General features: G+C 40.0%; 1 protein-coding gene across 1 annotated transcript; it reads right to left on the reverse strand.

Annotated features, from left to right (window-relative positions):
- Positions 1–31,298: 31,298 nt before the first annotated feature.
- TMEM64 (transmembrane protein 64) lies at positions 31,299–48,445 on the reverse strand. The gene is made up of 3 exons (XM_039705998.1): positions 47,165–48,445; positions 41,474–41,629; positions 31,299–38,789 (listed from the first exon to the last, which is right to left on the reverse strand). Exons 1-3 carry the CDS (start codon positions 48,428–48,430, stop codon positions 38,595–38,597), a joined length of 1,617 nt encoding a protein of 538 aa, XP_039561932.1. The 5' UTR covers positions 48,431–48,445; the 3' UTR covers positions 31,299–38,594.
- Positions 48,446–72,089: the final 23,644 nt, after the last annotated feature.

Genomic DNA, 72,089 nt, shown 5'->3' on the forward strand with positions numbered 1-72,089 from the left:
CTGCCACTGCACATCCTGTAACATGCAGCTCAGGTGTTTTGAGATGTACCTGCTGTGGTGTGGACTTATCCATGACCCCAGATGCAGCCTCTATCCCAGTCAGAACCAGCACAAGGAGCCAGAAGTTATCTAGGGAAAGAAGCATGAAAACAAATCTAGACATACATAAAATGCTGCAGCTACAATATTTCACCAATGCTATGTTCACTATATCACACTAAAAAGAAAAAATTAATTCTGTTGACTTATGACCAAGAAAATAAATAGGAGATCTCCCCCATCTCTCTGTTTATGAGTGTTGGTCCCATTGCACCAGTATGCTGTCCTCTTCCTCTTGTCTTCCTACAACACCAATCACTCTTAGTCCCAACCAGTCATGGGCAGGACTCTCATCCCAGATCTATGAGAAAATCTGAGCAAAACTAGAAACAAGAACTTCAGTGATGTTCCTTAACAAAGGCAAGGCAGAAAAATAAAAGACATTTGCTCCTTTTATGAGAGCTAGGACTGCTGTGACATGTAGGCCAATTAGATGTGCTAATTTGTACTAATATCTTCTCCAAGTGCTTCTACCTTGCAAGGATAGTAGGACCAGAGATTCTGAATGTGCACTACTGCAGTTCCCTGCAGTTACTTTTCCTCACACAGTCTTGCCAGTGTTATTTCTCCTTATTCAGCTTCAGTAATAATCACAGATAACAAAGCAGTTGCCTTATGTATTTTATTCTTTGCTGGTTTGTGGATTTGGGCTTTTTTGGGGTTGTTTGTTTGTGGAGGTTCTTTTGTACCGTTTTGGTGGATTTTGGTTTCTTTTTTTGCTTGGTCAGTGGTTGTTTATGTTGTGGCTTCATGCGTTTCTGTCAATTTTGTCATTTTGCTGTTTTGCTTTAATCTGACTGGGTTACACTGCTCTCTAATTTGTTTAGGCACTTAAGCATTATTCGCTCTTCCTTTAAAATTAGTTTTGGAGGAGCAAAGGGTAAAAAGTGGTTTTTTGCTACATTACAAGTTTTGGGTTGGGGTTTTTTTGGTTGGTTTTTTTTGGTGGTTCTTTTGAGAAAGGATTATTTTGGCATGTCAAACTGAAAACATTTTAATGGAAAAAGAAATAAAAAAACTGCCTGCAAAGGACAGCTGAAGAATTAAAGTTCAACCTGTTAAAATATATTCTGACAGGTATTTTCTGGCTGTTAATACTGACTTGATTTAATAACAACACTCTGTGGGGACCTGACAAAACTGTTGATGGAAAGCAGGCAGGGAAGCTCATGTGGCCTGTCTTACCTTCCGGGCTCCTTAGCTCTAAGGATGGACAGATTTTTGGTTACCAGCCTCATTGGGAAGGGAGCAGTCAAAAGTCCTGACAAGCTGTCTGGCTTCCTGCGCTCCTTCTTTGGCCAAGAGTCAGTTCCCTTCTCACAGAAGTTTTCAAAAATATTGGTTTACATTAGTTCTCCTAAGGCAAGATGCTAAAACCTTTCTATTCCATAGAATATTTATCACTTTCAAAGTGTTGTTCCAAATCAAAATGTAAATAAATTGAAAATAAAAAAAACTTCTTTCTGTATCTAATCACACACAGTTCCTCAGACTAGTAATCTAAAGAAAATTATCATTCAACCGCTGAAGTCTGAAAGACTCATTATTCCCTGTTCACTGTTTGTGGTGCCCTGGGTGGTTAAATTGGGCCATGCTACAGCTAGAAAGAATGTAAGCACTGGATTTTAATGGGGCTAAGACTTCACTTCCTTACACAGTTAAAACATTGTCTTCATAGCATAGCTCCAGCTACACACTGAAGAGACCAACAGTGTAAGACTTGCCAGTGATTCCCATGCTCAGCCAGTGGCAATTTTTCTAGTGACTTCAGTAAATGTTGAGGATTTCACAAAAAAAGAGGAGAAAAATGGTTAAATGCCTGAAAAGACTTACATGGGAAAAGAAGGAAGCTCAAAATTCATACAGCTTAGCTAAGCAGTGACTCAGAGGGATCTGATTGCCATTCTCAGATGTTTCAGAGAGGTTCAACACATGGGTGGGGAGGAACTACTCAGGATAACAAGGGAAAGGAAGCAATATGATTGCAGACAATTTGGATTGAGCTGGAGGCATATCTTCTCAATAGTATGACTTCTTAAACTGTGAAACAATTTGCAAGTGAGACGGTGATGGTCTCAGAGTTTTGGTCACTTACTGCCAGATGGGGAATCCATCTGCTGATGAATAATCCTGTTGTAGAAGTAGATAGACTTGATAGATGTTTTTTTTATTAATTGTTTCTACTATGGTTTCAAGTTTCCGGGATCTGAGGATGGAAAATATAGAAGCAGGTAGAAAAGGTAGAGGTGGGTACACTTTTACTGCTGTTTTTTACTTTAAGAAATTAGTATCTCTATGTAACCAGTTATTGGCTGGGACAGCTTCCAGTATGATGCCTGAACAGATTGGGAGCAGCCCTGCTGAGGAGGACTGGGGGTGCTGGTGGGTGAGAGGGTGGACATGACCCAGCCATGGGCACTCACAGCCCAGAAAGCCAATTGTGTCCCGGGCTGCATCCAAAGCAGTGTGGGCAGCAGGGCCAGGGAGGGGATTCTGCCCCTCTGCTCTGCTCTGCTCTGCTCTGCTCTGCTCTGCTCTGCTCTGCTCTGCTGAGACCCCACCTGGGTCCCAGCACAGAAAGGACATGGACCTGTTGGAGCAAATACAGAGGGAGCCACTAAGATGATTAGAAGGATGGAGCAACTCTCCTATGAGGAAAGACTGAGAGAATTAGGTTTTTTTCAGCCCATAAAGAGAAGTCTTCAGGGAGACCTAATTGCAGCCTTCCAGTACATGAAGGGAGGCTACAAGAAAGATGGAGAGGGAGATTTTACAAGGGTGTGTTGTGACAGAACATGGGGGAATGGTTTCAAACTGAAAGAGATTAGCTTTAGATTAGATGTTAGGAAAAAAATCTTTACTGTGAGGGTGTTGAGGCAATGTAACTGCTTTCCCAGAGAAGCTGTGAATATCCCATCCCAAGAAATAGAATCATAGAATCACAGGATCATAGAACCATAGAATATCTAGAGTTGGAAGGGATCCATCACTGTGCCCAACTCCAGGCCCTGTGCAGGACACCCCAAGAGTCACCATGTGCCCAAGAGCATTGTTCAAACACTTCTTAAACTCTGTCAGGTTTGGTACTGTGACCACTTCCCTGGGAAGCCTGTTCCAATGCCCAGCCATCCTCTGAGTGATAAGCCTTTTCCTGATATCCAGCTTAGACCTTCCCTGATGCAGTTTCATGCTATTCCCTTAAATCCTGTCTCTTGTCACAAAAGTGAAAAGACCAGTGCTTACCTTTCCACTTCCCCTTGTGAGGAGGGGTATGTAAGACCATATTGGATGGAGCCCTGAACAACTTGTTCTAGTGAAAGGTTTCTCTGTCCATGGCGGGGGGTTGGAACTAAATGATCCTGAAAGTCCTTTCCAACCTCAGCCACTCTATGATTCTGTTATTTTATTTTTTTTATTCTGTGTCATTGTTCTTTTTATTTTATCTTTTTTATTCTGTGTCATTGTTCTTTTTTTAAATCAACCTATTGTTTCAATCCCTCCAATCTAAAATTTCCTTAAGTTTAATAGCATTCTCAAAATGGAACTAATAGAAACATAAACCATGTGTATCTGTTCTTGCTAAAAACTAACAACCATTATGCCAAACTGATAATATTTAAATAGGCTTACAGAATGGTGTAGTTACACCAGTACTAAAAAGTATGTATGCACATTTTCTTCCTGTTCTGTCCTTGGGTAATAACAACATTAATGACTTACATTTATATAAGTATATATATTTATATATTATATTTATATTCTATATAAATACATAAATATTTACATATTGGTTATATAAAAATAAATATATATTTTATGAATATATTATATATTTATATTATATATATACTATACATATTTATATAGTACTATTCTAAAAGGAGACCAATTGCTGCACAAACTGGTTTCACAGACAACACACTAGAGACATTTTAGTCAGAAGTGTAGCTAAAGGCTGAAGAGAGCAATAGCATTAGAAGTCTGGATTTATATGGCTTGGAGACAAAGATGCCTCCAGATGAAATAGCAACATCATTTAGGCCAGGGCTGAGCACATTTCTTACATCAGTAATGGCTTTTGGGACCATGAACAGCATCACTATCCCAGCTTTGCAGGAACAAATGGGAGATTTTAAACTGCAATGTGTATTATGTTAAAGGTATACTCCTTAAGGAATGAAAAGAAAATACTGACCCAGCTTAGGATTCAAAAATGTGTATTTGAAAATGAACTTCAAATACTGGAACCAAGCAGCTTAAAGAGAGTTTTCTAGGGTATGTGGTAATGCACAATAAAGGAAGTGATGCTTAGACAGAGACAGGATTTATAGCTCAGACAAGATACAGGTCCTGACATATTCATATTACCTAAAACTTTTTCTGACTAACGCAAGCAGAAAGAAAAATCACAATTGCACTGGGGTTTCAACTTTGTGAACCAGCATGTTCCATATGCTCTTCTTTAACTACCCACACCTTTTCTAGCCCCTCATCACCCACATCTAAGCCACAGCACAACATAACCAGGGTTAGATTTTAAGAAACTGTCAATTTTACTCATGCACTGACATCCCTCTTCAGAAGTCTGATGTCCTTAGTCATGAAAGGTTTTCAAAAGCACCTACTCTGAAGTTTGGAAAAAGTTTGCAAGACAAAGTGTGCTTACAGCTTATGAAAATGTGAGAAAACCAGGGCAAAACCTGTCATTTGTATAATTCATGTTAATTGCAATTCACACTGTTGGATAAGTGCTTGATATTAAACAACACAACAAAGATAGGTGAGACTAATATAACAGGTTTCCTGGAATAAATAATTCCCCAGCAAGAGAGTGAAGGAGATATGCTCTGTCCCAGCCTTTTTGTCTCAGCCATCCTGTAGTACAGAGCAACACAAAAGAGGTCAAGAAACAGAATGAGGACAGAGGTACTGAAAAAAGCACTGAGCATCCCTGCAAATGTGCAAAAACACCCAGACCAAGTAGTCAAGGGAGAAACAGAAGAGCAGAAATGAGGTAAAGGTGAAGCACAGCTCAGTCAAGTTTCAGCTGATTGTGCAGGTGCAAAGTAAGCAGCCATGGTAAAGAGAGGGTTACAATAGCTAAACTGAGAGGATGAAAGGTGGGACAACGATTTTAGAAGCAAACTCAGAAAGATTGCAACAATATTGGCCTAAATTCCCTGCTTCCTGGGAAATAAAAAAGGACTTTAGAATCATAGAATGTCTTGGTTGGAAAAGACTTTAAAGATCATCTAGTCAGAACCCCTCTGTCATGGGCAGGGACACTTTGTACTAGACAAGGTTGCTCAGAGCTCCATCCAGCCTGGCCTTGAAAACTTCCAGGGATGGGTCAGCCATGACTTCTTTGGGCAGCCTGTTTCACTGCCTCACCACTCTCACAGCAAAGAATCTCCTTCTAGCATCTAACCTAAAACTACTCTCTTTTAAGTTTAAAGTCATTCTCCCTTGTCCTTGTAAAAAGCCCCCTCTGCAGATTTCTTGTAAGCTCCCTTTTGATCTGGAAGGCTGCTCTAAGGTCTCCCTGGACTCTCCTTTTCTCCAGGCTGAACAACCCCAGCAGTCTCAGTCTTCTTGAGAGGACAGCTGCTCCAGCCCTCTGAGCACTCTGTGGCCTTCCTCTGTACCTGCTCCAACAGGTCGATGTCCTTGTTATGTTGGGGGTCCAGAGCTGAAGCAGCACTGCAGGTGGGGTCTCACAAAGGCAGAGAGGAGAGGCAGAACCACGTCCCTCTACCTGTTGGCAGCACTGCCTGCAGCCTAGGATACTGCGACTTTTGGGATATGACTGATATTTCCAGGTTGTCTTGATTTCACTTTTTGTACAATAGGTTAAAACAACAAAAGATCTTTCTATTTTGCTATCCATACTGGTCTCACCCCTTAAAAATAAATTTCTGAGTGCTGGGTCCATCAGTCTCTGCATGAAGTTGGCTCCTGATACAGGGAAAGTTTTGTGAGGGAAACAATTTACAACCAAATGTTTTTGGCAGAAGTGATTTGAAATAGCTTATTTAGTTCTTTCATGCCTTGCCCATGCTCAGGCTCTTCCTGTGATGCCTTTTCAGCTGCAGTCACAGCACAATGCAGCCCACATCAGGCAGCAGCACCCTCTGAGGATCTGACTCTCTGGGGGAAGCCAGCCCAGCCAGGTTGCCCAACAGGCTTGGCTTTCTAAAGGGCCATGACACAACTGTGCCTGGAGCATCACCAAGATGTCATACTTTTGATATTTTAGCATTTCAAAAGATCAGGTCTAGTGATGTTGTGGAAATGTGGAGGGAAAAGCTGAAGGTTGACAAAGAAAAACACAAAGTAACAGGAAAGAGGAGCATCAGCATTACATCAGACTTTTTACTGGCTAAAATCTGCAGTGTAACTCCAGTGTGCATTTGGCCCACTGGATAGAAAGTGCTCTACACTCTGACTCTTGTATTTCTACCACGTACTTGGATAAAAGCATTCTGTATATCTTTCCACCTACTCTTCCTGAGGGAAAGGTGTTTTGTTATAGCAGGAGCAACATGCCATGGGATCTGCTCTGTACCTCTCACCAACAAAAGCCAAAGACAAATGTGACCCTCTGAGATTTCATGCTTTGCAATCAACCAAATGTGAAAAGGGCTCAGCCATGAAAAGAATAAGGAGAAACCTATCTGACAAATGCCTTTGTTGCATATAGCTTTTCATTTTAGGCTTCCTTTAATCCACTATAGCATCCTATAAAATATATCTCCATTCTACTGTCTCTTTTAAGGGAAGTCTCTTGATGATTTTTTGTTCTCTATTTCTGCTCAATTGGATTGTATCATATTTTTGCTCTTCAAATTTTCTCTCCTTCTCAGGATTTCAATCTCATATCTCCTTTATCTCTACCCATCAATCTCTTTTCTTTTACTTACCCAATGTCTCAAATTCTGTCTTTGAAACAAAGACAGCAATTCAATCTTTTCAAGTCCTCGGGTCTGTGAAAATCTGTACAAATTCACTCCCTGACCCTCAGTGCCTTTTGTGTTATCATTCAATTTTCAAAAGATTTAAAGATGTATAAAAATTAGTTTAAATGGTAAATATTACTGTATTATTTTGGAAGATCCAAAGCAAAGCAAAATAGGAATGCTAAGAACCCTGAGAAAAATTAAAGACTTATCTTTGAGAGCAGACCTGCCTGAGATTAAAAATTAGACTTAAGTTAGCAATGTGTGATTGCAACCAAGAAAGCAAACCATACCCTGAGCTGCATCAAAATAAGCAATGATTTTCCCCCTCTACCTATCTCATGAGAATTTATTCTGTGTTTCAAAGTAAAGCTATTTGTTTATGGTAGAGTGAACATTATTAAATATCTTAAAGAACAGGGCTTCGGCTACTCGTTTTCTTAAGCTGAGTAGTTGTCTTGTCTTACAAGGTCTAGCTTAGCTCCTTTTGGGGAGTCTCACAATTTATGGAAGATGTGTGTGAGACAATGCAGACCATCAGTGTGTACATAGTAACAACAGCATAGAATAAAAGCATCTCCACTGTTAAGCTCTGTCCCCATTTATCAGCTCTGATTCATACAGAGCTATCAGACATTTAGGGATTCCTGGCTGGTATCAGTCTCAAATGCCTGGACCAACTGTTACCTGATTTCCATATAGTTACCTGATTTCCATAATTCTTAAACTAACACAATTAAGGTCAGAAAGTGGCCACTCTAGGGTTTCTCCTTCAGTTAGCAGAACCAAAGAGGCAGTCAGAAAGCAGAACAGAAGTAACAAAAAAAAAATCCTTAAAACATACAAATAACAAAGAAACAAAACCCAACGGTTTTTTTCAATTTCTTACTGACTCTTATAAGAAAAATGTTGGGGTTTTTTTGTATCTGAAGTATAACAGGCATTAGCAGTCAAATAGATTCTTTGAATTTAATTAATGGAAAGCCCTACAGTAAAGGAGAATAACTTCCAGTTGACCCAACATAAGAACAGCGTTCTTCATGAGCATTTGAGATAAAGCCTTGGTGTCCATGCAAATTTCTATCTGAATAACAAAAATGTTTAATGCATATGTATGATGGCAATAGTGAACTTCAAAACAATTTTACTGTGAAGCTGTTACATCTTGTTTTGAATACACAGAGTTGAAGATTTCCATTAAAAATAAAATGTTTCATTCCACTCTAGCTATTCTGTACACACTGGTTGGGGGTTTTTTCCATTTGCTTTTCTTGTTTTGTTAGAGTTAGACCCAAAATCATAACATTTTAATCTCAAAGTAAATCTTCAGAAAATGTGTGGGTTCGTTAAAAGCAGTAAAACATGCCATGTGGGAAAGGATAATCTGTCTCTTTATAAATATTTGGTGTAATACTCCTGCATGTGAAGGCTAGAACAACTGGGTAAAGGGAGATGGAGGGGAATATATAACTAAGAATTTCACTCAGAATCTTCCTTTTTTTCCCCTCTCAAATGTGAACCAAAGCATTCTGAATGTACTGAGAAATGTAGATATTTTCAGGTTTCTGAAAGAGCAGAATCATCAGTGCCAGATGATGAGGGGCAGCTCTTAAAGGCCTTCCAGTCATCTCAAGTGAAAACATTAGAAGTGTGTGCTTTGGAGCAACCTGAGATCCTAAGTTTCAACATCATTAACAATCTGAATTTACCACAGCCACATATTTTTAAGCTTACTCAAAACATTTTCCCCCTTGTATTGATGAATGCATCCTGTGACACCAAATCCTCCCTCAATAGCTTCAGCTTCTGTGGAGTGACATCTCAATCCTGAACCGTTCTCTACCAGGATAAATGCAATGGACACCTGGGTTCAACTGAAGAACCTGCCACTGGTTATGGCCCAAAGCAAAATTAATTTGTGTTCTTTCTTGACTCTGTTGTGATAATAGAGCATCTGGGTTATTTTTCTGCCAAATAGGTACATTAATGCAACAAAATCAAATATCAGAAAACCAAACATCATGATATAAAGACTTTCATCAACTTCTTGGACTGTTTAAAGAACTCATTTCTGAAAGCAACTTTCCACTGTCTGGATACTCAGAAACACCAAAGATTCTGCATAATAATTTCAGAAATTTTGAATGCATAAGATAGTTTCAGTAGGAGCAAATGAAAAATACTTCTCACCACTATTTCCAACTCCTCTTCACTGATGAGGAACTCATGCTGTCCGGTTTCATGTGAAGAAGCAAAGGTTTGCTACAATTAATGACGAAAAATCTTCCTGGAAAGAAGGATCTGAAAAAAACCCCCAAGAAACAAATACCAAACAACCAACCCCCCCCAAAACTTAAAACCACAAACAAAGAAACAAAAAACCTAGCCCAACAAAATATTCAGCGATTTTCATTGAATGTTTTGAAGGGCTTGTGACAATAACTCCATGTATTATGTTCTTAACTGCTTTTTTCTCCATCAAATAGATTCTCAAACCTGAAATATGTAGCTGATTTCAAGAATAACTAAAAAAATAAAAGGTAATACCACCTGCACCATAAAATGCAAAATGAAAAATATTTGCCTCTGTAAAACATACTTAAAAGACTACATTTCAAACTAGTTTCTATGACTACCAACAATGTGCTTCAGGATATTTTCTTTAAAATGTCATCATCCTGCCATCGTGTGCCAATTTGAGGTACTGCTCACTAAGTGTGTTTAATTTTGAAATCATGAGTCAGTTTTACAACTTGGACATCCTATCACTAGAAAAATGCATGCTGCAATATAAAGATCAGGTTTCAAGGACTTGTAATTATAAAAATGCTAGTATGCTGAATGAGAATGATTAATGCATATATAAAAAGTGATACAATGACTGGCTTTGCTTCTTTTACTTCAGAGCCAATGATATATAATATAAAACAGTTGGGAAACCAACAGTTAAACTGATGACATTGGTAGCATTAGCACTTTACGTGAAGAATAAAGAACAATTTCAGTGTTCGGCTTTCCCTCCTTTGTCCTAGTCTCATTCAATTCCAAGCTGTGCAGAAGGTGGTCACCTTGCCCTTCACTGCAATATTAAGTCAGCTGTATCAGGTATGCCACTTCAGATTACTCAGTTTTGGCAGATTCCATACAATACAAGGTGGGAAAAGGAGGGAAATCTGCTCTTCTTTCTGCTTAGGCTGCAGAACCCAAAATCTCTTTCAGTGTCTGGGTGCATAACCAGACAGCTCCCAGCTCTGTACCAGAGGTGGGAGGCTGGTGTGCAGGCATGCACCAGCCTCCCTCTCCACTTCCACACAGAGATATTTGAGCACACACCCTTAAATCCCAATAAATAAGCAGAGACACAATGTTTCTCTTCTCTTTTGTGCCACTGAACAACCGTACAACTCCATCTGTATAAGGTAACAACTCCTCAGCTTCTATTCCAGCCTTGAAGTTGAAACCTTTCATGCCACACAAAGAGGCAGCAGCCTCTTTTCTCATCTGCTTCTTTAGTGCTAGACTATGTTGAGTTTGCATGACCCTCCTAATCCCCCTACTGACAGATGCCAGTTTGCTGTGTGAATGCATTGTCAACATGAAAGTGAATTCACACAGCACTGATCTGTACTCCTGAGGGTGCTGGTTTTGGCTAAGACAGAGTTAATTTTATTCACAGTAACAACTACAGGGCTGGGGTTTTGATTGTGTGAAAATAGAGTTGACAATACAAAGATGTTTTTGTTATTTCTGAGAAGTGCTTACACTGCAACAGGGAATTTTCTGCTTCTCACACTGCCTGGCCAGTGAGGAGGCTGGGGGTGCACAAAGAGTTGGGAGGGGACAGAGCTGGGACAGCTGACCCCAAATGACCAAAGCCATTTGTCTTCCCAATTCTCTGGTATGTGCATCTCCTGCTCCACTGGAGATGGCTGAGAAAATCTGCCTGCCCCTGAAAATGGTGAATGAATTCCCTGGTTTGCATTGCTTCCATGAATGGCTTTTACTTCACTTGTTAGATTGCCTTTATTTCAGCCCAGAAGTTTTCTCACTTTTAGTCTTGGGATTCTTTCCCCCATCCCACCAGTGGAAAGGGACCGAGCTTAGCTGCCAGCTGGGGTTAAGCCACTACACCAAGCCTCTAAGTGTATTACTTCAATGAACAGTGCAGATTTTAAAAAACAAAACCAAAACCAACACCCCCCAAAAAACCAAACCCACAAACAAAAAAAAAACCACCCAAAACAAAACCAACCAAACAAAATAAAACAAAATAAAAACCAGACCAAAACAAACGAACAAGGCCAAAAAATGCTTCCGACCCTGATGAAAAAGCCCTCATAACTTTCATAAAACCTCAAATTCAGAAGGTATGATTGAAAATAAATCACATAAATTCAGCCAGCTGCTACAGAAGCAAAACATTCCCTAGAAAGTTATTTAAAATCTCCACAAGGAATCTGGACTATCTCTTCTCCAGCTGAGGTGGGTTGTAACTGCTGTGTATCCATGTATGACTTTGTCCAATAAAATAATTCAGAAATAGGAAGCTGCAGCCCCCAGAGCAGAGCAAGGCAATACTACTTCGCCTGGTAAAATGTTTTACATCTGCTGCCATCCCTACCACTGCTCATACTTAGGACCTTTCCATGGCAGTCAGCCACTGGCAAGCTCAGTGCAAAGGTTTCTCATCAAAAGCAGTTGTTTCTTCATTTAGTCTTCTGCCTTCATTCCCTTATGATCAGAAATAAGTTGCCATTCATCCCTGGCTTTGTATTAGGATGATTTAACAAACTTCCTTCAAGATATCAGCAATAATGACCTTAACTCGTTCAGCAGAATTCCCTCATCCTCTCTGAAACTTCCAATCAAACAACTAAAGAGAAAATACTACACATCTGACCCACAGAGCAGCCCTCAAACAGATCCCAAACAGATCCAGTCAGCACAAGCAACTCACAAACACTCTGATCTAAAGCCAGGGTTCTGGACTGAACATAGTCTGGCTTTAGACCAAGGCATGGTAGAATACCCACCCTCAACCCCCACTTTATCTGACTGTACGTATTATTGATCAAGAGTGGGGGCAGGAGACTCAGGAAATTCTTTAAAATACATTCCATATAGGAATGGAAGGAGCTGAGATCCTCCTCACTGGGGTCCTGGAGAACTGTGCTGGCAAGCCACAGCTTCATCAACTGACTGAGGGCATTCTCTTGAGTATCTAAACACAGGCATCAGGAGGAATCAGGGGTACAAACAGTAACATTTGCAAACTCCTCCTTGTCCTCCAACATATAAAACAATGCCATTCATTGAGTTGATCAGATCAATTAATAGATGATTAACAGCTGCCTAAATCTGAGCAAGAGTCAGTAGGGGGAAATTTGTAGCTACTGAGTGAAAAAGCCAGTTTTGCTGAAGGTAGAAGCAGACTTTGAGTGTACAGGCCTTTTCCAAAAAAATACACACCTGAAAAGCCAATATAAAGTTTCCACCCCAGCATTCAGGAGTTTTTGGTCAAATCTCCAAAGAAAGAAGAGCTTTGCATGAGTAGATGCTGATGCAGCCCCAAGGCCTGACTTCACCACTTACTGCCCAAACTGCTCTGGGACAGTAAAATACCCTGCACCGTGTAGCTGTGATTGTGAATTATATTCAGGAAATATATTCCTACAACTAACATAACGTCCCCCACCCCCCAAAAAAACCCCAAAACCAAACAACAAATCCCAAATTAGTCTGGAAGCTTTGGAGAGCAATAAAAATGTCTACAGTTTTGACATTTTCCTTAACTTCTTCTAAAGAACTGGAAAGCAATTCCCTATAAGCATGATCCATGATTGAGAAAATAGTTTGAAGAGAATTTTTGTTTCAATTTTACTGGAAGTTTTTAAATATCTGTCAGGAAACCAGCCTCAGCTCAGTGGCATCAGTGAGCTGCTTTAACCCCTTACAGTCCAAGCCCTCCTGGTGAGCTTAGCAAGCAACATGAGCTTCTTTCCTTTTATCTGTACCAACACATCCTTACTGCTGGAACTATGAAACACTTCCAACCTTCAGCCAAATTAAAAACCAGATTAAAAGCCAGATATTTTGAGTTTTATCTTGAGGGATAACACAGACAAAAAGTCACCTGAACATTCTGAATTCAAGCTTAAATGTGAAGCTCCTACTTCAAATGCAATTAGTGCTGTCTGAAATACACATTAGCTTTCTTTTTGCTTTTGGAGGTCACAGATTATCTTTGTTGCAATTTATCCTTTACTCTAGAGATATGCTGTTCTGTGAGATAATACACATAAACTTTATTTAATCAGCTGCACAACTCCCACTGTAGCTAAAATTCCACTGAAAAAAACCAAAACCAAACCAAAAACTTGAAACAAAACTGCTTTAGCTCTACAGCACATCATCAACACTTCTCAGTAAAATTATCAAGGAACAAAAACCACTTGACCTTTGTGGATGAAAACACCAAACTTTTTGATACTAGCATCACTCTCTGTTTCTCTGCAGCTGCTTGAACAATGGTATTTGACCTGCTGTCTAAGTCTTATTTGATTTTCTGCTGCCTCTCTGCTATTTTTCCATTCTACGTTAATGGGAAGTTTAAGGTGTTTGTTTCTGGAACCATATTTTGATGTGGTTTTGTTGGCACTCTTGCTTGAGGCTGATGCATGCTGACTTGTACTCTTTGTTGTTTCAATCCCCACAGTAGTTCATATTGCTTTAGTTTGTGGGGTGGTTTGACCCTTGCTGGATTGCTGGGTGCCCACCAAGCTACTCTATCACTCCTCAGATGGACAGGGAGAAGAATACATAACAAAAGGTTCATGAGTCAAGAAAAGGGCAGGGAGAGATCACTCACCACTTACTATCATGGACAGAACACACTTGACTTAGGGAAATTGTGGATGGGACAGAGAGTGGTCAGAGAGTGAGAAAATGAGATTAGTTTTCTCACAACAGACTTGTGAGACTTTTTAGGGAGTTGTAGAAAAACAATGATAACTTGTTATTATAAACAACCTGCAGGTGGTGTTTTCCTATTCTCTGTTTTCCTGTTCTTCTCAATAATTGTTTGTGAGAAAGGTGTTTTTGTTGATTAGCCAATCAAGTGGAATGTGTCAGAACAGTCTATAAAAGAGTTTTCCGTATTAAAGTTGGTGTTGTGCAAACCAGCCTTCTGGTGAGTCTGTGTCATTTCTCACTTAATAATGATAAGAAATTGGTCTAATTTATTACTAATCAAAATCAGAATAGGATAATGAGAAGTAAAACAGATCTTAAAAGCACCTTCCCCACATCCCTTCCTCTTTCACGGGCTAAACTTTTTTCCCCGATTCTCTACTTGCTCCCTGCCAACAGTGCAGGGGGTGAGGGAATGGGTGGTACAGTCAGTTCATCATATTTTGATTCTGCCACTGCTTCCTCCTCAGGGAGAGGACTCCTTTTCCTGCTCCAATATGAAGTCTCCCCAATGGAGGACAGTGCTCCACAAACTTCTCCACAAACTGCGAGTCCTTCCTACAGGCTACAGTTCTTCACAAACTGCCCCCATGTGGGTCCCTTTCCATGGTGTGTAGTCCTTCAAGAACAGCCTACCTCAAGCATGGGTCCTGTGGGATCACAAGTCTTGCCAGCAAACCTGCTCCACATGGACTCCTCTCTCAAGGGGTCCACAGATCCTGCCAGAAGCCTGCTCCAGCACAGGATTCCCACAGGGTCACAGCCACCTTCAGGAATCCACCTGCTGTGCTGTGGGGTCCTCCACAGTCTGCCGGTATATCTTTGCTGTACTGTTGACCTCCTTCTTTTGAGTACAATCCACATTTGAGAACTTAGCACGTTGGAAGGCAGAGAGGGAGGGCACTATTTACACAGTCTGAAATCTGGAGAACCAAAGAGAGGTGTACCAGATGCCCACAAGCTGTAAAGCCAGAAGACTTCTTGGTGACAAAGTGGTTACTCCCTGCAGCTATGGACTGTGTTCACTTGAAGCTCAAGAAGAAGAGAAGATGTACATTTGAAGGAATACTCTGATATATGACATTTTATTCATATTCACTGAGAGAAGATGAATTTAAAGAGAACTCAGAACTCCCTGTGGAGGCCACAAACCTTGGGCAAAAAATGAAAACTGCTGAAGTCCTAGGCTTATGTATGTCAGGTAAAACTACATGGTAAAATTGGTCTATCATTGCATATACATATCTGCAAGAAATTAGAGAAACCAATTCTTCTGATTTATTCAGATAATTTTTTTTTACTGAAAGATTGAATTATGTACTACAAATAATTCAAAATCAAACCCAGTGAATGAGCCCACCACACTTGAATACACTGTGCAAGACATGAACAGCAGCACAGAGGAACACGGCCTGGGGCACCATCAGTGTCCTACTAACTTTTACTACCATAGCATCTCTGGCACATGGAGTATAACACAGATAACGTGCAAAAGTTCTCATGTACATTAAGGAAATAAGGATAGAAATTATTGACTTTGTGAAAACACCATTTCCCAGACACTCTACAAGAATTACTGCAAGTGTAGCTTTCCTTGTTGCTGGGATCATTTCTGTTATAGTATTTGACATAAAGAATAATTTATGAGAGTTATAATATGCATACATGAGTGCAGTTGTATAACAGCATTTGCTGAGCATTTTCCTTTGTTGTGCTAATGGAGTTCTTGGCTTTCTTCTATTTTCATTGCCAAGTCACTCAGCTAAGACAGTCACAGCAGTCATTTACAGGGACTAAGTTTACACAGCAGTATGTGTCATGATGCAAGGGATCCTATCTAGAGACAGCTGCAAGGGGAATTTCTGCAATCAGTGAATAGAAACATACCCAGCAATTCGAGCAATAATGGTTACGGTTTCCCTGTGATTTACAGTGACCTATTTTATTTCTGATTATAGTTGCTTAGAGCAGCAGTTTCAACGATACAACAACACTGATGCTGTCACCTGGTGCTTCCCAGCCTCAGGGAGCTCCTAGAGCACTCACATCAGTGTAGAACAGGTCTGCAGATCTCTGTGTGGGTTTGGGGCACATCTCTTCCTTTGTCCTTTGCGGCAAAAAAAGCCAGTTTCAACACTAATGCTTCCAGGATAAGCTATGCAAAGAGTTGGTGACCATCAAAACAGCAGTCTATCTGTGCCTGTGTGAGAGGTGATGACCAGGACACACTGTCCTGGATGACTGGGGATGCTCAGTACCTCCTGGCTTCTCTCTCCAAAGTTGTTCTGCACTAGGCCTCCAAACTCTGCAGTCAGTGGTTGAGTTCTGTTCTGCCAGCAGGAAAATTACTGCGCAGTACTTAGAGTGGTGCACAGTCCAGCAGTGCCAAGGGCCCTACAGTCCTTTTGCCAGGCTGATGGATAATGACAATGAATGTGAGAGGGAGCCTTGGCACTGCTCAGCTTCAGGTAACTCAGAACCTACTACCTGCTCCAGGAGGCTGGTCTTCTCCTAGTGTTAGTAGAGGGGCAAATCTTTCCAAAATGCAATCTGGAAGAGGAGCCAAAAGTAAATACAAAGAACTGCTTATGTCCCTGCCAGCTGTTCACTTTGGAAAGAAGTCTACAGTATTTTACCTTCTCCAGCACCTTTGTGTCTGAGGTAACACTGAGTCATTCTGAGGGAATTATGGCCTTTTTGGGGGATGAAATGAGGCCCTTGCTCTAGCAAGCCTTGTTATAACAACATTGTGCAATTGCATATTCCATCCAAAACCAGCCTAATCTGCATCCAAATATCCAAGTCTCCAGATGTAATGCTTCCACTCATATTCTCCAGTACTCATAACTATATATATATATGTGGGATGAATATTCAACACTGTAATCTTGGCATTCCCCAGACTAGTTTAGGGATGACAAATATAACTTTTGATCACACTCTGTTCATGTGGAAAAGTTAGAACAGCTGCTGCTATTTCAGTTCTCACAGGCATGGAGTTAAATTACCTACAAATAGACACAGCAAGTATAACCCAGAAGGCAGAGAGCCCTGGGAGGTGTGCTGTGCCACCTGCCTCCCCACAGACGCAAGGGCTTGCAAGGGGATGCCTGGAAGATGAGCTACAAAGCTGCCCTCTGTAGTGGTTACATTGGGGAAAACACCTTCCTCTCACCCCTTTAGAGTTGGAACAAAGGCGTCTGGAGCACCTTCATGCTTTTTGTGTGTTGTTTTGTTTTATGCATCTTTAAGGACTAAAGAAGTAGAGATGAAAATCTTATTCAAGAAGATTATTTGACCATATAAAGAACTCAAGGTCAAAATGGGGTGAGATAGATAAACCTTGCTGTAACAGTTTTGAAATATTATTCATATGGGTTAAAGAATGGGAGAGCAAAACACATTCATCTTGGCATTTAGAATTTTATTCTGTTCCCCCAATTTCCTTGACAAATCTCCCGGTCCTACCTCATAAACTGTAAATATTCATCTGCATAACAATGGTAGCTAAACTCCAGCAGCTCGGCAAAGAAGTAAAAATTCTTCTACAGAGGCAGTGAGCTCATTTTTAATGGTACGTGGAATATTTTATTTCTGAAAAAGTAATTAATTTTTTTAGCAAAAATATGAAGATAAGTCTTAGAAATACCCGCATAAAGCTACCTTCTCACTTCTGCCCTTTTCCATTTTCCTACTGGCTTCTCTCCTGGCAGTCAGCAAAAATACCACAGTATTTATACAGCCAGCAGCACTATAGGCAATGCAAAATAAATTGCACTATAGGAACAGAGAAAAACCTGAAAAAGGAAGTATAGCAGACCTTTGGTATAAAATAAAAGCAGACAGCAATTTTAGAAAAGAGCACATTACAAGGAAAATAATTCTATTCTGTAAGACAAAAAAAGGACAAGGCTTTTTGGAGAATTGAAAGAAAAATTATTTGCTTAAAAATAATTCATGTCTTGAAGAAATTATTAATCATTAATAGAGAGCTGGAAAGTAAAGATAGAAGAAATGTATGAGGTCATCTAGCTTAGTTTCTTTATTCCATGGTATTTTGAACAGTCTGAACTCTTTTAGCACAAGAACTGCCTTTGAGATGTACTTTTAAGATTTTCTCTGCCTGAGATGTTCATGTAACACATCTGAACAGAATTAAAGAGATATCCAAAACTAAGCTGAAGATTTCATCCCTGGTGAGATTTAATTTAGAGTTGCATGTGTTTTTTCAGGCAGGTCAGAATAGATATAACAATTAAACAAAACAATATTTAGTCCAGCTTTACACCCCAGCTGTAATATTATTGCTCTAATTACTGTCAATTTGTATCATCCTACATGGATTGCTAAAGAGTGACCTTCAACTTGTCATTTTTGCAGATCACTGAAAGAGCTTGATTGCAAAGGTAAGAAGATGTGTTTCTCACTACACAGCTCCCATTTGCCCATATTTCTTTGAGATGACAGCAAGTAACTCAACCTGGAAAAATGAACAGGAACACAATTCATACAAATGTCAGCCAGGTATTGCTTCAGCACATTTTTGCAGCATCAGTGTTAAGAGCCATGCATTGCAAATGTTCTGCAGCTCACTGGACTGTGAAACTACTTGGAAAGCAAACCTTGAAATTTTGCTTATGAAACATTTACACTGATAAATTTAATTTAGTATGTCTTCCAGGTAACAAGAAATGTAAATTAACGTTTTGAAACAATGGCAAGTGCAGTGGAAATGACAACATCAACAACATAAACTTTATTTTTTCTATATTTTCAATTTCCTATCCATTCTAATTCTCTGCTCATTTTAGGTCTATTTTTCCATTTTGTGGAGATTGATATTTAGAAAATAACTTCAAGCTTAATTCCACAGAATATATAGACAGCAAATACTGTCCTCAGGTATGCAGTTATTCTGTTAGGGAAGATATCAGTGGTTGGTTTACAGTGTTTAAACACTGTCCATATTTATTCTTGCAGCAGAGAAGAGAATGCAGCAACATAAATACTTGCACAAACATAAATCAGTGGATACATGAATTTTATTTTTAAAGCAATCCTTAGGGGCAGATAGTCTTTCACTTTACCTGTTGTTTTCCACTCTTTAATCAAAGAATGCATTCCAGAAATCTAAATTAGATTCTGATCCTGCAAATACTTGCAATATGTTTAAGGTCAAGCACCTTGTTCCACTGATTAGTTAATTTACTTCTGTGTAGAATGAAATTGCACGATGGGAATCTTTCCCAGTGCTCATCTTGCTGCTCTCTCAGGCTTTGATACAGAGATGAGACAAAACCAAGTGCAATACAGCTCTAAGTCAGCATGTACCCACTGGAGGTCGAGAAAGAAAAGAATTTTTGTTCCTATGAGTAAAAGCAAAATTACTCTAAAAGTACTCTTAACTCATATTACTGTTTTAGATCCCCCAAAGACTTACTACAGAAGATGAGAGAAGAGAATCTTTTGGGTTTCCTGTTTATCTTGGTGTCCTAAATTGATAACTATTCCAAAAAAACATAGGGAAATTTTATAAGAGCCTAAAAACTTCTCTTATAGACTGGAAGTGCTTTTAAAAGTTGCACAGTCTGTAATTTAAAGAAACTGGACAAGACTGATCAGATAAAAAAGACATTTATACTAACACCCTGATTCCACAGGCACCAGAAGGCAATGAGTTGGAACAAAATTTTTGACTCTGTGACATCCAAGTACCATTCTAAAAAATGCATGAACTTTAATTAAGAGAAGGCAAATGTGTTTAAATTTACTACATAATGATCCAGAATGATCTCAGTCTGATAATCAAAAAATTGAAAATCACTACTCTGAAAATGTCCAGGCAAAAATATATCAATCATATATTCCAAATTTGACAGAAACAGTGGCTTTCTGAATCACTACATGAAAAAATTAATCTGTTGACTTAGACCTCACTCCAAAAGTCAAACCAGTGTCTGCATATGAAAACTTCTTTCTTCTAATTTGCCTGACTTAGATAGATACTAATGTATTTGTCACTGAGCTACTTAATCCCCTGCCTCCTTAAATCTACCATGGTTTCCTCTTGAGCCTCCTTGGCTCAGACTTCCAAAGGATTATTCTAAGAGGTAATAAAAGAAGATGTCATAAAGAAGATGTCATACTCCCCATCCTTATTTGTTCCCTAGATGATGACCATTACATTATGGCATTGAGAAAACTGTGTCCCACCAGAATGCCTTGATCCATAGGCAGAGCTAAAAACTCAGCTGAATAAGCTTTGTTCAGCATTATTGCTAATATATAGAATGCATCATGAGCATTTACGCTATCACCTGTGCAGAATATCAAGCAATATTTTACTAGGTTTGGTTTCCCTGAGATGGAAGAGTAGCTGGTCTGGGGCTGTTTCGGATTGGTGGTAACAGCAGTGTTGACAGCACGCCAGTGCTTTGGCTGTGGCTGAGTGGTGCTTACACAGTGATAAGGTTTTTCTGCTTCTCATGCTGGCCTGACAGCGAGTAGGTTGGTGGTGAGCACAAGTCTGAGAGAGGACACAGATAGGACAACTGAGCCTGACTGGCCAAAGGGATATCCCATACCATGTATGACATTGTGTGTTTGTCTTCCCAAGTCACTGTTACGCATGATGGAGCCCTGCGCTCCTGGAGATGGATGAACATCTGAGGGCCCATGGGATTGGGAAATTAATTCCTTGCTTTGCTTTGCTTTTGGCATAACTTTAGCTTTACCTCTCAATCTGTCCTTATCTGAATTCACACTTTTAACCTCACCTCGAATACTGTATGCAGTTTTGGTCAACACAATATAAGAAAGACATTAAGCTAGTAGAGAGTGCTCCAAGGAGGGAATAAAGATGGTCTTGAGGGGAGGCTGAATGAAGAGCAGCTGAGCTCACTTGGTCTGTTCAGTCTGGAAAAGATGAGACTCAGGGGAGGCCTCATTGCATTCTGCAACTTCTGTGTGAGGGGAAAAGAAGGGACACTGATGTTCTCTGGGATGACCAGTGACAGGACCCAAGAAATTTTCTCAGAGGAAGTTTAGGTTGGGTGTTAGAGGGTGGTTGGGCACTGGAACAGCTCCCCAGGGAAGTGGGGTTTAGGTTGGGTGTTAGAGGGTGGTTGGACACTGGAACAGCTCCCCAGGGAAGTGGTCACAGCACCAAGCCTGGCAGAGTAAAAGAAGAGTTTGGACAATGCTCTCAGGCACATGGTGTGACTCTTGGGGTGGCCCTGTGCAGAGCCAGTAGTTGGACTCGATGATCCTTGTGGTCCCTTACAACTCAGCTTGTCCTGTGATTCTGTGATTCTAACCCCTACTGTGGGGGGAGCATGTGAGCTCCTGGATGGGACTTGGCTGCCTGCTGGCATCAAACTGTGACAAATATTCATGTTGCAGTGATGCTTGAGCTTTTTCTTCCTCATCCTGGTAAAGATCTATACACTCATAGGTATTCCAGCCCCTGACTCACAGTACGGTTGAGTCATATATTGGAAACTAGATACCATTTAAAATCTGAGCCTTGGACTCTTACTACTTTATATATAAACCAAGAAATCCTACAGAGGACATTAGATACTTTGTAAATTGGAATTTTGGTTTTAAAACTTCTAAAATTAATATGAGCAAGATGGAAATGCTTGTTTTCATCTCCAGGTGAAGTAATTTTAAAAAACCTATTTTTTTTCCCAAGCATTTGACATATCCATACTGAAAAACACTCACAGATATTCTGACTTTATAAGACACCCAAAGACAGAAACAGTACTTTGTTTTGCTGCTTTCTGCAAGAAAATCTTTGACATTTATCCTACCAGGGCTGTATCAGCCTTGCTGAAATCATGCTGACTGGAGAATGCAAACAGTGAAGCTGTGAGACTCACAACAGCTGAACAGAAAAGATTCAAAACAGAAAAAAAGGCTATTTTAAAGCTGTATCCTGAAGTAAAATACCAAAGTTAACTGGCTGGAGACTCACAAAAGCTGAACAGAAAAGATTCAAAACAGGAAAAAAAGGCTATTTTAAAGCTGTATCCTGAAGTAAAATACCAAAGTTACATACTTAAAAACTAAACTTGAGAAAAAATTGAGAACATGTGAAATGGACAAATCAGGCCACTGGATTCCTACAGTGTGTAAAAATATTAATGGGTAAGGTTTTTCAGAGAATAAGTATCATGAGTTTGAAATTAAGTTCTGATATGTTTCTTTAATCCACAGTGAAAGTTATCTTATGCTTTTCAAAGCAACGAACATAAGTCATATATGTAAAAAAGAAGATAATGAAGGGGCATAATATTGGTTTGACCTACATAATTTTGAATCAGAAGTGCTAAAAGTGACTCTAAAAAAGAAACAAACAACAAAAAATCAGACAAGTAAAACAAAAACCCAACCAAAAAAAAACAAACAAAAAAAATCTCAAACAAACAAAAAATCTAAACCAAACAAAAAACCAAAACAAACAAGCAAAAACCCAAAAACCCCCAAACAAAACCACAAAAACAAAACCACAAGAACAAACAAAAGCAGCCTAAAACCAGAAATATTCCCAGATGAGAGCTGGGAAAGGCTCTCACAATACTATCCAAGACAGTATCCAATGTACAGCTGTGTTTAAAAAAAAACAAAAAAAAACCAAAAACCAACAAAATCCGGGCCAAATCTAGATACCACCTTGCTGGTGGAAAGAAAAAGTGCTGTAGTTTAGAAAAAAAAACAACAAAACTCACAGTGATAAAAGTTATATGTCTACTGGCAATTATTAAACAGCACCAAGAAAAATTTCCAGGCAATGAAATTCAATTTTTTGAATTCTTAAACGTTAGGAAAGTTGCAAGCATTATTTTCACTTGGACCAACCAGCACCTTCACAAACAATTTACAGGCACATCTCAGAAGTTAGCTCCCACCATGATTATTCCCTGCAGGCAGATTGGATGCAATCATCCCTTTTTTGGAGATTAAACTAGTGTAACAGTTGGACAAGGGCTATTCTGTGCTAGTTGGTCTCAGTGTTGGAGAACATTCCCAGACATGTTTATTTTATGAATACCAACATAGCCGAATATTGCAAGTTGTGGGTAGCTGAAGCTGAAATTATTACAAGAATGTGACCTGCAGAGATTTAAAAGCAGTTGATAAACAACAGGAGCATATGAGCTGATAAGCGGTCCAAGCGATGGAAGAGACCCAAGGGAATCTACAAAATGTTTTCTCCTGCAAGAACAACTTCTTGGCAAAACCTACATTTAGCTACAATGCTGATTTTGTCACTGCAGCTAAAAGGCAACAGAGTATGCTGTATTTGTGGAAATAGAAGGGGAAAATTAAGTCTCTTAATGACCAAAAACGAAATTTCATATTTATCACTTGGAAGGAAGGCATTGCAATCCTCTTGAAAATGCTTAGAAAAATACTTTTTTGGTTTGGTTTGGGTTTTTTTGTTAAGTTGTTGTATTAGTCCTACTCTCCTTTTTTACATTTTACCCTTTTTATTTCCTGGGTATTTTCTATCTTGAGTGACTAGGAAATCTGTGTCTATGAGATTGCACAAACTGCCAAGCAATGTATCTGCTTAGTAAAGTTTCAGGACAGCTTGCTCTGTTAGACACATTGGTTCTATTTAGAGGAGACTAGTCAAACATAAACAGCACAACATATTTACTTAGAACGTCAAAGAGTTACTCCTTGTGATGATGGCAGTCTAACCTGGTCTTTCAGATTGCTGAAAGCTATTGGCAGAAAAGACAGGGTTCAGGAATGTAGGTAGAAATTAGTTTGAATCAGTCAGATTAAAGAGGAGTCAGGACTGGTTCCATTTCCAGTGGCACATTTACTCTGTGTTGTCAGCAGGCGAGCCCAGAAACAGGATCTCACGTCTTTGATGTTGATTAAAAAGTTTACAGATCTCAAAGTTCCAGACAGCAAATTATGGGATTCACTGAATCAGGTGTGAGTTATGTCTAGCACACATCTGGGCCAAGTCACCATAGGATCCTTCCACAGTCCTGCAGAGAGCAGAGAGCTAGGCAGGAACAGCAAGAACACGTCAGGGACTGCCTCATTACCTCCTCAAGGAAACACCTTTTATATGATCAGATGAACTGTACTTGAATTTCCACTGCTGAGACTCTGCTGGGAACCAAAACAATCAGATAATTAAAGTTAGGTGAGCTCAACCAGAGGAATGTTCTGGAGGGTCACTGCAGTGCACCCTCACAGAAGAGCAGCTGAGCCCAGGGCAACAAGTCAGACCCTAGAACATGCTACTTACTGCCCAGAAACAACATTAGGGTTAGGCACACCCCTTCTTAGCACAGGCTCAGTTTAACTAGAACTAACCTAAAGCCCCTAACCTGCAGCCAGAAAAGAAGATAAATAGACTGATAATCCTGATCAGTGTGGGCACTGGAAGTTCCAGGCACCTCAAGCAGTTTCAGACATTTGGAAAATAAAAATATTCCTGGCTTTATGAAGGGTATGTGTTTTACATAAGAAATTTCTCATCTATAAGCACAAAGACAGGCACTGGAGTTTGCAGTGTATGTACACAACATGCCCAGGTAATACTCCAACTGTGGATCTGACCTCCCAAAGTGGTTGCTTCTCCTGCATTAAGTCTAGAGATATTTGAAACCAGCCAGCGTCTTACAGGAACAATTAGTACCATGGCTTGTGCAGAAAGGTCAGAAAAGGGCTGGAGAGATAATGCAGAATTAGGCCTGCAGAGAGTACCAAAAGCACCTTGTGCCACGGAGCACACACTGTGAGCTTTGATAGCAGGAAACTCTAACCCTAACCTTAACCCTAACCCCTCCATATTCCTGTGACTATTTAAAACAATGTGAGGGGTGTTAGTATTGTGTGCCTTCTGCTGTACACATGGCTACACTGCTCATTATGTGTTTTTTGTGTCACAGCCAAAACTCAAAATACCTTTGTTTGTAAAAATTCAACAAAACGTGGAACTGCAAAGCTTCATCATCTGAATCACACAGCACTTATTAAATCTGTTTGTGGGTTGTCACAAAGGAAGGCTGCACAATACTGCAAGGAAAAACAACCTAGAGAAAGCAGATGCCTTAACAGCTACTAATTAGAATCTAATTACTCTTTCAATTACCTTTACTCAGCACTGTAGGTCCCCAAGCCACTTCTGACAGACATCAGCTGTCCATGTGGCATCCTCATCTGGCACAAACCGTTCTGAGTGCAAAATCAAATGAGACACTGTAACCCCAGTGTTAGCAGCGAGCTTTCAAACTCCCTGCAGTAGCAAGGTGTGCTGAATATTTCATAGCACGCATTTAGAGCTGGTATCTCCTTCTTGAGGCAGTACAAATACCATATTTCTGCAGGATTGCAGTGCTGCAGAGCTGTAGGCCAGTGATTACATTCTATGTACAAACACGGACGGCCAAATCACAGTCATGCTGGACTAAACATACATTCCCCCATCCTTTTACGTGAGTTTAGATCCCTGCTGTTACACAAAATTTTGTCACAGGTTAATATCTAGCATCAATCCCTTCCTTACTTAAAAACAGAGAAGGTTCCTTGCACATTGAAGGAATGAAACATAAATACAATCCTTATTCCTCCACAAAGAGTTTTCTTCTATAAATTCTAAGGAATTGAAAATCACCAAATCCCTGTCATCTAGAGATCCCTGTGTACCTGTTATTATTTTTTCATAATTCTTACAGTGCCTGGAGTCCTCCCACAGCTACAGAATCCCTCCAGAGTGGGTCTGTAGATGTTTACACTGTGAGCAAGACCACACTGCCACAAGCACACAGCATAAGTGCATAAGAGAACAGAAACAATCTCTATTTATAGACGAGGAACAAAAGCTGAGAGACACTTCCCCCAAAACATGAGAGACTCAGTCTCAGATTTCTTTCTTTCAGCACAGCATTTATTCTGGGTCCACCTTTCTTTCCCCAGAAGGATAGGTCTCCTTGCTTGTAGATAAATCCGCCTTAGTTTTGTGGGAATGTGAATTTTTGAAGCACCCTGAGCAGTAAGACCTTTTGAGACAAAGAATTAGTCAGCATCAGAAAGAGTATCTGAGTGTGGCTGTATCATAAGAATTATCATGGGAGTGTGTCAGAGACTGAATGTTATAATTTAAACATCTTCATGAAGGACATTTGCTTATTTGCAAATTTGCTTATTTGGACATTTGCAAAGCTGTATAAAAGCAGCAGAGAAGACCACCACACCCTGAATAGGCACTGAACTCTGAAGATAACATAATAACTCATTATGTTATCTGGGCTGGGGGAAGGATACATTCTCAGAGGTATCAAGCTTACACCTTCGGGTATAAGACCAGAGCCCCAGGGCTATCAGCTACCAGGCTGGAAAAGACCCTGGCAGCAAAGGGTGGCAGGAGGAGGAGAGGTTTTGGGTGTGTGGTAAAAAAGCTCTGCTCAAAGGCAGTGAACACTCACCCTCTGTTCTGTGCAGTGATCAGCTGTGGGGCCCCTTCACCCCGGGACAAGCTGCCTCCACCTCAAGGACAGAGGGACATCCTGGCCCATCCAAGGCACCCCCAAAGGGGTCCCCAGACCCTGCACCAGATCCACAGTGTTGCAAGGGACAATGACAAACTTACCCTCCCCAGGGGAGGCAGCTGGGCATTCCCACCTGGCCAAAACATATATTAACCCCTGGGATTCTATACTCCTTGCTGAGGAAGAAGACCAGATGGAGCAAAGCCATGTGTTGTCATTAGGATCCCCAGAAAGGTGATGGGTTTCCACCTAACCCACCNNNNCTTCCTTTCTTCCTTCCTTCCTTCCTTCCTTCCTTCCTTCCTTTTCCATATGCTACAGACAACAAGGTCAATAATTACTTCTTTTCCTACACAAATCCCTCTTTGGGAAGAGGCAGTCATGGACACTACAAACTGTGTACTATAATTCCCTATCCTGAGCATACTAATCAATCTCTCCTGTTAAGCAGCCAAACTCAGTTATCAATATGAGGAAGCTCCCAACAAGACACAGAGTTTTATTTTTAATTCTAAAGAGAGACAATTACTGATGTGCACACGAATAAGTCAAGCTAATATAAAGAACACAGATAAAATATAAAGCAGTTTTCTATCCCAAAGCAACCCCTTTAATAAACCCCCACTTTCAGTCTTGAATCAGATTGTTTTCTTGTTACAGGCAAATGTGCATGTGGCAGTGGACCAGATCTTTGCCTTTTCTCCTGCTTCAAGTGAAAAGCCAGGCAAACAGCATTACAAAAGGAAAACAGACTGCCAGAGGAGAAGCAGCTCCCCTGAAGAGATGGGAACAACTACTGCTGTTGTTATGGGAGTTTTTAAAGATTCCTAATCCTCAGAAATCACTATCCCTTAAAAAACAAACAAACAAACAAACAAACAAACAAAAAAAAAACCAACAAAAAACAGATACTGACCTTGCCAATAAGAATAATCAATTTTGACAATAGGAAAAGGGGAAAGAGAAAGATATTCAAATATTCAAATTAAGTCCTGTACAAAAAGCTGCCTGTCTGCTTCCATGCCACCTAAAAGCTTGCTAATATTTTCAGTGAACATTTTTCTTTAATTTATTCTGATCTAGACTATAACATACTATTCTTCAAGAGATTGATAGAGGGATTCACTTTCTGTAACCTACAATGTTACACCATATATTTTTATAATTTTGTAAGTAGTTTTCTCCAGTGAATATAATAGTAAAATGAGTAAAAATGTTTAATTTAATGTACCATTTAAGAAAAGACTTTTCTTAGGGGGGCACTGCACTACTTTATTTAGCCATTGTTCTTTGAAGATGCAGGAACTTACCTTCCTCTACAGACCTCTCTGCTGAGTTCAGACTCAATTATTTTTAAGTGAAACTTTAAAATTTTCCAGAAATATTGCCTGGAATTTCCTCCTTGTATTCAAAGGAAAGTATAGATGAAGGAAGAGACAGAGGATTATTTTCTATTCCTCTTTTTTATTAACTATTAATATTGACTAAATATGTGTTGATTTTATTTACCACCTATAAAGATGATTGTAAAGGGAAACTTTTAAGCAGTTTTCCTGCATTCTATTAGAATTTTGAGATCTAAAGGCCTTGAATACATGAATACGCTTGGAAAATTAAGTTTTTTTATTAACCAGAGCAAGGGGAGGATATCAGATACAGTGGGGGAGTTCTCTCTCATCCCTCCCATTTGAAATATTTAGCATAGTGATTTTTCAATCTAAGCATATTCTTAAGCCTTTAAGAAAGTTGGAGATTACTTAAGTAAGAGCTAGAGATTTAATGCATATGATTATGCATATTTAATGCATACATATGAACATACGGATATAAAACCTTAAATTTATATTAAATTAAATTATACGGAAATTATAAAATACAACTCGTTTTGCTTTTATCTTCTCCAGTTCCAGTATCTTACAATGAGATAATCCATCTAGTTCCAGAGTGGGTGCCATCTGTATTTTAACTTATTATTAAATCCTGAAGCTGTTAAGCATACGTCAGAGGACACATATCTAAATATAACACAGAGTTCTTGGAATCAATGTGAAGATAATATTGTAATAATATTGACACAAGATAATAAACCTTTCTTATTTATACTAATTTTTTATTGCAATATTGCAGCCTTTACAAATGACAGCTGAAGAATATTCATGCAAGCTGCATACTTCTGAATTAGCAGCATGGCTTCTTGGTGCTCCTCCCTGCAATGAACTAGTGCAGCATCTCAGTTAGTTTCACAAAATGACTCTCAGAGACCAGACTTTCAGGCTGGTTTTGCAAGGACAAGATTTTGATAAATGTTTTTTGACCTGCAAGCACACAGACACAGCGTCCCACAAAACCCCGTGTGCAAAATTGTTTTATAGATTGAAACTGCACTGTTGCTGAAGGTCTTTGTTCAGATTAAGAAGAAATGGATTCTGAAGTCCAGAATGTCTGTTTGCCTGAGATCACAAAGCTGTGAGCCTATTTAATCTGCAGTCATACATAGATATATATATATATATATATTCATGTATATGTGTGTATATATATTCATGAATATAAGTATGTATATATATACATATATATATGTAAAAGCAACCAGTTTCCTGACCTCTTTATTCCACGCCTCCTCTCTCTTCCTGTACGTAGTACAAAGAGTTCAAGCAAAATGTGTCAGCACTACTTTCTTCAGGATCATCTCAGACATATGCTAAGGGATCTCTAGAGCAAAGTGAAACCATATATAGCAAGCAGTGCTCCTGCTTTGAATTGCATTGCAGCTCCAGCTAACAACCTCCACATGATTTAGGTTGAGTAATTTAAGATGATGGTAGGGAGCAGGTCTGGTTCACTGTCCAATATTTCAATACAGTCACAGCCTTCATTTGTGATTTATTTTAGTGTACTTCTGAGCTTGTTCTGCAGTCTGCATTTAGATGACAACATCTAGGTAGATTAGGGTTCAGCAAGATTTCAAGAAAAGTACATAAAATTCTAATTCTTCCATTCCAAAGTAGAGGGAAGCATGCCTGAGGCAACTTAACAAGAGATTGTACCTCTCCAAGAGGCATGACACATTAATCACAGTATCTTGATTTATCACAAGTGAAGATCCCCAAAAGCTGACGAGATCAAAGATCAGTGGGAATCGGGATCAGGGAATCTTGTCTTTGCAGAAGATACCACAGCACTCATTCTGATCCTCTTGTACCTCTCAAAACACTGGACTGAGTCATACAGGTACAGCAGGTCACAAATGGCCCCCTTAAAAACACTGGGAAACATCAGAAGTGTTCAGTGGAATTAGGTGCTGAAATGCTTTGGAGACCCTTAGCACATGGCTTCAGGCATCTTTTAGGCACAAAGCTCTTTAGAGAAACTGCTTTCTGGGTATCTAATATGTATACATAACAGGACTTTGAGAAGTTCAGACAAATTATTTCCTTCTCTTGTGCTGACAGGATTTACTGTTGCTCTGCTACTGTTAAATACCCACTATGGTTACAAAATAGGAAAAATAAAACAGTTGCCAAGGCAGCATAAATCTGAAAATGACTCACAGTAATTTCACTGTACTTAAAACATTTATTTGCAAGTATTTAGATATTTGTCTTAATTGTCATTATTGTACATATCTCTAGGAAGAAAAACACTCTACTCTGAATAGCTGATATTCTGGTATCATTTTTACCAATATTACTTTAAGCTGACACTTTGAAAAGTACACTTTAATAGTTACCATGGCATTTAAGAGAAAATCTTGGAATCAAACCATATACGATATAGGTATTTAATTTAAGCATTTAAACAATCAAAAATACAAGTTTTGGGGAGGTGTCTAAGAAGGCTACTGCATGAAATGGCAAAAATGCATATTCAGCAGCATCATAAAAACAAAATTAGTCTGAGATGTCACTTGGGATTTAGTATTCTCTTTGTTCTCCAGCTATAACTTAGCCAGGTCAGCGTTTGGAGATGCCTTTCTCCTCATATCCATGATCTTCATGCACAAATAACTCTTTTGCAACATAAATATTCAAGTGCATGCATATCATTACAATCACAGAGAAACAACAAATCCAAGGAATTGTGCATTTCTTCAGCCTGCAGGGCTGAATGTAAGAACACGACCTTTTGCACCTCTTCTCTCTTTCCTCGTTGCTGTACCCAAGCCCCCAGCACCAGCCTCCCGCCAGCATCTCCTGCTCGTTCCTGCCGGACTCCTACACAGCAGAAGTGCCTCCAAGGGAGTGGTGGCCTCCAACTTCCACTCAGCTGCTGTCTTTGACTACCTAATGGGCAGGAGGAGAAGACAGAGCCAGAATCTTCCCAGAGGTGTTCAGTAACAGAAGCAATGGACAAAACTGCAGCACAAGAAATTCCAACCAAGTATGAGGAAAAATTCTTTCACCGTAAGGTTGGTCAAAGATTGCACCAGGTCACCCAGGTCTCTGGATCCTCCACCCTTGGAGACATTTAAGCCTCAACCATATATTGCCCTCAGGAGAGCAGATCTAATTCAGCAAGAGCTAGACTAGATATCCTTTCCAATCTTCATTACTCTGTAATGCTAAAACCTGGAGGCAAACTGCTCTTCTGGAGCTTCAGCTGGTCAAACTGATCTCATGTATTCAAGGCAGAAGTTCCCAACTTGGTTATGTTAATTCTTAAATATAGGGGAAAATAAGAGGTAGATTTGTTTTGGTTTGGTTTTTGGTTTTGTTGGGGTTTTTTTTGTTGTTGTTGTTTTTTGGTTTTGTTTTTTTCTGTTTGGTTGGTTGTTTGTTTGGTTGGTTTTTTTAGGAGAAAACTCATCTCTTATTTAGGTAAATATTATCACACAGTACACCTGTAAAGGGCTTCCATCAGAGGTACCTCAAACATTGTAAATATCACTATGATAATGGCCAATGATATCCATTACCAGAAAGCGCAGGTGCATCTCCCAGCTTTCCTCTATCAAGTTCTGAGCTGGTTAGAGCTGCTGCTAAGCGGAGGGATTATTTGCTCAGTCTTATACCACGTTATCACAGCTACACATTTGGCCAATTCTGAGACACTGAAGTGGCTCATACACAACATGGAGCATAGGAAGAGAACACCAGATTCTTCTGCTCTACACATAAGTCCTTGAATACTCAAGGACTTTTGCCCAAGAGAATATAACTCATGTGATACAAATCTACCCATGCTTCACTACATGACTACTTTTTAACCTCTGTTTATCAGAGCAGATATAATTGAAAAAATATGAAGAAAAGTAGATTTGTACCAACATACCTGCCACTTAAAAAAGCAAATTTCTGCCTTGTCTCAAGGTTAATATTCAGTAATCTGTACAAGTCTGCATTTTCTGCATTGCTAATACATTCTTCTGTGACTCCCTTTCCTTTCCTATTCGGGTTTTAACAAGTAAAAAGAATTTTAAAAATACATTTAATCCATTCTTTATGGAATGACTCACTGAAAAGGAGAGAATAAAGTCCTCTAATTATAGCTGCCAGGGTTTTTACCACTTGCTAAGTATACTAATATTATTTCACTAATTGCAACTTTCCCCTTCCTCCTCTAAATTTTAAATTCTCAAACTGATTCTTTATGGAAACATTTTTGAAACTCATTACTACAATACTTTTCTGCATTGCAAATGCCAGGGCTCTGAGGAGCCCAGCCAGAGTTATTTCTCCAGACCCTGCCATTTTCCCACCTCTAAGCTTGTTTGAAAGAACACTACCATACCCAACTCAATTAAAGGAAGCATCCATTGCAAGAAGAATGTCTGTTATTAGACTGAGCGAAGTGGGTGGAAAAAAGACGGATAGATTCCTCAGCTGAAAGGAGACAACCACTGAAAAAGATCTGCTCAATGATGGACCAGCATGTACACATAGCAGAGTCCTCTATTTGCCTGCAAACCAAATGATAACCATACAACATCTGAGAAACTGCTGTGGCTGCTGCGGGGCAGGGGGAAAGAAGCATGCTGTAGTCAGAGAAATACATTTCAACTCACTGCACAAAAATCAGCTGTGCTCTGGCTAAAACCTGGAAAGACACACATCATATTACAACCACTGCAGCATTCCCACAGAACACAACACAAAATGCTTGTAAAGCACCAGTCTATATGACCTTGGAGCTGCACATGTGCACGTGGCTATGGTTTCTACAACTGTGAAACCCTAAAATTCAGTGCCACATGAAAATGGTTGGAAATCAGTCATTCTGTCCAATGTCAGCTGCAAGGAAATCCCTGCACAGCTACCACAGCACTGGTCCCTCACAAGCTCACTGACTGCAGAACCTCACAGGAGTTGCTGAAAGTGGAAGAGATTACTACAGCTGTCTGAACAGAAAAAAACCCATCATTTTGTACCTCAATTTACATCTATGGGAAAATATATAGAATATTAATTAACTGGTATGAATTTTACCAGTTCTGAAGCTTTCTTGGGTGGCAGTGTTTGGGGGTTTTTTATTAATTATCATATATTTTGGGTTGGTTTTGTAATTTCTTTTTTTTTTTTAGATCACAGGGAAAGGAAGTTACTCGTAGTGATTTGGGGATGAAAGACAGAGCAACTTCTGGCTTCAGCTCAGCAATCTCTGCCTCCTCAGCTGGTGGAAAAGCAAATGACAAGTGCACAGCTCTTCTTCCCCCAGCCACCACCTGTGCCAGGCAAAGCAGAGCAAGGCAAAAAGGAAGCCTTTCAGGCAGGCAAACCATCTGCCATGTGCTGCTGCTGCATAAGACATCAAAAGGGCAGCAACAAACGTTCCACTTTTGATGAGATCTAGCCATTACTTCTGGTTTGCACCTCTCTAGCTCAAATTAAAAAAGCGGGTCCTGGAGGCAGAGGTGTGCATCCAGCAGCTCTACAGAATCCAAGAAACACTCTCTGAGTGTTTACTCCAGCTTCTTCTGAGGCATTATCACCCATAGCTGTAAAAGACACCTGGAACAGTCATAAAAAGTCAAGGTTTAAAGCTTCATAGTGTTGCCATTTCAGTGTTATTTACTTCCAGTAGTACCACCCCCACCCCTCTCCACCCCCAAAAGTCCAACCAAAACCAACCCTCTATCATCTGGGTACTTCATAATCTATTCAAGCAAATTCTTACTCCCTCACAAAAATCAGAGAATTCATTAGTCTATTCCCCTCACCACCTACCATTTCTCACATTACATGGAGAATATTTGTGATCTTAAGCAATCAAGTTTCCAAAGCACAGTGAAAATTTGTTATTAGAACAGTTCATCACCGCAGGCCTTTCCGTCCTTCCTCCCACCCAGCCACCTACTTGCAAACTTTAAGGGAAACAGCTGCAGCTTACAGGGAACAGAGGGAAACACCCCACATTCAGCAAAGGGAGCTCACGCACACACAGGAACACCACTCGGCACACAGATTTGTATCCCAGGTGATCTTACCCTGTTATTAGGACAAACTAAACCTTTCTAATTTACAGAAAAGTCAGCAGAAGATTATTTCAGAAGTTAAGAGGTCTAAAAGTCAAAGCATGCTAGAATTCTCTAGAAGAGAAAATGCTGCCTTGCCTCAAGGCAAGGCTACCCAGCTGCCCTGCCCTGGTAAGATGCAGAAGGTGCCATAGGATGTGGCAATTACAGAACCAAGGCACTTAGGTGTATTCAAATGTCTGGCAACACGGTCAATTTAACTCTTCAAACTGTGTCCACTGTGCCCAGATGACTATTTCTTTCCCTTCAGCTTGAACAACTTGCAGCTCTCTAAATTCCTCCTCCTGCAGAGGAGGATGGGAAGCAATGCACTGCAGTCACCAATGACAAACTGTGCGGGCTGGAGATTGCATGATGTAAACAGACTTGTCACACTAACTGAATGATCCAAGTTTTGCATCCTCTGCACCAAAGCCAGTCCTTTATTACCTCGAATGACATAAGCTTATGTGAGCTACATCTTTGGAAACGCCATCTTCCTAAAAGGATGGCACCTAATATTCAAGTCTCAGGATCAGGCAGAAGAAACCCTTCTGCTACCTTGCTAATGACTTCTGTTCTAAAACAAAGCAAAACCCCCAGTACATTAACCCTGTTCTGCTAATTTCTTTAGCAATGCATCTGAAGCTCTAAACAATTAGAAGGAAAGTTAGAGGACTTTTCATCTCACAACAGCAAATCTGGCCCAGCTAATTTCCCAAATGAATTGAGAATCCAGAGCCAACCAACTGCACATTAGTCACTTGGCTAGCAAGGTGGACTTAACTTACACTAATGAACTTAGAACTTCATTAAAATGTAATTTTAAGTTTAGCAATACACCAGGATAATATATAGTAGTAGGAAAGGGACAGGATTGACACCGCAGATTCAGCTTCTTGCTACTTATCACTAATAAATTAATATAGATTTAAAATCAATACAGCAGGGTAGTGCAGGACAAATGCTAATGTCCATGAAGAGAGAATTTGTTAGACTCATTACCCCTGTGCTGCCAGGCACATCACTAATTCTCCAGGACTGGAGAGGACAGAGACAAGCTGCTTTGCACAGCACAGCCAGAATTTGCATCAGCTTTCCTTCTGCAATCGATTCATATCCCCTCATGCCCAAACCATCATCTTACACAGACAGGACTAGTACCAGATTTGAATTATTGTGAGAAAGCCTGTCACAGAGCTACCCAAGTTCTTTACTTGGGCTATTAAAAACTACCACAGTGTGAATGGGAACACTTATATTTCATCTTACACATCGTATCCTAGATTATTTGCAAGACAACTGATGACTCCAGTTATCTCAATGAGTCAAAATCCAAATTTTATCAGTCTCAGGTGGAAAGCTGAAAATGAATGCAAAGGATCCGGTATGGGACAAAAGCCACACACAATCTAAGAGCAGCTTTCCATTCTTCAAACTTGGCCTCAGCAATGCTTGACCAAGTTATTGTGCAAAAATAAGTATGAAAAGAGTATATAAAGCTCTGGGACTAAAAAAAGGATTTTCTCAGAGATGCTTAGTCTGAAGTTAAATTTTGACAAATTTACTGCACAGTTGCACTTACCACTCGGCAGAAGAAAAAACGGTGCCACGCAGCTGAGAGTCTTTCTTTATGACCTACCCTTTAGGTATCTTTCATATACAAGAAGCAGAACTGCCACCATCATGACAACCCAGAAAATATTCTTGCCACATTCTGTTTAAACTAGATTCATATCTTTGTGGGTTTTAACTAGACTAGGTAGGGAGCCTATCTTAACAAAATAGTAATTACATCAATTTTGCTACTGTTATGCTCAGAAATATCAATCCTCTTGCAGTTTTGTAGCATGTTTCTCACAAGCACATGTAAGCTTATTCTTCTATCAAAAAGGCAGCTGCAAATACCAAACCTTTGAAGCACCTAATAGAATTAAGCATGTATTTAATTAAACAAAAGTAAAAATCAAGTCTATTTCCCTTGTTAGTAACTCCCCACCCATGGAATTCATCCTTAAAGTCTAACTTGTTTCTCCTTTGATGCAGACAATTATCTTTGTATGGCTGCATAAAGATGAAAATCCCCTGCACCTTCTTTCCAACTACATCATAGCAACTTAAAACATTTAATACATATTCCTTTAAAGAAATTTGAGTGAATTTATTGTATAAAATTATGATTGGCATGGTACAGAAAAGTTCCTTTTAATGCACATTTCCCATTAACTTGTACACAAATATTACAAGTATCAAGCAAAATGCAAAAGTCTTAAGAACTAATTCCATACTACAAAAGTGTTCACATAGTGAAGTTACTCTGGTTACAAAATGTCATGGAAATAAAAGCACTTCAAAATACATATTTGGGAAATGTTTCAAATAATCAACACAACCTTAAGTTAGTTAAAAAATGCAAAGAAAGAGCTACCCTCTTCAAAACACTATTGTTCATTTGGCAAGATAGAGCAAAGTTCAGATCAGTTCACTGAAGGACTGTTCTTCACAAGAAACAAACAAAAAAAACCCATTTAGTTAAGAAAGGACTCAATTATTCAATTATACTATGATGACAAATAACGCCATCAAGAAGTTATCTGGCTCTCTTGTTTTCACACAGGAGCTGACAGAGGCAGAGATGTGTAGATTAACACTTCCAGGTAGATACAGATTGCCTTTTCAAAAACCAACCAACCAGTCAAAACTAAACCCAAAACCAAATGAAACCAAACCAAACAAAAACCAAAACAAAAACCCCAAAACACAACCCAACCAAAAAAAAAAACCACAACAAAACAAACCAAGCCCCTAAACAACAGAAAGGAGACAATCTGAACTTTGTTGCTTTCATTAACCTAGCTCAGTTCTTTAGGGCACAGGACCCAAGAACACCATTCTGCAAAGGATAGGCATTTGAGGAACAAAATGGAACTCCGCAGGAAGAAACGTGCAGATGTTCGGTTACGCGAGTGCTGCGCGTCCTCTCAGTAAGGCTGCCAGAGGCTGTCACATCTCTGCTTCCCAAAGGCCTTGAAGACCCACTAGTCTCACAAAAATGCATCGACTCTACAACCTTACAAAAAGGAGGCACAATCATACTGTTAGAAAACAACATAAAATTTTGAAGACTGAAAGCATCCTTAAAAACTCACATAAAATAACTACAAAAGAAGCTATACTTTACATTATTTTTTGTACCAGATGACTTGCATGTGTTTGAGCCATTGAACATTGGTATGTATATCTACATGAAACTCACACATACAGAACATTGTGTTCAGGAATTATTGTTTTCTTTTAGACACACACACAAGTTACCACCAGGTTATCCAGTCTATTTAATGCAGTGAAAAACAGTCCACAGCAGGCGTAAAAGGAGCAGTATCCAATATAGTTTGTCTTGCAAAAATGGAGTCAGAATTCCTGAGTCTCAGAGACATTGCTGTCCTCTCCATTACTGGATTATTTCTTTTTCCAAGGAGAACCTCTAGTTTTCGTTTCTTCACTCTAATGAAATTTGTAATAGATTGCATCTTTTAAAAAATGTAAAACTAGTACAAAAAATGTGCCAACCAAAGTGAATTTTTAAAGCTTTTTAAGGGGAGAGGGGATTCATTTACAAAATAAAGGCCACCTTCTTGTAAAATTAGTACTGCTAATATCCCATCATTCTGTTTAGAGCAGAGACTTAGCTCCCTGTTCTAGAAGCCTTACCATATGCAGTCATGTGAGCTGAAAAACTTCATCCTTTTAACAATTAAAAATATCACATATAGGACTAATGTGGAACAGCCCTTTGTTACAATCACCAAGGTGGCAAAACCAATTAAGTGTCATTCAAATAGTCATTGTAATCTAACTTCTGCATTTTCCCTTGTACTTTGCATATTACACAGTGTAACTTAAAATGTAATTTAAGAGCACTTCAGTCCCACAATGTAGGATTTAAGCTTGTGTGAATACATTTGCATGGCTCTGCAACATTTGTAATGACTTAGAAAAATACATTCAACCAAAACTTTATATAGGGTTCTATTTTTTTTTTTAAATCAAAAATGAAGAAAAAGCCAAATGGTCCCATCATTAGCTAAATAATACACTTCAAGTTCTGGAAGCAATTCCAAAGCAAAAGCACATTCAAGAATAACATACACTGAATTGTATACTTTCTCATTCACCTTTATCAGTACTAAAATTCTACTGTATATAATTATTTAGCCTTATAAATAATGCTAAGCAGAAAAATATTTACCTCTGTGCTACTTTTTTGTTTATAGAAGCATTTCTCAGTTTATAGGAGCAAAGGAAAAAAACCTACTTAAAGTGCAGATTACAGGCCATGACAGGCATAATAAATGACCAAAGGTGCAGCCAAATTTGCATTTACATCTTAAGTTACTTTGCCATCTTCCTTGTCTTGCAAGAAATCACCCCATGTGCAATTAAAGAGCTGGTCGGTTGGTTTGTGCCACAGTACAACCTGTAATCACTTGTAATTTTTTTAAGTCCATTTCAATTGTCCATAGATACTTCTAGGCAAGGTTCAAGATATTTCTAGCTCAGGTTCACAAAACCTTACTTAGTCATTAATACTTGACATCAGACAATATTGACACCCCCTCCAGAGAATGCTACTGTCCTCTTGCTGCAGTATGTGGTTGAGCCATTGATGCTTGGCTGAGTGTCTTTAACAAGCGACGTCTTCATTTCCATCTCACACGCTACAATCGCTGCATTGAGTTCCACTTGAGCCCGGTGAACGACATAAAACGAGAGTCCTATGCTTATGACAATCTGCAAATAAAACAAGAGTGTTGTAGGCTCCACAGGCTCTGGGAATGAATACAAAGCAACTGATCTGAATGAAACAAAAAGTTGTCAATGTAAAGATTCATGGAGGCATCTGTAGACTCAAAGCTTCACAGGCAAGACACTGGAAGGGAGATGAACTCAGCCCCTGAGTAGCTCTCAATCTATATATGCTAACAATGTAACCAGCATATCAGATAATAAACATCACACAGAACTTAAAATATTTATATACATTGAAAAGATAAGTTTCTTTCTTTCTGTTGAACTCCATATACTTGTTATAAAACAATTGTTTCACCTTCTCTCTTCAATTAAACCCCAGTCAAGTTTTTAGCTGAGATCCTCCTTAGGAAAAAAAAAAATAAACACAAAATCTTCAAATAAAAATCGAGGTGTCTCATAGTGAGAGTCCCTTTGAAAGAAGCAAGCTCCTCTGCCTTTTTAAAAGATCTAGCTGGAATCTGCAGCTTCCTTTCAAAAAGGCAAAGGAGTTATATTATTTAAAGCAGAACCTAGAGTTCTGAGTCTAAAACCTGAACTTCATTACTAACTGTAGGGCTATTTTCTTTAACATTGAGGACTATTGCTTAAAACACCTGTCAGCATGGCAGACAGTGTCACTAAGACAACTGACAAGTATGACAAGTATGAGCACAGGCCAACTGCAGCTGGAAGGCACCCTGGCAGTCTCTAGCCCAACCAGCTGCTCACAGCAGGGCTGGCTGTAAGATCAGAACAGAACTTTTGTCCAGTCAGGTCCTGACAGCTGTAAAAGGATAGAGATTTCACCATTTGTGCACTCTGCTCCAGTGCTTGACTGTTGTTGTGGTGAAAATGATGCTCCTCACCAATTTATGTTACACATTTTAAAAGCTGGCTAATGTAAGATTCACAATGATATTATAGACACTTATTTTTGAATAGATAGGAAACTTTCTATTATAGAAGCTTACCCAAATATTTAAATTTGTTTTGGTTTAGAAATATTACTACCAGTAACCCAGTTCCCTAGATAAACAACTTTTTAAACATACATATATATATATATACATACACACATAGACAACCATGAAATGTGAAGGATTTTCAGAGCTATTTACTAAATCAAAGTCCCATCAAAGCTCATCCAGGCAAAGCACTCGGCAGATGCTGGAGAGACAGTGGGAGAATGCAAATAATTTCTCCACTAAAGGCCTCCCCTTCAGTTATTCAGTCACGTCCCAAGGACTGCACTCAAGAAGGTTAGTACTCCTTTTAAAATATTCAGGCTATCCAGCTACCACTCACCTTGTTACAACCTATATAATCTGCAAAGGAGAGTCAAGGTCAATTTAAAAAAACTAAATATATAAATGGGGGAAAAAAAGGAAAAGGCCACTAAAAACTACTACCCTGGAAATAACATTTCATGACTAAAATAATAGTTGATCAAGAAACCATTTATTTTCTCTTTGATCTATCAAAACTATCTACGCCACACTTATGAAGCCATGTTTCATGAAAGCTACAAATTATATAGCATTTATTTGCATTCAGTAGAAATAGTTCTATTAAAGAGCACACAAATTTCAGGGCAAGGGAGGAAGGTGTGTTTAAAATGGTCCTAGTCTTAGTTTTCTGTGTTAGCATTGTTAAACATCAGCTTTATGACTGTAAAAACTGAGGAACAGAAATTACTGCAGTACCGACTGAAAGTCTGCAAACCATGGTAATTGTTAGTCAAACACAGCTTGAAGTACTATCACTGTCAGAGAAGGTTTTAATATATAATATAATGCAGAAATACCCATAACCTCTCTGCTCATAATGGTCTCACACTTAAGGCTTACACCCAAAATTTACTGATGAATTATCTCAAGAGCTAAGGTCATGTAAAAGTACTTGATATACCTCTCTCATTAATTTACTCACTTGTAAAATTAGAATATTCTAATTTAGCCATTAGGGAAATAGTACTCTACAGCATTTTTAGTATCCTGAATACCTATGCAAAATGGGTATGCTGAGTGCTAACAGTGAACAGCGCACATGTTCTGCGCCTACACACACAAGCTTTTGTGTAGGGGTGGTTTAACAAGTCTAAAATTTAGCAGATTACCCTTGAAGGCAAGCGTTTTTCTGGATTTTTAGTCCAGAGCAGGGCCAATCAGTTCCAAGAAAAAGAAAAGCAATAATCTGGGGAACTTCTCTGCCTCAGCTAGCTAAAAAAAAACCTAAGTAAAAGCAAAGGAGAGCTCTTCCGCTGTCCATGCTGCAGACAACACAATCCATAAGAGAGAATTGTGGGGAGCAAGTGCAGTTTCTAAACACAAACTGCGTGCTTCTTTCCCCTCCTTTGCTCTCAGAACCAGTCTTGAATGTGCCAAACTTAATATTCAGCATAAATAGAACAGATGACTGGGGATACAAGCATCATAAAGTCACCCTAGGACAGCAAGAGAAGAAAACTTACTGAAAACTGTATCAGAAAAAGAGAACACTGAGTAAGTTCTGCTTCATGTTATGATGAGGTGTGAGAGAATTACACTTTTGTCAGAGCACAAAACAGAATCTAAAGAAATCAGTACACTCGGAGTCCATTTTTCTGGGTATCTAGCAGTCAGCAGAAATCACAGAGACAGACAGTGCCGTTACCAAGGTCTATGAAAGCAGATATTTTAACTGACCTGTAAACCGAATACAAAATAGCCACTAACACTTTGTTCTGCAATCACGTCCTCCATGGTGCGCAAGGTGGTGCCCAAGTACGAGTTCAGGAGCTGAGTAGGAAGCAGCCCGAGTGAAGAAGCCATCAGGTAGTTGGGTAGTGATAAATCTGTAATCTGAGTAAAAAGAGTAAGAAATCAAAAGCAGGTCCAAACACAATCTATGTGTACAAACAACCAGACTACCACTTCCCACAACCATCCCTGCAAAATCATGAAAGAATATCCTACATTCCTTCAGTGAAACTTTGATTCATGCACAGGGGGACCACAGTAGAATGATACAGTATGTATATAGTTTTCATCTGACCTTTTTAAAGTTACTAGGTTTGATTTCTTTTCACCTCATATTACGCAACATCTCTGTGCAACAGTCATTAACTAGGGATGCAATTACACCGTTCACTGAAGATATTTTTTTTAACCCGGTGAACAGAGTCCTTGGATTTATGAGAATTTAGTTGTGAGAGGAAATTATGTTATCAAATGTGAAAGTCTAACATAAAAATCTATCTGTTTTGCATTTTACGTATATGGCAAATAATACAAGGGGTATGTTCAAAATGTCACTGTTTTAAATAGGATCCAGGTAAACAGAATAGCAGATACAAATTGCCTGTGCTGGGCAAGTTATGAGCTTATTAAGAGACACATGTCTTTCAGTGATCCCTATGAGCAACATCCATCTATACCTATACTGATATATAAGAGTATCATTAAGATTGTCTACTAAAGGTATTTTGCATCTCACTTCAATTAGTGAATGAAATAGTACACACAGCTATAGGTTTTATTAATTTCTCTGGAGAAAACACTAAGTACACTTCGGTATTTTCTTCTCTTTGCTGTGAAGTTTCTGTTCTGTGTCAATAGGTGCATGTACAAGCTTACATGGGAACAAAGTACACAGTACCAGCTAAATTAGTATCAGCAGCCACTGGGAAATATTAAAGGCAAGCGTCATGAGATCAAATGATATTTACACAAGAAAAAAGAAAACAAGAGGAAACTGGATTAAAAATGAGTATAAAAACAATGATTTTGAAAACGAGCAGTCCAACAAATCTTCCAGATAATTCAGTTGATAGTAACAGAGATCTAATTAAGAACAGCTCTAACACTGAGAGCCTGCATGGAAATTATTGACCTTGCCAGTTTTGTACAATGTTGAAGACCAAAGAACAGCAGCAATGTTACTCATTTCATCATGCTATTCTTAAAATAAACTTTAGTTACTGTGAAAGTCACAGTGCTGAATTCTCAGAGCTCTAACCACCATCAGTGGAAAGTTTTTGGGAGGAAGGGCAATGGAGGAGCAGAATGCAATGAAGCATAAAGATTAAAAATAATTCACTGGAACAAGATCCAATAAGCCATTTCCAAACTTCACACTGCATATTATACTTCCCACAGACTGAAATATATACCAGCACCACAAATATTATATTTCCTTCTCTAGACAAGATTAATTTAGATTTATAATGAAAAAGGATTACATAATGATGTCAGAACTTCACATCTGACCAGTACTTTCAAAATACTTTTCTAAGCATTGTTGTAATCTGGGCCATGTAACAAGAATGCATAGCGCAAAGTTCCCATATTGCCAAGGGAATGAAGGAGCTGCTATTAAAAGTTTCTGAAATACTAACGCAGAGGCAAGATTTGCTAAGTAGGACACTATCATTACATCTAATGGAGCTGGGAAACTTCCCAAAGATTGCTTTAACACTCCTGGTACCTCTCTCATTTCTGTAGATCTATTAAGGACACTTCAGTTGCAGAGCAACATGTCTGCAGACCTGGATGAGTCCCGAAACAACTGGACCTCCTGGGTCAGGAGAGAGATTGTTTCCAAGGGAAGGGGAGACTGCCCCAGTGGATACACTTAATTGCAGCTTGTGCTTCCCACTGCAATGAAAGCTAAGGAGAGGGTGAAAAAAAATTTATTATGTCCTTTTTAACTGAACTGTAGGTTTAGAGCTACAGTTGTATCCCTTTCTGCAGAATGCACAGGAAGTGGACAGCATCCCTGCCTAAGAAACTTCAGAAATCATCAATAAAACTTACAGCTTTCCATATTCTTCTTTCTAGGAACTTTACCTGTTCTATGAACCTGACAAACTTGTATGCCAGGCTGCCTAACAGAGCCTACCAGGGCTCTGTTTCTCATGAAAGCTCAAGCCAGCAAAAATTAACCCTGAAATCCCAAACCAAGCAAAGATTCAATTGTGTTATGGGCCATAACAGAAATGCATTTAAATTGGATTCAAATACAATTAAGAACTACATAATTGCACTGATAAAAATAGCCAGAAACCCTCCTCTCCCATTAAGCCTTGGATGGGCTTTGTCCTGTGGAACTTTTGAGCATTCTTTGCAGCTGACACCTTTGGTTCAGCACTGTCAAGGAATAAAAGCTTCTGTCAAGACTTTGCTGAGGGCTCCCATGCCTTTAAGGACTGCAGCACAATTTCTCTTCCCTCTGTGTTTCATATTAGATAGGCTTAGTGACCAAGGATAACTCTGGTGTTTTTTTCCTCAAAAAAAAGCCCAAAATTAAAATCCCCCAGAAGCACCTCTTCCCACCCCCCCAAAAAAGCCAACACTACTCCCTAAAAAAAATCCCAGTAATACAAAAAACCAAACCAGCTGCCAACTTTCCAACAAGCAGAGGAAGCAGTGTGCATGTTCTTGCAAAGCAGGTACCATTTCTTCAACTCTGACTTCATTCTATGCATTTCTGAACCCAGAAGTGCACACTTGAACACTCAGATTTTTAATCAGATTCTTTCATGTAATATTCCCCTTAAAGAGAGTATGAAATCCCATCTAACCTACATCTGGCACTACAAATAAATAGGCTGCACAAATCTCACTCCAAGAACAAACTCGTGGGAAGGAGATGATAACCTGCATACCAGGCCTCCTTACAGACCTGCCTTCAAAACACTCCAGAGCTGGCAAGGTGAGAGAGCTGTGAGTGGGCAAACACATCAGTAAGAGCTATCGACCCACCCCAGCAGCCCAGGCCACTCTGGCATCGGGAGTGACAATTAAGCAAAACTTAAAAGGGAAATACAAACATACTTTCAGTTAGCAAGTGCTATATTCCAGAAAGGCAAGCAAATGCTTTACCTCGCCCCTCTACTACCAGCAGAACAACCGTTCAAGAAGCAAGATCTTCAAATCTCACTAATGAGACACTAAGGAATTTGTGTTAATTTTCTTCTTGTGCTGTTTCAATTGATATGATTCCCTCACTAATCAAAACCTAAGAAGCTCTTCCATCCTTCTCTACACCCATTACAAGTCAACCTCCCGAAAGCCCTCAGCAGATGGTACATGCCACCGAACGAGTGCTTGTAGAGATCATTTAATCCCAGCCCTGCTCACATCAAGGTTATGCCTTTCCCTGAACCTCATATGTCACTTCCTTCCTTCTCTCTCATTTAAGTATTCTCGGTATCTCCAGTTTACTTTAAAATACCCACATAGAAAACATGCATAGACCAGACCACTGGAAAGACAAAGATGTGTACTTTTCCTTAAGTTCACTCTTGTTTAAAAATTAATCCTTTTAAAATTCATTGCTGAAGTTGCTAGCATGTGGAAATGCATTTTAAGCTTAAAATGAGTGAGATTTCAAGGAAATGACAGCTCGGTCTGTGGAGGCAGAAAACTGTATTTTTTACGTAACTTAAATTTGACTCAAAATGAGAAAATGTCTTGAATTCCTAGATTTGTATGCATCCCTAGTAGCTCATATTAAATGTTCACAGTGAAAAACTGAGTATACACTGCTTTGGGCAGCCTGGCATATTTGACTATGCTATACGATAGTAAACCAGGAGTAATAAACATAACCAAACTAAAATTAGCAAAAAAATCCAAGTTACTTGGCATAACTCAAGCATCTGGTTTCATCTCATTTCCTATCTATTATTTTAACACTGAAACCATCCACTTGGAAAGAAAATTATTTAGCCTGCAGAATACGGAGAACACAAACCACAATGATTTACAGCATCATTTTAATATTGAACTGGCCCGAATACTCTGCTGAGTTGTGTTTCCAACAGAAGGGCTATGCCAAGAAGGAAATAATTTTAACTTGGTAATTCTCTGGTCTGTTGTTCAGATCCAATACTACTCTATATCATCTGCTGACTACTTCAAGTGACTTCCCAAAACTGTGAACAACCAGAGCACAACAGCTCTCCCCACTTTAGGAGGGTCACAACACAGCAGAAGCTTCGTCTGCAACACTGGACCTTGGGCTCCAGGAGGGACTCAGCTCTCCCAGCTGGACAGGTCAAGCTTCTTCAGTAATATAAGTAATATAAGTCTGCAGTAATATGGGTTAACAAATAAAATAGCAAAGGTTCAGCTGTTCAGTTTCTCATTCTTAACAAGAAAATTGTTAAAGCATTTCTTCAAAAGAAATTACAAGTTACTATAGTTCTTATGGGTAGAAATTACTGCTCCAGAGATGAATGCTCCGGTACACACAGTTTATACACAGAAATTTAAAATATTTGGTGTGGATGTTACACCCCAAAATTGCATGGATTAAATTTTACTTAAAAAACAAATTTGGTATTTGGTAACCTACTAATTGCAGCCAGATGACTGTCAAAATTAAGAAAATGCTTTGGAAGGGTACAGGATCAGGACTGTAGACAGAGTGGGCTATAAGAAAGTGGCAGACTAAAACATGTGTTTAGATAGTCACTTATGTTAAAGAACATACAAGTTACTGATAACATTTAAAGTATTTCACAATCCAGTTCGCTTTGTTTTGACTTCACCGAGCTAGTACATACAACTGAGGCATAACACAGCCAAAACTAGATCCTTCAGACAAAGTACTCAGGAAGAAACGAGGGTCTGAAATTGTCATCAGCAGCACAACAACACTCAAACAAACCATCCTCCGTGTTCTTCTTTACTTTTTTCCTTTAAGATGATCAGAGACCAAATGAATGTGCCAATCTTCACCTGAGAGTAAAAAGAAAAGCAAGACTAACCCTTTTCCAGACTCAAGTTTACACTAACTTTCAGTGCCACTCCAGAGTACAGTCCCTTTCCAGGTCTAAGGCTACATGCTGCTCTGCCCAAAACCTGCAACCTGTCTTGTTTGCATGGACTTAACATCCCGTATGGATTTGCCAGATGCATGGTAAATCACCAGCCACACCGAGAAAGAATTTTAATCTGTCCACTTCTTTCTTTCCAATATTACTTATATTAAGTAGTTTAGGAATATGTGGCAAGAGCTTTCCTCAGCTCCTGCCATGTTTTAAAGTGGATCACTTTAAAAGCACAGATACATCGTAACTGTTGAGTTCTCCAGATTTCGCTATGCAGCACTTGGTGATTCTAACACCAGAATATAGTTTTGAAAGACAAGAGAGCAACTCTAACACAATGCCAGTGAGCAAGGCATCTCAAACATCTGCCTGCTGTCCCTCTGCATGCACAGAAGAGCAGGGAGAGAGGGTTGTTTTTACTGTTGCTAAAAGAGAGAGAAACCATGGCTTGCTCCCAGGAAAGGAGGCAACCTCCACCTATAGTACCAGCAGCCACTGTGCCGAAAGACATCCTTCCAGCACTTGTCTTCCTGGCCGCACAGCCCAGGCAGGGACTCACCGCGAACACGGCGTTCTGCAGCCCGAAGGGGATCAGCGTCAGCCGCGACAGAAACACCACCTTGAGGCCGCTGCCGCCCTCCACGACACGGACGATGGCACTGAGCGTCCCGCTGCCCTGGATCCTGGCCCGTGCCCAGCGGGACAACAGCCGCTTGCAGGCCACGTGGGCGACAAAGGTGCCGACGAGGACGCCGAACACCATCAGCCCCATGCCCAGCACGAAGCCGTAGAGGTAGCCGGCGGCCACGTTGAGCAGGATGTAGCCCCAGCCGCACGGGAAGGACACGACGATGAAGCCCACGGTGAAGAGCAGCACGCCTGCCAGGCTGTCCAGGCTCTCGGCCCAGAGCAGCAGGTCCCGCAGGTACTGCCGCACCAGGGCCAGCGAGGCGAAGCAGACGGCGGCCAGGACGCACAGGCTGAAGCAGCTCTTGCACCAGCAGGTGCCCAGGAGGCAGCAGGAGCAGCGCCAGCCCCGGGCCTCGGCCAGCCCATGCCCGCCGCCGCCCGGCTCGGGCAGCTGGCAGAGCAGCAGCTCCGCGGGCGGCAGCCCGTCCTGGTCCGCGCAGGGCCCCAGCAGCAGCCCGCCGGCCCCCGCCGCCTCCGCCGGGACGAAGCCGATGGTGTCTCCGCTGCCGCCGCCTCCCGCGGCCGTCCCGGCGGCTCGGGACAGCCAGCGGCCCAGGTCCTGCCGAGCGCCCTGCGCCGCCGCCTGCTTCACGGCCCGGGAGAGGAGCTGCAGCGCCGCGGCCCCCGCGCCCAGCATCCCCCCGCCCCGCCGCCCGCGCCGCCGGGGCTGCGGCGTTAGACGGCGGCGGGGCCGCTCTCTCCGTCCCGGCAGTGGCAGCAGCGGCCCTGGCGGAGCGCGAGTCCCGGGGGGCGGCGGCGGTGGCAGCACCGGGGCTCCATCTCCCCGCGCTGGGCTCCCGCTCCGCTCCGGGAAGCGCCTTCTCGGAACGGCGGTGCCGATGTGGCAAGCCCGGGAGGGAGGAGGCCAGGCGAGGCTCCGGCGGCAGCAGCGCCCGGCCCCGCTGCGGGGCTCGGCGGCGGCGCCAAGGCTCCGCCTCCCGCCCCGCCCCGGGAGCGCCGCGCCGGGCGGGTGTGCCCCAGCGGGGCCCCGCCGCCAGCCCCGCCCGGGCCGCACGCCCCATCGGCCCCGGTGCCCGCAGCATTCCCGGCGGAGCCTGATCCGCACGGTTTGGAGAGAGGGAGCCGTGCTGGAAAGCGGGTTGTTTTCCGTCAGGGGAGCGCGGGGTTCAAGCATCGCTGACTGTACTGTGGTACCCTTGCGCTCCCTTGACCCGTCTCCTTCTCTTACCTGGGGGCTTTGTACCGCAAACACCCCGGCTTGCCCGTGTCTACCAGTGAAACGAGCCTTCCCCGACCGGCGGCCGGGGTTTGAGCCGATGCGCCCGGGCTCCGCGGCTCCTCCTCGCCAGGTCAGCGTGCCTCACATGCCTGGAGGCTCGGACCCACTTTGGGACAGTTGAGGCTGAACTTTGAGTCATTGCCAGAAAGAAAAACTGCCTGCATGTGCAGTGAGGGGTGTTTTCTCCATTTAGAGGGGTGTTTTCTCGGGAGCCTCGCCGAGGCTCGATGGCTTCGTAGGTCGCTTTTGCTCTGGTGTTATTAATGGCAAGGTGCAGAAAGGGTTTGTTTTCTTTACAACGCTTATGCATACAACGTGCTCCAGTGGAGTTATATTCCCCTGCTGGGGAATTTTCAAGTGTATATTAAACGAGAATACGTGTAGGTTGTTAAGGTTAAAGGGTGATTGGAAACAAACAGATATCAAAATTAAGAACATATCTTTAAGTACTGCAATTATGCACTTGCAAAATACAATGGTAGAAACAATATAATCTGGGCAATCCAGCAAATCAGCCTAAGAAAATAACAGATATCTTTGAGAGACAACTGCAGAATAAAAACTGTGTACAGCAGGGAAATTGCAGATAAATGTCTCCAGCATAACCTGCTTTCTTGCTGTTACCTGTATCTGAATAAGAGCATTTGATTTTGTGTGCACTCTTTGCTTGCATGCAAACACAGGCAGGGCGTACATCCGGAATTATAATAGTAATAATAATGTCAACAAAACCCTGCATTAGAACTTGTAAAGGGCGATGGGCATGCTTGTACGTTCATTAAGGCATTTCAGCAAACGGGGCAGCTGGAAGTTCAGTAGAACAAGAAGACAAAATACTAATTTCTGGTTTTATACTAAAAGCACATATGTCTTTGATGTGGATTCAGCTTGTATGTATTCTTGTTCAATGCAGTTACTTTCGTAAAACAGGAAAAAGTCTGGGTGGAAATGTCTAACAGTTACATGCTTTACACTGCCCCTCTGTTGCTCTATTTAAAGTGCAGAACCTTGTACTGTGAGCTGGAATGAATTTCTGGCTGTCAGTCTAAAAGCTGCAGCCTTCTGTATTTATAATCATAGAAAATGTACTTGAAAAGTGACCACAAGAGAGTATGAAGAACATAATGGTCTATCTAAGAGACAGTTTTGATATTACACTCTAACCTATTTTAAAAAAAAAATTAGTTAGTGGACATGCTTTTCCAGCCCCTAGCAATATACAAGCTGAAACTCCTTGACCTTATCCATCACCTGGGCTCCCAAAAATAGCTAATCCTGGTATTCTTCTGTCCCCTGGAGCAACAGCTCAGGAAGGAAAGACAACAAATAGTCCAATTTTGAGTGACACAGACCATGGTCATGGAGCATCTTTGGATAAACATCCAAGTGAGGCCACAGGAATTCAGCAAGACTTGGGTGGAGCTGGTAGCTGCTCCCTCATGCACAGCGGATACAGCTACAGAGATGAGAGGCAGTGTCAGCTGGCTCCTTCGAGCCTTCCCAGCACGCTCTTGCCATCTGAAGGGAAAAGAAACAACCTCACACACCCTTGAAAATGTGCCAAATTGGCACATTGCTAGACAAAATGCCGGACTGAGTGGTCTGCCTTGCAAACTTACTAGTGAGTGAATCAGGATATTCCTGTACCATGGATGATGCAGTTGCAATGATACAAGCAAGACAAGATCTGTAGGGAAAAGCAGTTATCTTTCCAATCACTGCACTTAGAAAAAACTAGGCAAGCTCTTGAGCACACAGCTCCTGGACAAACACTTTGTTCTCCAAAAAAGATAGCGCTTTTTGTTTGTTTTTCCTTTTTCCCCAGGTAGATAGTTGATTTAGTGAATAATTTGCAGCAAATACTGTCTAACCTGTTCTTTTAAAAAGCACAACTGTTACTGTTTGTTACTTTTGGAACTGATTTGAAGTAATAGGTATAAGAATTATAGGTTTAGTTCATATGGGTTTAAATTATTGCATTATGTCAACTAATACTCCTATACTTCCTTTGATAGATCAAATTACTCAGATTTTCATTATCTCATCTATCATTTGAGCTGATTTCTTACCTATCTTAACATTTAATTTTGGTCTTTCCCAGTGAATACATGTAAAACCTGAGAGGCACAGCTGGAGTAGTGTTCTGCTTCAAGAAAAGGTGTTTCTGTAGAAAGATGCTCTCACAATTATATAGATGGTAGTGGATATTAAAGAGTTTTTGCCAGAGAGGTGTTTTTTCCAGGCCTGCAATGTAGGCTGAGGATATTTCCTTGTCCTGGCACAAGCAACTGAGAAATGCTATTTTGTGTTTTGAAACTATGATTCTTCTGTCTCATTTTTTATTTGGAGGGCTATTGTCATGCAAACACACCCAACTAAACACGTGAGTCATCTTATTGAAATGAAAGGCATGACTCATTTAGGTCTGTGCAACATGTCCACAGTGCATAGGGACCCTGAAGATGGGGAGTAGGATACATTAAGCCACAAATCAGGGCCTAAAATAATTCTGAATCTCCTGAAAACTTGCAATAGTTATTTCTGAATTGCCCTTTGGGAGGGAGAAGCAGGACTTTTTTGAGAAAATTATATTAATATCCGTAATGCCAGTGTACTTCTAAATATCTGTTAGTTCTGCCAGCATTACTGTGAAGATCCTTTGGTGGGAAGTGCAGCATTGATCAATCTATGTCAGGAAGAATGATTCTTAGGCCACAGCAGGCTCACTGAAAGTGCCTCCATCTGGCCTGCAGTCCTCTCTGCTATAGATTCCTTTATATCCACTTGAAGGAAGAGGGATGTAAACTCATGCAGGGAATATACTTTTTGCTGTTAAACAGAGTATGAGTTGCAAAGATGTGGGGGATGCAATTAGCAAGGAGCAAGTCATGAGCAGAGAAAATATTCTGGTAGACCAAATTAGGTCTGTAAGCCATAGCTTGGGCCCCACTGATTTGGATTGTTGTATTTCAAATACATGTGCATTCACAGTTTTGCCAAAGTGACAGTTGTGCTGAAGGAAAACAAGTTATCATGTAGCATTTTATGACATTGCTTGAATTCCCCATGAAAAGTGATAGCTCTGAAGTTACTGCATCAGGAACAGGAGGTGTAAGAGGAGAAAGAACACTATTTGCAACTTGGGATCATCTAATATTTTAATTTTTTGGACCAATATCTATCAAGATATAACAAATTTTGTGTTACTTTCACCAGGAGCTACCTAGTTCAGAAAAAGTCTTTATATAAAATATACAAACGTAAAAAATTAAATACGCATAAACCTTATTTAATATATCCCTGAAAGAGATTTTAAGTCCTGGGGTGAGAATCCAGATTGTGTTATTTTGCAGCTTGATTTATTAGGTGTCTACAGAAACTTTATTACTTGATATATAATCCAAATTTCCCAGATAGGTGTCATATAATCATGTTAAAAACACCGAAGGATTTGTTATACTATCATAAACTCATACAATTCAGAAAATGAATCTGGTTTTTTTATACATGCTTCTAGTTAAGAAATATGGTTTATACAATGATTTTACAAGAAACATTTCAAGCTAATGTGAATACAACTCTATGTAAGGCATGAATAAAAATTCAATACAGTAAGCAATATGCTGAAATATTTACATTGAAAATTCTGAGACATCACTCTAGTATGACTTATTATGTAAATAGTGACACATCAAAAACAAGTCCATTTCAGTAGAAGTGAGGATTTTTGATATTCGTTAGAGTGTCCTAGATCAGAAAGAGGAAATGAGAAACCTTTCCATATATGTAAGGCAAAAATAGAGCCGCACACTTGGTATATCTATAGCTGCCTTCACCTGTTGCAGCAATGGAAAACTTAAGCTAATTAATCTGAAAGACTCACAAGGAATTCTTCCTTGGAAAAGGATATCCTTTGGTTGGCAGAAAAACCTTCTGCCAATTTTTCATTCCCTGAAATGACTGCTTTGTTGCCCAAAAAATGCCTTAGTCAGGGGCTATTGGTGTAATGCAGAATTGCCTGATGTTTGGAAGTTGCAAAATTCCTCTTGAGGACTAGACTAACATTGGTTGCCCTAGGAAATTGCAAGCTATGGAAAAAGTCCAAGTGTTAAATTAATTGTGTCCTCCTTAATTGCATAGTGCAATCATTAGATGCACCTCAAAACGTTAGACAAGTAATTACTTATTCTACCAGGACCACAAATTAAGAATCTACATTTTCATGCAAGAGAATGCTTGAGGCAATTCTTGGGGGCAGTAAGATCTTGAAAGTGTGTTTTCAAAAGGAATTTTGGGTATCGTGAAACAAACTACAGTGAGAAAAACATTTCTGAGGAACAGGAAATTCTCTTGGTGAAGTCGTTTATTGAGGCTGTTTACACCCAGATTCTCCTCCACTTTGAAGTGACTAAAAGAGGAACTGTAGCTAAATATAAACCATGCTCAGGGCACTTTTAAAGGGAGGGGTGTAGGTAAATGGAAATGCCATCATATCCTTAGTGTCATGTTTTCATCAGTTCCCACACATCTGTGTCTTTTAGCAATATAGTTTGATATTCTTCAACAAGTTATCACATTCCCTTTGATACATCTGCAGTCCCATGTGTAAAAGCTATATTGGTCTCTTTCATATATTTGCTTTTAAAGTATATTTCAGTAAGTTGCAAAGCAGAGAAAAGCAGCCTGCATTTTCACTTTTTCCACAGCAAGGGTACAGTCCTAGCAGGTTATGGATTGGAGGTCAGTTTCATGTAATATTTTAGGTTCAGTGATTTTGTAAAAATATTTAGCATGAAAGGATAGCCCAAGATCCAGAGACTGTTTTAACAGCACAGTAGCATTTGACTGTTTTACTATTAAGCTTTATTAAGCAGCTTTAAGGTTAGCTTCAAGTCAGCTCTGAAGCAGACAATCAAGTTTGTGGCTTGGATAAACAAACATGTATTTAAGTTTGAGGTTATAAATCAGGCCGTCAGTTACAGCAGTCTTAGATCAGGAAAAAAAAAAGGAAAGCCTATGTATTAATTTCTTTGTGTTTTCTAGGTTTATAATTGGTTTTTACTTAGCAAAGTTTCAGCAGTTCTTCTTCATCTTTGTTGTTATTTCTTTATTTAAGAAACCACAATATGGTAACCGCTGGCAGGCATTGAACATAGCAATAGGGGTTTATGCCTCTGTAGAAGCATGAGGATTAAAAAAAATCTCAGCTTCCAAAATCAAAGGCAGAGCTCATCTGAGTGTTTCCCTATAAGTGTTTATATCAGTTTGCATGTTTATAATCCTTGTTGTAGCATACCTACTAAATTATTTATTATTTATAGTTTCAAGCTAGACTAACTGATGAGTTACAAACATCCTCTGAGAGAACATTCACATTTTTTATTAAACACTGGTGAAAACATGATTTTAAGCCTAATTTGCCTCCCATTCTGACTCTTATGACCCTAGCCCCAGGCAAAAGAGCATCTTAACTAGAAGCCCCAAAAATCAGAGTTTAGTAGATAGCCTGGCTCTTCTCTACTATGTAGTTTAAAGGAGATGTAGATTATGACTGGACTTGGAAAAGTCTCTTCTTAATGGTCTCACCTCCCATGTGCCAAGACTGTGAACTGGAAACTCCACTTCTTGTCTGTTTTTCTAGGCTCTGGTGTCTGCACCCCTACTCCAGCAGCTGAGATTGGGGACACAATGTAGTTGCAATAATAGTCATCGATTAAATTTGCAGCAAAGATTTTGCCAAAGGCTTGGAGTGTCCTGTCTTTCTTTTGAAGCATTTCAGTAGTCCTCAGCAGGCTTAGTGGACACACAGGAACTTGTAAGAGGTGCTCAGTGTCAAGCATCTTGGGAGAGAGATGTAGAATACAAATAAGTGGATGATCAGATGAGATGGAGAGGGCTGAAAGGACTTAAAGGATGTTAGTCTTGATAGGGAATCACATGAAAAAGGTCTGTGTGTTCTGTTGGTCCTGCTCCTCCTCTCCTCCACTCACAAGAGATGCTGTAAACATAAAAATTACTTTTGGTCCTAGTTGAGTGGAGTTATACAGAAGAAGGAATGAGAAACAGGGTAGAGGGACTAGGTCTGTGCATGAAGGATACTGCTCCCTCTGACCCCAAACACATTCCATCCATGGCAACCTCCGTGCACCCTTTCCTGCATTTGAGGGCAGCTTTTCCATATCAGGAAGAAGGAACCTGTGATGCTGGAAGAGACAACCTTGCACACAGTAATTAAGATTAGGGTGTTTGCTAAATATAAAGCCTGTGTAGAGAGCAGATCTCTGTTATAGGGCACACAGCTTAAGCAAGTAGGAGTCCAGGTGTGTGGTGTTTTGGACTTTTGAAAACAAATATTTCCAAATGGTATCTCTTACCTCTGTTTAACAGAGACAAAACAGCTGTGTTGAAAAATATTTAGGCATGTTGAAACTATTTATTGACTTTGAGACTGATTTAAAATACTCATACATTGATACCCAAAAGCATGTGTTTAAACTGAAGTTATTTAGTAAACCAGGTCCAAATTATAACATTAGATAACATCAGAAAGTGGTTTCCAAACTTGATCTTTCAAAGACTTAGCAGCACACAGCTGTTAGTCTTGCAAGTAGATATATTGGTCTGCCCTCTTTGACTGTACTGTGGTCAAAACTGTTCTCTCTACAGCCAATAAAACCCAAAGCAATGATATAAATAGTTGCATATGACATTATTAAACACATCAGAAAAGGTAGACATGTCACTGGTAGTCATTTTCAGGCAAAGACATTCACAAAACCTGAAGGCATACAGAGATTTCCATGGATATGCTCTACAGCTCATCGCTTCTTCAGTTCTTTACCTGGATTTAGCATTTGTTTCTGAAGGTGTTTGTTTGGAGGTTTGAGCTACCTATACCATTGCTTCTTAATCTTTATTATAACAATTTCAATTTTACCAGTTTTTACTGGGCGCAATATTTTTTTGCAACTGTCTGGCTCTTGTGCACTTTGCATTCTCAAAACACTGTATAAGCATTTTGTGTTGGATATAGTGCTTCTATCTGTCCCTTGAAGCACTTAAAATTGCCTTTATAAAATATGTATACTGTAAATCAAGCATATAGTTCCTTTGAATGAATATGCTCTCGAGTGCTTTCCAAGTCATCAGGCAAAACAGGCAGTCTGCAAACCCAGGTGTTGCCTTAGAAAATAAACACATCGGCAGCATATCAAAGCCCAGGAAGATGTTCTCAGCCTCAAAATGGAGTCCTTCCCCATTATTGCTCCCACAATAACAGAAATGATCATGTGAACCATTGTGTTGTGCTGCTCATTCCCTGATGTGCAGCACCAATTCACACACCAAGTTGAGGTATTTCAATTTTTTATTATAGTTTGCACAAAGTAGAGAGATAACCCACAAAAGGCTGGCTCCCCGCTCATCGAGACTATGCATTTTAACAAACAAAGGCATCAGTGCTCACTGGTTACAGATTACACATTAATTTTACTAATTAGTACTCAAACTCCTATTAGTTGTATCTCTTGCTCCTCATGCTAATTAGTCTGCATGTGCAGTTCTTCCCTCCAGTTGAGTCTGGGGTCTGCTTTAAGTAGGTGGTCAATGAGTCAATGGTCACAATCTGCCACTGCCAGAATTGCCTTTCCCCCAGTTACTGATGAGTTCTGCTGACTTCACTCCTGGTGGCTCTGGTCCAGACAGCCCATTCATCTTGGGATTGTCTTCCTTTTTTCTTAAAACAAGAGATTAGCCAAGCATACAACATTCGCAATGCAATTGCTTAATCATAACTGTCCAGCTAGAGCTACTGGGAAACAACCAAAAAACAAATTGCAAAGTTTGATTCAGATCTTGAGCCACTCAAATCTTGGGGGGCTTGATATCATTTGTCAAAGTCCTGACTTGATCAGAGAACTTCTTCATTGAAAGAGCACCTCAAAAGCTTTCTACACCATTGAACGAGCTATCTTTGTAAAACCTCTGAACAATGTTTGCTTTCTTCACACTTCTTGTGGTCACAAATAAAACAAAAAGGTTAAATACAGGGAACTAGTACCAAAACTGGGATAAAAACCAGATTTTTTTTCTTATTATACACATTTCTATTTTTGTGGGTCCTTTTTTTTTTCTTTTTAATCTTAAAAGATATAAAGAGGATTTTATAAAGTAAGTTTGTATTAACAGGAAGAGTCCCCAAAATTTTCTTCCTGTTTTTCACAATTTTATTAGCATATTCTAAATGCTAATAAATCACTTTCAGTGTTGCTTGTGTTCCTTCATGAAACATTTTTGAATATATAAACACCTTATACAGCTCCATGTTTAGCAAACTGTTAGCTTTGTCATTCTGTACAGTCCCAGTGGTAATGTTTATCATCCTTTATTCTGTTTCCAGTCAATAACAGTGGGAGGTTCACCCCTGTTTCCTTTCCTCCTCTGCCTCCTTCCTGGCATTCTGCCTACAGCCATGGACTAGCAGGCGTGTATTATCAAGTAGTTACACCAGTTGCTTCAGGCATGCAGACCTCTTCAAATTACCTTCCTCATGCCCCTCATCAGCTGTTGCTGCTTTATCACTTTACTGTCAGATGGGCACCAGTCCTAATCCATGACGAGATGAGATGCTATTCTGTCCTTACAGCAATACCACCATAATATTCCTTACTGGAAACTGGATAACCTAATCAGATATTTGTTTTCCAAAAAAATTAGTTTCATTCTTCTTTATATGTGTTATTAATATTTGTTAAATAATTCAGGAATCATTTAAGAGCAAAGGAAATATTGAAGAGCTATTATGCACATTTTTAATGAGTTTTGAATGAAACTCCACATCACTCCAGCAAAAATTTTCCTTAATATGAAGTACTCCTAATGTTCTTCTTGAGCAAGTAGTTGCAGTGTGTGATGCTAATGTTATCCTTCAGTACAAAGAGCAACCAAGTGCACCCAATGTACTTGGATGATAGTCTCTGACACACTATATGCTCTGTAGGAAGTAATATGGCTGGGGTAAGATTGTGGCATGACCATGGCACCTCTGTATGAGCCCTTCCATTCCATAATGACTTATTGCAATCATGAGAAAAAGTATATGGTGCCTTTTTCCTTGACCTGTGAAGCTACAGCTTTTTCTGTATCACATACCTTGACCTAAGGTGCCAAAAGAGAACTGCTGGATTCCTGGAGAAGCCTTTATGTCCCCACAAAATCAGATGTTAGGAATTTCCTTCTAGATCTTCTTGAAGGATAGACATGCACACCAGTAATGACAGACATAAATTACCTCTAATCTGAATCCATGGACAAACTGCACCTGCTGTCCCTAAGGACCTGTACTGCCCTGAGGAGCACTGACATCAAATGTGCAGACCTCCCAAACTGTGAAGACTCGGTTCAGTATAGGTAACTGTCTTGGTTTGAACTGGGATAGAGTTAATTTCTTTTCAGAAGCTGTTACAGTGCTGTGTTTTGTATTTGGAATGAGAATGGTGTTGATAACACACAAATGTTTTGGTTCTTGCTAAATTGTGTTTATCCAAGTCAAGGACTTTGATTTTTTTAATGGATTTTTGGTTTGAGGTTTGGTGGGTTTTTTGTTTGTTTGTTTGGTGGGTTTTTTGTTTGTTTGTTTGGTGGGTTTTTTTGGGGGGGAGGCAGTTAGGGTTGGTTTGTGGTGGGTTTTTTTGGTTGGTTGGGTTGGGATTTTCTGGTTTTTGGGGTTTTTTTTGTCTCATGCTCTGCCAGAGAGGAGGTATGCAAAAGCAAATGGGAAGGAGCATAGCCTGGTGACCTGTACTGGCTGAAGGGATATTCCACAGAGCATCATGCCCAGTATATAAACTGGGGGAGTTACACGGAATGGGGGGCCAGTTCAGGAAGGGGGATCTGGCATCAGTCAGTGGATGGTGAGCATTTTATTGCTCATATTGTATTGTGCATAATTTGTTCTTCCCTTTTTATTGTCATTATGACTGTAATTTACCATTATTACTGTGTCTTATTTTGGTTTTGATTATTAAACTATTCTTATTTCAACCTGCAAGTTTTACTTTGATTCTCCTCTCCATTTCACTGGACTGGGGGGTGAGAAGGGGCTTTGAGTGAGCGGCTGCATGGTGCCTAATTTCCAGATGGGCTTAAACTATGAGCAATGTAATTTAATTGGCTAATTCCAGGGAAAATTGTGTTACAAATACAAACTATTTTTTCTCACTTATGCATGTTTAATATGCTAACAGAGGCTGGCAAGTGCAAAAAAGGATCACATCTTTCTTCTTTGAATCTATAACATTAAAGTTATTTGAGGTTTTCATTTTTTTGTGGTTGATATGTTTTGCAGTAGCTATTGTTTTCTTTCTTTCTTTCTTTCTTTCTTTCTTTCTTTCTTTCTTTCTTTCTTTCTTTCTTTCTTTCTTTCTTTCTTTCTTTCTTAACTCATGAAGACTCTAATGAAGCAGTTCCTTAAAGAAATCAGAAAACTGGCAAGGAAACTGCATGCGAGGTGTTGAGTTTCTGTTGAGAGCAAAGATTGTGTATCTTGGGTCTCTGTAACACCTTTAGTCTTTATGATTTCACCCTATTGTTTCCTAGTTGCCTCTTTCTTTAAAAGTTGTCATGCACTTTAAACTTTCAGCCCTTCAGATGCCTCATGTTACTTCATTGATAACCACTTGTCCATTTGACCAAAATTTGCGGGGCAGAAGGCAGATTACATTTCTTAGGCAATATCTTTGAAGATTGCTTCAGAATTAAGACAAGTGATGATAAAATTAGTTTGTAGTGATAAAGTCAATCCCAGTAGGGATTGACCTTGACCAGGGCACTTCCCAAGAGATATGAGGAAGCTTTTTGCAAACTTACACTTCAAAGACACATCAAATTGAGGAACAATTCATTGCACTGACATTTGGAATCCACAAGGCATTTATTTTTTGTTGTCTTGATTTTTAATTACCATTTTACTTATTTAAGTTTAAGCAGCCCTTTCCCATCTTTGTTGTTATTCCTTTATCTCAGAAATTACAAATTGAGTCTATTCAAGATAATTGAGTTGCTCAGGCAGGATTTTCCTTTGGGAAGCCCATGATGTTCTCTCCTATATATATTCTTCATGTTCCCAGAAGACTTTATTTGCAACGTGTATCTTTCAGATAACATACAGAAAAATTTATTCAGAATGTATTTTTACTTTGAGTACATTTCTTACTCATTTCCCTGCTACACATTCCTCACAGTATATTTTCTGGTTCAGTACATATATCATGATCACAGAATGTCATTAGTGGACAGCAAACACAGAGCCGGATCCAACCGTTACCTAGATCTGGGGACTGTGTTGTGTGTGGGGCTTCACACACTGTGTCTGAATCCATGTGCATGCTGGAACTGGCTAAAAAAGGATGGACCAGGAGAAGGTTAAGGGCCATGTTACCTGTCTCCCCTCGCTGCCTCTTCCTTCAGGGTATTGTCCCATCATTAGGAATTATTTCTCTAAACAGGTAACAAACTGGAGGAGCGAGATTAATAAAATTCTATACAACAAGTAGTTACATAGCTGAAAACTTGATCTGATTCAATAGGGCATTACAGTAGCTATAGAAGAAATTATCCTCCTTGGCACCAGAGATTTTGCCTGTGCAGAATAGGAGACACAGAAGCAGTCAGGCTTACTTAGCCTTCAGTGTAACAGAAGGCTGCTTCAACAACAGAGGTGATAAAGTAGTTGTAACTCTGCTGCATCCAATTACAATGTTTCTAATAATGAAGAATTATTTAGGATTTCCCCAAGGAGTTAATTTTAGAGAGTACCAGAGATTGTCTCTAAAGACCTCTTCTAAACTGTCACACTTAAAAGCATTCCGGCCTCTCAGATGTGCTGCTCAAGGGAGCTCTTTCTATTTTATTGGTATCCACTAGAGAAAAACAAGCAATAGCCAAGCCATAAAAAGGTTGGGGTTTATTACTTAACATTACAGCAATTTGCTGTTTCTAGCCTCGTTGGGAAATTGCAGGGAGGTGAAGATGAGTGGATGAGCTGATTCACTGGGGAGTATGATTGATTGATGGTGGGAAATAATGACAAGTCCCAAGGAAGCACACAGGAGAGAGAAGCTTCAGCAAAAGGAGAGCTTTAAGGAGGAGTGCTCTATTTTTCCTTTTTTTTTCTTTTTTTTTTAACAAAAGCACCCAAAATCTTTATGATATGCTTTGATGTGCACAATTTTGATGAGGTTATTTTCAGAGCACAGGAAGCTCTCCTTTCTTTGGGAATGTGAAAAGGCTGTGCTTGCCACCCCTGGAAACAGCTGTGGGATTCACAGTTCACACAGAACTCCTAAAAAAGTAGATTCACATATGTAGCCTGTATTTCCTTTTTTTAACATAAAACCAGGTGGTTTGAAGTAGTTTGCTGAGTCTACACTAGGTCACCTGTGGCTGGTGGTGGATGTATAGCACACCTGAGTGGATGATGAACTCTCTTCATGCCAGCGCTTAGTTCACAGCAAAGTGCACGTAAAAAGCCCCAGAATATTTCCCCATGTTTCCTGCCCTCCCACAGACTGTAACAGTCTGTGGTTTGGAAGCAGAGTTGAAGAGGGAAGCTGTGATTTCAAAGCAACACAACAGGAGGGAAATGATCAGTGTGGTGACAGGCGAAAAGGTCTGCTCTGCCTGCTGTCCTGGGGGAGAGCGATGGAATTGCTCTGCCAGTGTGAAATACTTGCGGATGCAGCACACAGATCTGCAAGAGATCTCCACTCTCTAGTCTGCAAAAGTGTCTCTGCTTTACCATTAGGGCAAAAGAAGGAAAAATTGGTCAACTGGAGGGGCAAACTACCCAGCAAGGGAATGAGGAGAGGAGAGGAGAGGAGAGGAGAGGAGAGGAGAGGAGAGAGGGTGAGCATAAGAAGAAAGCCACCCTGAGGGAAGCCAAGCAGCCTGTCTCTAACAGACCTTTGGTTTTAGGGGAACTCAGGATATGGGTAAATTTTCTGGCTCTTCCTCATTGTTGACATATATGGGCAGTACAGCATTAAGTCCTCTCCTTTAAGATACAGATTATCACCTAAACATGATCCTCCGTTTTCATTTTTTATAGAATTAAATTTAAACATACATAGTAATAGCATGGCTAGAGTTGCTACCACAGTGGTTATCTTTTATTTCATACATTTCTACAGCAACACAATTCAAAATTAAAGGAATGAATGTGACTTTAAGACAGAAGAACTCCCTATAAAAGAAATAATCTCATCAGGCTTCTGAACTAAACTTAACAATCCTGTTTAAGTGCAGAGGAGACCAAAATTACTATGTGCAAGAGAGCCTGTACTGCTTATGCAGCTCCAGGACAGGGGAGCTGCCACAAAGGGATTATTCCTGCTGCTTACTTCAGACATCACTTTTCAGCCTAATTTTAATAATAATTAAAAAAAAAAAAAGGAATGTATCATCATTAAGATTTTAATTAATGAATGAGAAGGGTTAAAAATAAAAAATAAATTTCTTCTTCTTTTTTTACTTCCTGAGAATTTATAAGGCAGCCAACATGGGCCAGCTTCTGGAAAAACATTTGTTTAACAACTGGACAAAAATCAAAAGATATATTTGAAGGCCATCTCTTTGGCAGCTCTCCTCAGCATGCAGTAAGGCTCCTTTAAAAATGGTACAAGCCAGACGATCTAAAGATGCCATGTATTTTTAGGAGAAATTCAGAGTGAAACTAATCTGCTTAGGGCCATCATGACCCCACAATAATGTGTATTGTCTGTAGTTATCTCATGTTCAGAATACCAGCATGACAATCAGATTTTCCTAGAGAGCATGTTATTAATCTTTGCCCTTTGTAATAAACTGTTGGTTTTATCTGTATTGTATACAATATGAGCCCAAGATCCTATCAAATACTAATCCTTTATGGAACTCCCACAGCCCAGCAACGTGCAAGTGGGAGTCTCTTCTGAGACTGAAAAGATATCCATTGTGATTTCCCTTAGCTCAGGAGAAGGAAAATGCAAGTAACTCCAGAGAAAGAAGTGCAAATTGCACAGGTTACAGTACCCTGCATGTGACCAGCTCTGTGCTGGTTTCAGGCAGGGAGTTGGATGGATGCACACACTGCAGCAGGTGAGACTCCCTCCCACTTGGCTCTGCAGGTGGAGCTCCATCAGTTCCTGAATTAGGCCAGGTTCCCTCTTGGGAAGCCCTCAGGAATTAGCAACTCTAATTGCATTACCCAGAGAGATTTTGGCCATGGTGTGCAGACATAGCCACAAGTGAGACCTTGATGAAAACTTTTTGCCCATCTCCAGATACTTCTTAGCAAGTTTAGCCACTCTAAGTAGACATAATTTAGCAAAATTATAGCTTTGTATAGCCTGTATAGCTTTATACAGCCAGCTTGAGGACCAGGGACTGAAGGAAAAGGCAATAGGAATCCTTAGAGCTGGAGAGCCTAAGAGAAAGAGCAGTGCAAATACAGCTGTCCAATGAAAGAAGTGCTTGTGTTTTATCTAGATTCTCTTGCTATTTATATTTAAAATAATCTGATTAGTTCAGGTTATTCAGCACCTGGAATGTTCCCTTTGCTGCTTGCCAAAAATAAATTATTAAGCTTTATTCTTTCTGCTAGAGGGCATTGGAAAGGGAAGCTATGGAGAAAAAGAGTAGGCTTTTCTCTATTGAGAAATACTCTGAATACTCAGAATGTATTTATAATGTGGTTATAATTTCTAAGTACACCTGAAGCCTACAAGAGATCAGAATTTTGGGCCCACAAACATGAGAGAATTCAGGAGCTGCTCAGTCAGAAATGATGGGAAGAACATGTCTCACATGAGTGCCTCAAGGTGAGGATTGCTGCACCCTGGTCATATCCTTAGCAAGGGAGAAAATGAATACTTCTGTAATTTTGCCCCTGAGTAAGTATGAAGTCCTAAGAGAAACAGAGTGTCTTAATGCTGTTTCCCTGCTCACAGAAGATATTTCTATGCATAGTTCTGCTCATATTCACTGCTATGCCAACAAATGTGCATCAAATTCCTTTCCACTGATGTTTTTTTCAGAACCTCTGCTAAGCCATCCAATCCATGGGTTTTTTTTTTCAGTTTTGATGGACAGTTTGAGAGACTATAAACTGTAGTTCCTGCAAGATACACATAAAAGCAAAGGGAAGAGAGGAATAAAAATCTCTTGCCTGCTTTGATGGCAAAATTGTCTGTACAACAAGAAAGTATAAATTCTTTTGTTCTTTTCTTTTGAGTTTCTACAGCTGCCAAACTCATCCTCTGCTAATTTTCAGTATTTCAAAAATGCAGTGATTTAACTCCAAGGGGTTTTGCTGATGAATTGAAATCCCATCCCTCCAGTTTGGAAGCTAACTTTTCCAAATCAGCATATGCAGCCATTTCTGTACCTGGGTGTAGAGGTCCTCCCAGTTCCAACCTCAGACCCTGTCTTCTGTATGCAATGATCTTTCTTCATATTCACTTCCTTACCCAATCAAGAACCACTTTCATCCTTCAAGGTAAAGATGGAGCTGTTAATGAGTACTAGTTAGATTAATCTTCTAGTATCTTCTAGTTAGAAAAATCAAATGGTTCTTGAAAAATGGAATGGTTCTTGACAAGAACAATGGTTCTTGTCAGTGGAACCTGGGAAAAGGAAAAGGGAATGAAAAAGAGGAAAGGAGAAGAAAGAGTTTATTTGCAGAACCCACTTCATAAGCACCAAGGATATCTCTGATTGCTATTTCTGAAATACAAAACCAAAGCAAATACTTGCATTTAGACCTATAAGTCTGACTGAAACCAGTACAGCTGCCAAATAATTTGGCTGGCTCGGGAAAATTTCATAGGCAATACTCTCCATTATACTGTTGTTTCCTCATGTGACTTACATTCTTAGCAAAGTGAGCAGAAGGAAAGGATCACTGAGTTAAAGAGAGATAAAATCCCCAATAAGAAGGAGAACTCAGTTCCCACTAATACTGTTATTTGATATATAGTGATAATAAATAAAGTTACCATCTTGATAATTAAAAGGTAATTGTCTAAACCTGTGGCTGTAGTGTAAATGGAGATGTGCTAACACAACTGAAATTTGTGCAAGTATCATCAGCAACTAATCATACCCTTCTTCTCTATAGGTTTGCTTGAATTTGCTTATTTTGGAAACAAAGCAAAGCTTTAACCTCATTTGTTAAAACTGTATAGGCAGCAGAACTAGCCAGTGTTTTACTCTGTCCCATGACCTATGACTAAAGTTTCCAGAATCAGCAGATTTCCAGGTGCAGAAGTTTTGACTGGTGGCAATATACATGACAGAAGTGACTAGTAGGGTTGTAAGATTAATAGTGAACTACCTAGCTCTGATGTGTGTCCTAGTAATGTATTCCAGTGGTACATATTTAGCATTTTACACCAGCACATTTCTGTGAGGTCACCAGCATTAAACATATGGCAACACAGTCAGGTTCGGTCAGCATTTACAATAATATAGATGTAGACTGACATCAGTATTATGACATCAGCAAGAGAGAGAGATCAAGAACACTTGGCTTTTCTTCTAGAAAGACAGAACAAAAAACATAGCACTACCTTTCCCACAAAATTTTACATGTGCAGAAGTGATGGGAGCATGTAGGTACTAATTCATAATCCTTGGAATTAATTTCTAAATTTTCCTATCATATCCACTGAGACTCAAATTACTTTTGTTGTAACATTATTTCAATTAGAATTTGTAGGGAAGTTCTGACTCCTTGAAAGTTATGCTCATTCTGAATGATAACAAAATCAACTTTTTATAGTTTCTTAGAAGACAGTTTCTAGAGGAGATGCTGTTTCAGGAAATTTGAAATGCATTCCCTTAAGATAATTAACTAGTAAAGAGGTTTGAGTTGCAATCATGAAACAATTTATTCTGAAAAGGATCCAAATTAATCACACCATTGTTAAAATGCTTTTCAATTCTTATCATCATAGAATTTCATGACAAGTAGTGCATTTTTCAGATAGTTCAGTTTTTAATGAAGCTTCATTTCCCAAAGGAGAAATTAAAGTAAATTTCTTACCTTTTAAAATCTCTTACCTTTTAAACTTTATCCTTTAAACAGAGTTTTCTATACTCTGTTCATCTGACACAATTGTACAAATGCTGGACACACTTGCACCACTACCACAGTTTCCAGGCATGAGTCTTTTACTCCATCTGTCAGTACAAAAGTGTATTACAAGACAGACATTACAGCTCAGTGTATTTACAGATGGGAGGTTGTCTAAGGGTTAAATATTGATACCAAAATATACTGGTAAATGCTATAAACCTACAGCCCAAATGCTGTAAAGCACACCCCAGATTTAATCTAGTTTTTCATATTGGAAGTGAGTGCTGACTAAATGAGGCCCTTCTGCTTTTAAAGAGGTGATCAGAGTGAAATGGGTAGATTAGGAAAAGAAGCTTATCTAAAAAAATTAGGAGGGAGCAGTAAGGCCTGAAGTTGAAAAATACATAGACAGTATCTCAATTAACAAGAGAAAGCTTTCCAAAGAATGGATGTACTTGAAGCATGGTAAAAAAATTAATTGGTTCTCTTGAGGTTAATAGGGAATTAGAGGGAGGATGGAGTCGCATTGCAGACCTGTTGTGTAATTTCCCTGCCTGCTTTTACAATTGAAGTGGATGGAGATTTGCTTTAGCTGGAAGCGCATTTTCACGAACACAAAGAAAAGAACTAAGAAATAATGCTCAGCTTGCAAGACAGGCAGGACACAGCAGGGCCAAAGTAAGTTGAAGCAAAAGATTTGTGGGTGGGAAACTGTCAGAGGTAACTATTGACAAATATTTGTCAGGCTGGTTTTGGTAGATTCTAAAAGCAACAAACGTTCTGAAGGACAGGGGTAAAAATGTAAAACAAATACCAATATGAGAATCAAAGCTTCTTTGCCAGAGATTAGCAGACTTTTATTACTGAGCACACATATGAAAATCTGACCTTTGGCAAGGAGATGTAATTAGACAGTGTGCACACGGCAGGCAGTGTGGCTTTCCCCTGAATGACAGCACAAGAAGCAGCAGGGGCTGAGGTGCTCTGGGGTTATAATGAGGAGACCAGCACGTTCTGGGCAGATGTCACCTGTGTAGCAGATATTGCCCATTTGGGAGAAGAAGAGGATGCACACACTCTGTGCAGCTAGGAACCTCACCAGGTCAGTGAGACAAGCCAGATCTGGCTACAGCCTCTCTAGGTCCTTGGTCTTCTGCAGATGTACCTTTGCCCTTACTCCAGATAGTCCAGAGTTGGCTGAGGAGTTATTCCCAGCCTGCAGGGGGCTGTGGTAATATTCCTAAGGGCTGCTTTAGTGTGTTTGACATGTCTTATACATAACTTGCTTCCTTTTCAAGGGAGATCCATCTGATAAATACTTCTGTTTACTGTTTAACTGCCTTGCTTCTCATTGCTGGAAACACAAAGCAAGTAAGGCTGGTAAATCTTAGCTGTTAATTAAGGCTATGTTGAGAGTCAAGGACTGTCATAAATACCCACTTTATTGCCACGTGCAGGAAGCTAGGAGAGGAGTGCACACTGTTTGTGTGTGAGCTACAAAACAGAAAGGGAGAATTTATATAATTCATCCACCAGCTCTCCTTAAACTCAGCATTGATTTTCCACTAGTGCATGCCACCTCCCAGGCAGACTCCTGTTCCCCTTTTATGCCTGCTGAGCAGGTAGTCAGGATGGCCAGGACCAGGAGGGACCACCCAGTGCTTTGCAAAGTGCAAAGCAAGAAGGTCTGTGGCAAGGAAGCTGGCATGGGAATAACATGACTGCATAGGCAACTGAAGGGAGAGACTCCTCTGGACCAAGACCCTGGGGTTATGACGATCTTGCCTCTTAGAGATAAAAGAGACCTCAGCTGGGTTTCTGTGAATATTTACAAAAATAACAGTAGAAGGGGAAAAATACATCTGCTACGCATCTCCACAAACGTTCTTCTCTCTACAAAGGTTTCAGACTTTATATCCTTGCTCAGTCAAGAAATTGGAATTGCCTAAGAATAATCATATTGACAAATCAAAGACAAATGGGGAAATTATTGAATCTGCCATATTTTTAATTTTTTTAATGCATTGTATCCACCACAAGATTTCACCTTATATTCATCTTATATTCATCAAAATTAAAGCTCCTCCTTGTAATCTCTTCTGAAAATAAATCACTTTCTACCTTAAGAAACAGAATTGGGAGCTAACAGCTTTGAGTTATTAAAGATGCTGCAGTTAAACACAGAGTGCTATTCAGCAGACAGGAGTGTTCAACAGACCGTGCCAGCTTCTGCAAACACTGACCGTGTCTCTCTCTCTCTGTAAGCACTTTCCCTGCTTTAATTTGTGGCTTGCAGAAATTGATAGCCCATTAGGAGGTATCTTTGGTCATCATCCTGTTAATAGCTTCCATGGTTTAATCAAATACACAACAAATACTACTAACCCTTGTTAATTCCCAAATTCTTATCCATGAGAAAGGCTTAGTGTGGGCAATGCTCTTTGTGCAGATGGAGTTTGTACATGTATGCATTTTATTTCTGCTGCTCTCATTTAACCTGTTCACACCCTTTGAATTTTAGGAATTGAAATACAAAATGGAGGGAAAGAAGATAAGATGGGGACCAGATGTGACTGGTAAACCTCTTTCAATGCACTGCAGCTTTCTAAAGACTAAACAAAATTGCTGAATGTCAGGAAATAGGATACTAGCTTTGCACAGCTTTAAATCTCTTGTCTTAATGACTTGTTAGAAAAGATTCAGAATTTCTGAAGTGTTCCACGTCAGAAAGTCACTGGCAACAACAATGCAAATAAAACAAAGAGGAATGTTATTGAAGAATGTTATTCAAACCACCTTCATGCTGTTTCATCATATGACAATTTTGATTTTTCTCTAAATGTGATAAGTTCAAAATGAGTTAAAATTAATATAGGCAGCATGTTTATTCTCCAAAATATAAATAATACAAACTCTGTTTTCTAAAAAAAGTAACATATATTTTCTGTCCCTTTTACATGTTTAAGGTAGAATATTTGTCAATGTAATTTTTATGTTTTAAAACTTCTGTCAAATCATTATTCACAAACATCTCTGATTTATTTTTTTAGTTCTGAACAAATACTTTAATGTGGAAAGTTGGAAAGATTATTCAAATATTATTATTCTATTCAACTAATTCTGGTTTATAGCCATCAGAAGGAATGTTTGCTGAAAATACACTGATTTAGCACTTCAATTCAGAGAGACTGAAGAAAATGACCTAAAGCTTTTGGATATATAGTATTAGGCTGTAGTGTAAAAACTAAAATTTAAAATGAAGGGGGAGTGTTTGTCTCCTGGCAGATTTGTGTTCAAAGGGGAAACCTACACGTTCAAAGAGCATGCCTGCAGCCTGGGTCATTTTGCTAAAAGGTTAAAACCTTTAGGATTTTCTATGCTTTTTACAGCAAAATTGCACCAGATGAGAAGAGAAAAATAGCAGATCCGTGAAAGTTAAGACAAGAGTCAGGTACTGAAAATAAAAACCTTAGAGCCATGTGCTGTTCTGACTCCATAGCAGGGCCCACAGGGTACAGGGCACTTGCCCCCGTGGCCAGAGGACAGCCCATGGCTGTGCCCAAGCCATCCAGCTGGGGAGCCCTAGTTCTGGACCCTTTGCATGAGCTATTCCTCTCCTGACTTCTCCAGAGAAGCAGCACTTCTGAAGGCTGTAGCTTGTGCTGCACCTGATCTGTAGATTAATGGAGTTCAGCAATCTCAGCTGTTAATCGCCCGCTTTTCAGGAACGTGATATGTATTCTTATTTACACTTGCATTGCTACTCATGAATGTATAAGCAACTGCGAAGGGAACAAAAATAAAAATAAAAAATGAGACTTGTGGGAACTCCGATTTCTGATTAGAAACACTGCACATCTCTTATAATTTTGGCTCACAGAAGTTAATAGAAAGTGACATCAAAGGCAGCTTGTGTTTACCAATGGTAGATCACGCCAGAGCAAGCTTCTTTGATGTGCTGAGAGATCTGAATAGGAAATGCAGATCTCATCTATCTGAACTCCAGGAAAACATTTAATGTGCTGTCACTTGGGACCATATCTGCTAGATAAATGCCAAAGGAGCTCACAAGAGAAATGGAAAAATGCATGAAGTTTGGAACAAGACGGAAGACAAACTGATTTTGTTGAAAAGAAAATTACTATGCCGGAAGGGGGTTAGTAGTAGAGATTCTTGTGGGTTTGGGGTGGGTTAGTCATTTTCTGTAACAGCACTTACACTGTTACTCCCCCTCAACCTGATATGTTCCTGAGGGATTTCCCTACCAGGTGCTCCAGGGCTGAACAGCAAAGGAATGCAGTGCTGCTCTGGACCCCGAGCTGCATTACTCAGCCAGTGTTACAAGACAGTTCCCTTCCTTCCTCCAGGGCAAATCCTCTCCTGGGCTGCAAGTTTATGCTCCAGGGAGGGCTTCAGTACCCAGCAAGTGCAGGGAAGGGGATGCCTCCCACTTCCCTTCAGCATGGACACTTTCAGAAGAGTTTTCAGGGCTTCACAAACACCACAAAATCTTGTTAGGCAAGATTAAGAATTCAAGTCCAATTGACAGCACTGCCAGGTCATCTGTGATCTCATTAAGAAAACAGGTTCCTGTGCTAAGCAGAAACAAACAACAAACAAAGAAAGAGAGCTTTCATCCCTACTTTTTTACTTTTAATTGATATTGGCATGATGTGACAAAGAAGAAAGCTGCAATATCATTCAGGAGGATCTAGGGAACTTTAGGGCATGGAGTCAAAATAGTGTGATGATCTTTCATCAAATATGTTGTAAGATCCTGCCCCTTGGACCTGCAATGAGATTTGTGTTGCAGACTGCAAGTGGATCATTTGAGGAGACAATGAACCAGGGATTTATTTTCAAAGAAACAAAGGTATCTAGAAAGTATTGTCTGAGCTCCTGGAGCAGGCCCAGCAGAGGATGAAGATGACGAGGGGATGGGAGCACCTCACTTATGAGGAAAGGCTGAGAGAATTGGGCTTGTTCAGACTTGAGAAGAGACAACGGAGAGGGGAACTCATCAATGTCTATCAGTATCTAAAGGGAGAGTGTCAAGAGGATGGAGCCAGGCTCTTCTCAGTGGTGCCAAGCAAGGGCACAAGAAGCAACAGGCAGAAAATAATACACAGGAAGTTCCACCTGAGTATGAAGAAGAAATTCTATACTGTGCAGGTTCCTTTCTGGAACAGATTGCCCAGAGAGGTGGTGGAGTCTCCCTCACTGGAGATACCCAAGAACCACGTGGACACAATACTGTGCCATGTGCTCTGGAATGACCCTGCTTGAGCAGGGAGGTTGGACCAGGTGACCCAACTGTGGTCCCTTCCAAACTGACCCATTCTCTGATTGTGCACTAATTTTAGCAAAGATGCCAGGACATATAATGACATTTTTCTGGTGAGCCCTTTCTGGAAGGTGGCATAAAACCCTTGTCCCTTGCTTTGAAAAAGAGAAGCAAATGAGTACCAGTGCACAGAAGCAGACATGATGTGGGAGCTGACAGCTTCTTTTAATGAGAGAAACATAAAAAAGCTTAACTTAATTAGCTCAGCAGAATCAAAGCTGAAAGAATAAACAATTATACTCTGTAAAGCTATCAAGACCAAACCTCAGGGAAGGAGAAGCACTTTTAGCTGACAGAGCAAGACATGGAAATAACCTGTCCATGAATATGTTTAGTCTGGAAAATAGTGGGGAGAATAACTAGCAGGAAGCAGAGTTGTCTCTCAGTAAAGGGAAAAAGAAGCATATGCAATTTTAGGACAGCAGCTATTAAAAATATGGAAGGGCCACCTGGAGCACCACCATCCTGCAGCAGGAAAAAGAAAATATGAGTAGTCAAAAGGCAGTTCTTGTTTGCAGCTGGACATATAGAAGCCAAAGGGATACCAAATTACATGGCAGTTCAGTAAAACCACTTCATCTCAATGGGAGAGACTGCTCTCAAAGCAGTAATGATGGGATTAATGCTGGGATTAAAAGGTCAGTCCTACATCAGAGCAAGCAATTCCTCGGGTCTGGGGTCATAAGTGAAACTGGAATCATACCTATCTGGCCCTTTTTGCACTCACCTGCTCCTGCTCCTAAAAGCAAAGAACGAAAAAACTGGCAAGAAGAGCAGCAAGCCCACAATAAAGAACTTCAGCCAACATTCAGATCCACAGCTGAAGCTGACTTGCAATGGCAGAGAGTTGGTTATAAATCCTCTGTGTTGGAAAATGAAGGATCTTATAAAAAATCTTACGTATACATTTACTATGAGTTATTGAAACTCTGTGTAGGAAATGAGCACAATTTGAAGATGAAAAGACCTCTGGACATTACCACAATGACATCCTGACGTGCCTTGCCCTTTGTTCCTGCCAACCAGTAGCCTGCAGACCTGAAACACTGTTTTGGGCATGTGTCTGTCTGTGAAACATCCTCTCCTTAGCACAGCAG

This window comes from Passer montanus, unplaced genomic scaffold (genome assembly GCF_014805655.1).
Source record: "Passer montanus isolate IOZ18808 unplaced genomic scaffold, ASM1480565v1 scaffold19, whole genome shotgun sequence".
NCBI classification, from domain to species: Eukaryota; Metazoa; Chordata; class Aves; order Passeriformes; family Passeridae; genus Passer; species Passer montanus.

What these genes read in the sequence shown, in the direction of transcription:
- TMEM64 (XM_039705998.1), bottom strand. Translation starts at nt 48,430, where the DNA reads ATGCTTGAACCCCGCGCTCCCCTGACGGAAAACAACCCGCTTTCCAGC. An exon ending in TGCAGAACGCCGTGTTCGCG is followed by an intron (nt 41,630 to 47,164) that starts GTGAGTCCCTGC and finishes CTTTTTACTCAG; the next exon opens with ATTACAGATTTATCACTACC. An exon ending in ATTTTGTATTCGGTTTACAG is followed by an intron (nt 38,790 to 41,473) that starts GTCAGTTAAAAT and finishes TTTTATTTGCAG; the next exon opens with ATTGTCATAAGCATAGGACT.